Source organism: Coenobita brevimanus, chromosome 52, assembly GCF_032717465.1.
Source record: "Coenobita brevimanus isolate Jiangsu-jjx chromosome 52, ASM3271746v2, whole genome shotgun sequence".
Taxonomy (NCBI): domain Eukaryota; kingdom Metazoa; phylum Arthropoda; class Malacostraca; order Decapoda; family Coenobitidae; genus Coenobita; species Coenobita brevimanus.
The window spans coordinates 8944566-9016654 of NC_137005.1; the positions used below are offsets into that span (position 1 = coordinate 8944566).

A 72089-nucleotide genomic window follows, 5' to 3' on the forward strand; every position below is an offset into this window, starting at 1 on the left:
ACTGATACAGATGATGCATCGTAATACATTATTATATTAATCATATTCTGTTACAGTGCATTTCCTGAATCACTGGAAGTTTACCCCATAACTGATATACAGTACATGATGCATCATTTTACTGTATAGGTATATTATACTTATATACTCTTACAGGACATTTGCAGAATCACTTGAGGTCATACCAGGAATCCTAGCAGAAAATGCTGGCTTGAGTCCAATCTCTACAGTGACTGAACTTCGCAATAGACATGCCCGTGGAGAAACTCATGCTGGGATCAACGTCCGCAAGGTACTTCATCATCAGTAGTAGCTATCCATACTTAAATCAGTATTTTATAATGTAGAGAGCCTAGTCCATTTTTTGAGTATTTAGAGCTGACTGCTGTATATATAATAAAAACTCATTAGATTGATGTGCTGTTTGGAGTTGTCAGTTTACTATACTGAGTAATACGATACACATTAAAAGATACAGGTACATCGTTCTGAAATGTGCCTAACTTCTCCAGCAGCAATATTGGAGTAGAGGAGAGGGCGGCTTGCTTTTCCTGATCATGTTAGCATATTATATGGTAGTAAAAGTTTTGAAAGTACCTTATTAGGTGGTGTAGCTTGCATATTCTAATTTTGTTAGCATATCATCGTAAAAGTGCTTTTAATGAAATGTTTATCATAAGAGTTTTAATTTTTCAGTACTATAAGCAAGACGGCATCATCAGTACTTCATGTATCGTATCTAGTGGAATAATTTTGTATTTCTTTGCAGGGAAGCATCAGCAACATAATTGATGAGAATGTGCTGCAGCCTCTTTTGGTGTCCACCTCTGCCATCACACTTGCTGCTGAGTGTGTCCGCTCCATTTTAAAGATTGATGATATTGTAGGTATCCTTGTGCACTTTAGGATCAGGTTGCTTAGGTGAATAAATGGCTGTTGTAGCCAGAATAACATTCAAATGTCCCATTCATCTTTTAAGTTTTTTTTTTTTTCTTTTTTTCTTTTTTTTTAAGAATATAATACGTCTTAAAATTGAAGGGGTTGAGGGTGATTTGTCATTTTTAAGAGAACAATAGCTTATTCATTTTTTAGTTTCATGGGGATAAGATGACCCTCTTTATATTTATGCAGTGTCTGTGTGTGCGTAAGAGAGTGAGAGTGAGAGAGACTAATCTTATTTTTATGTACAGTACAAGTCCCATTATTCGGCATCTACGGGACCAGGATGATGCCGAGAGATTAGATTTGCCGAATAATCAAAAACCTACCCACTCAGTACCTTAAATATATTGGTGAACACTGTCATCACCACTTATGGTATGGTATGGTATTACAACTGTGTTTGGAGAGAGTACTTTATACTGTACAGTACTGCAATCAATACAGTACTATACCTGAATCTGAAATATATATATATATATATATATAAATTAGTGAACATATACAAGGGTAATGACACAGTAGGCCTACATGTCAGATTACACTTCCTGGATGGCCAAAATGATACGGAATATTACCTACCAGCTCAGTACATCACTTGTATTGGTGAACTCATCACTACTTATATTATTACAAATATGTTTGGAGTGAGTACTGTATACAGTACTTTTTCCAAACAAAATAAAATAGTCAGAAAATTGCATGAAATAAAGTAAAGGGATCTGAATTGGTAAGGTCTTTCTGATGAAAGTTATAATTTACATTTAGCACTCACTCTTTTGTTCGTTTTTAAGTTTACACGTGAAAGGAGAGTACTGATGGAAACAGTAATGTATTCCATGAACCCCTTAATAACCTCCGACATTGAACAACCCTTTACAGTACCGATGTCGAGTTAGTGAGCTATGGAAAAACTGTGAACAATTATGGGAATGGAACGAAGGTCACTGGTATGTTTACACAACTCTACGCTACGATTCCAAGCAGTCAGGGGGTCAGTTGATCTCAGATGTTTTCGCCCATTTGGTAAATGCACCGTAACTTTATCAATTCTCCAGTCAGTCATAGCGAATCATAGCATGGTTTAGGAAGCTAAATAACACATTTCTAGGTGCGCCAGACGATTATCTTCACATCTTATAAGAAAATGGAAGAAATTAAATCCCTCTCTGAGTACGTAAAGTTCTTCCATTCTGCTGAAATCAATTTATTTTTCTTAAAGATGTGAAGATAATCGTCTGGCTCACCTAGCAATGTGTTATTTAGCTTCCTAAACCCATGCTATGATTCGCTATGAGTCACGGAAAGATTGATAAAGTTACGGTGTATTTACCAAATGGGTGAAAACATCTGAGATTAACCGACCGCCTAACTGCTTGGAATCATAACGTAGTCACGTAAACATACCAGTGACCTTCATTCCCTCCCCATAATTGTTCAGTATTCTTTATAGCTCACACTAACTTAACATCACTGACATCGGTACTGTAAAAGGTTGTTCAGTGCCGGAGGTTATTAGCCCCTTAACCGCGGGGCGTCACTTTCGTGACGCTTGGGAGCAAGGGATCATACCGCGGGGCGTCGCTTTTGTGATTCTGTGTTATTTTGAATTCACCCGGGCTTCCAAGTGGGGGCTTGTATCATCTATCAGTACTGCCAATGTCCAACATTAGTCAGCACTCCTAATCTCATCTGTACTCCCATCCATTGTTGACAATTTAGCCATTTCTCCCTGTTCTTGACTCCCCTCCCTACCCCCCCTCCATTACCCTATCCACTCGCCTGCCCGGCCGTGCTACGCTAAGTAAATCTTCCCTGGAATTTTTCACTGATTTCATCCATTGAAATAAGCCCTATGTCCTATTCTTATACCAAATAATATATACAAGAAAGAAATAAGGTAAGTGAGAGTGCCATACACCTGGAGTTGGCTAATTATCACCTGACAACACCTCACATGCACTCGTTCGCTAATTTTCGCTGTTTTTTTCCCCTTGAAATATGCCATATAATCTATTTTCGTAATAAATATACATGTAAGGAGGGAAGGGAGAAGCCTAAGTGATATTTACATTCACCTGGAACTACCTAATTTATACTGTATTGTCTAGATTTCCTGCCAATCATTTCAGTGCTAGACATAGCTGTTTCAAGAGCTAACATTGGTAGCTCTGAATATTCCCTATGTAGGCCTCTACCCCGGCCCTCCGTTATCAGTTTACTCTCATCTTCCGAAGTGAGGGTACGTATGTTTCTTCTTGCTGACTTCAAGGACTTTTTCACCCCCATGCAAAGGGCCCTGTGACCTTTACCCCCTACTAAACCTCGTGTGGAAAGAGGTAAAGGGCTGACAATTGATAAAAGAGTGACTACGATCTTTCTATTGAGTAAAACAGTGCAAGTGGAATTGTAAATAATGTGTAAACAGCAAGTGAAAGTAATTAATGTAAATATATGTGAACAATGGAAAATAGTTTTATAAGTTACTTCAAGTGGCAGTGCATAACACAGTGTAAATAAAATAGAAATGTAAATAACGTAAATAGAAATGTAAATGAGTAGTATTATAAGAATACGAGTATATACCCTAGGAGTAATGAAAGTGAAAGTTTCACTCTAGCATGTCTGAATGCTATGAGTTATGAGAGTGAAGATGAAAGTGACATTCACTCTCAATGCTAGTATACAGGACGAGAAAGTGAATGCTACGTAATTTACTGAAAGAAATTGAATCCCTACAGTGACAGTAAACTAATACTACTGAAGGAAACTTATGGATAAAGACTGTAGATATATATGTGTTATATAGTAATAGAAATATAAAGTGTGAGGGGTTTTATGAATAATAAATGACAGAGTACCAAGAGCGAACTAGTGCCAGTGCGACGATCAGACGCGCTCGTAATTTCCATTGCTTTCACTGTTTTTTTTTTTTTTTTTTTTTTTTTTTTTAGTATGGATCCCAAACTACTTGAAAATTGTAGAATAGTGTTTATAGTGTTTGTATCTGGCTGTGGTAATCATATTACGGGTTGTCGGGAAGTGTAAAGTGGAGACTTCGTTACCCTACTTCAGAGGTCTCCACAAGTCCTACGGTAACCGACGAAGGCTCAACAATCATTCCAGGAGAAAGCTGAAGGTATGTGCCATAAGCATATTTAATTTTATTATTCTAAGACTAATAACTGATTTTTGGCAAATATTTTTTGAGAGTCTGTCGGAGCCCAAATAACCCCGTGGGACACGCAAGTCATTGGTAAACAAGCCCGCGGTGTAGGGGTTAAGGGGTTAATGAGATATATTACTGTTTGCATCAATGCTCTCTCTTTCACGTTAAGCACAAAAACAAACAAAAGAATGAGCACTAAATGTACATTTAACTTTCATCAGAGAGACCTTAGTAATTCATATTCCTCCAGTTTATTTTTAAGTATTTTTCTGACTTAAGGTTAGGTTAGGTTTGGTTAAATTATTAGGTACAGTTAAACTCAGTTAGGTTAGGTGCAGTTAAACAGGATAGTCCCTTCCACCATAATGCTGAGGAATAAAAATACTAGAGCTGTCACAGCCGTACAGCTAAAAACAACGGGGAAACTGATTTAACAAGCAACATTTATTTATGGGTAATGCATTACAGTGTCAGTGGTTCATGGGCTACTCAATTACCAGTGTCATTTTCAGGAAGGCATCAAGAATGAAAGAATTTCAAGAATTAGCGTAGGGGCTTGGAACGTAACCCTCGCTAATTTGGTGGGGGTGGTTACTGTAGTGTATGATACTGTGCAATATTGTAATCAGTACAGTACTATACCTGAATCTGAATAAAAATATAGAAATTAGTGAACGTACAGAAGTGTAATGAAACATTAGGCCTACAAGCCACAGATAACACTTCCTAGACTGCCGAGATGATTCCGGACATCTGCCGAACAGTCAGTGATTTTCGTAAATGGGACTATTTCTCAAAACTGCCGAAATGTCGGATCTACCGAACAATCAGCTGCCGAATAATAGGACTTTTACTGTATTAGGTAGATGGATACTGTTGACCCACGAAGGTAAAACCACAAGTATGGGTAAAAGTCTGGTGTCTGTGCAGCCATCACTCTTTGACAGGGAACACCACAAATACAGAGTCCAACCCAAAACTAGCATTGTCATTTTGCAGTAGATATCTGGGTCTCAGGTTTCCAGCATCTGTTGGGAGATAGCAAACTAGGTGATTTTGGTGTCTGGATAACATGCGCAGCATCAGCTGCATCATGCTTAACCACAATATGGGGGTTATGGTATTCAGTTTATATATATGATAAAGATGAATTCTCATTGTTTGGTAACATATTTGTTGAATTTTTCATTTCAGGTAAATGTGATCCGCTAGTGATGAGATTTGCACCAGGAAACATGGACCCACTTCTTTAATCAAACTGCATTGTGTATAATGTGCAGTGCTTAACTAGACTGAAGAATAACTCATCCAGTGTGCTTTACTTACACAATAAAATTATGAGCTTTATCTAGCGTTTATTTTCCTTGTGCCTGAACAGAAATTTATATAATCAATGGTGTCATTACATCAGTAACTGGAATTTGGCCAGTTTATCCATGGTTTATCCATCCATCATCCAATCCTCTGTTGCCCCATGAGGAGCGTGAGAGCCTGGGGCTAGGCAAGTTGGTCCCGTCATTTTAGATGAGAGTGGCCAGCTTCACTCATCCCCAGGTGGCATTACATGGGCAGTAAACCCCAACATCCCTTGGATATAAACCAACAGTACACAGGTTCAATCCGACTGGAGTGCCTTAATTACCCACTAAATCACCAGGTGCCATAATTTGGTTATATGGTTACCACCCAGCTTAGTGAATGGTTTCCTAGTGTACAGGAAACCCTTTGGCTAGTCACTCAGTGTAGAGTCACCTATAGGCAGAAGGAAGAGGAAAGAATGAAGGAAAGAAAGACAAGGAGTGTAACAGCCATAGGCAGAAGGAAGAGGAAAGAATGAAGAAAGAAATACAGAAGAGGAAGGAAGAGAGGAAAGAGCACACACCCAAAGCAGCACTACATCGAGTGAGTGGATGGTCAGTGCCCCCACTTACCACCATGCTTTAAACTCTTTTTTAATTTGCTGAACGTATGAACAGGGATGCATTAAAAGTGGAAAGTTTGATATACTATATGTACAGTATAGGGAAATTTGCTGAAGGTTGTAAAGCCAAAATAATTGTGGGATAAGTCTACTGAGTGTTGTGAGGACACATGAATAAATAATTATGGAGAAGACTTATGGGAATGTATGCCACAGTGAAGAGAGGGATTGTGAAAAATTCTACATATGCATGATGTAGAAGGCACGTGTGAATGGCTGTCAGGTGAGTTGAATTTCAATACGCAGATGCTTTCCCTACAAGCTTAATGGAACTAAGTGAGCTTATGATACTACATGCAAACAGTAGACTATCATCATCATCCGGACCTCCTTTCCCATCCTAGGGCAGGGTGAGGAGTAGCAACGTCCACACAGCCCAAATCTGCCCAATCCATTCACTCACCATTCAAGCCCCCGAAATCATGGCTCTATCTGATACGCCAAAAGCATTCATCACGTTCTGTAGCTAAAGCTCCAGCAGTGATGAACTTTATTGTGAAATTAAAAAACTTAACAAGAATTATCTTGTAGATCTACTGGTTAATGGCCAGTCTGATGGCAACCAGCTATTCCAGAATATTTAGCCCCCTTTAGATCAAAGATGTCTTTCATTTTTATCCAACATGGAAGCACTGATGAGTATTACCAAACTCCTCTGGATCAGAAAGGGTCAGTGTGAATAAAGTCATTTGGAAATGGTGAGAATTAAAAGACATCATTGCAACAGGAGTTAAGAGCATTAAACGAAAAAAAAAAAAAAAATGTTTAACAGGATTACTGAATGCTAACCTTTACTGTTCATAACTTTAATAATAAAATCTTCCCCACAGGCAACATAACGGTGCACAGTAGTCCATTCAAATGTTCTTTAACGTTTATAAATACATAAAACAGTAACATAAGTATGCTTATCATGGCATATAACAAATGGCTCATTATATAGAATTTGTTGCCTGTACCTATACAGCACGACTAGAGCAATAATTTCAACCCCTTCACCCCAAGGGGTTTCATTAAAGCTTAAGAAAATCATCTAGCATTAACTACCTTAAAATACAGATTATGTCCTTGGGCAGATGGTGTTGAACATAAAACCTAACATTCTATGAAAAAAAAAAAGGGGGGGGGTAGGGGGCTTCATTTTTTTTTCACAGACTTGGAATACAGAACAGTAACAAACAAACAAGGTCTAAACTATCTCCCAACAAAATACCGTATAAAATGCTTCAGTAACATCTCTCTTCCTCTACCCACCATTACACTTCACAAACCCGTACATAAATGTAAGCTACTGCAGCCATTTGGAACCACCACCTAAGCAGCATCTTCCATGAACTTCCACCAGACATCCACGCCTCAGAATGTACCCTAGAGATATGAGTGCTCTTGTCCAGATTATGAAGTAGGCTTCAACTTGTCCTATACCAACACAAAATACAACTTTAAAAATCCACTATAACCATATTGTAATGCTGCTGCCTAGACAAAATATGCCTACTCACATTATGAACTACACCATCAACACAAACCATCTTTCAACACAACTTGAACAAAAGGCCTCTGGGAACACCTGAATGAAGTGACTGGTTTCCTGCAGTCCATTACATTCATGTCCAACTGATCCTGGGTTTACAAAAATAAGAAGAGTTGGAAAGTATAGTATAAAAGATGGGTGGATTTTAAAACAGTTTCAAGAGACACTTTTAAGATGGTTAGCAAACGTGATAGCTATAATAGTTTAGTTGCAACATCACAAGTTAGCTGCCTAGCTTTGGCATATACGCTGGCACAATTTGAATTTTACTGTCAATTTGGTGACCACAAAGAGAACATGAGAATGTGGGATTTGCTGCATAGCTAGAGTGAACACAGTAATAGCATGCCACATGTTGGCAGCCAAAGGTGTGCGGGAGAACTGGCAACCGGTTGCATACCACACATGTTGTCTCCAGGTCAAACTTCATATCCAAATTATCACCAGAACTCTTCTTATCCTCACTGAAACTTGGCAAAAACTTCTTCATTGTGCTGTGAAAGTATTGCAAGTTTATTAATGGCAAAACAAATGCCAACAACTCAGCAAAACCATGCCACAGCAATTCTCGCGTGAAATAAGTATAAGATATTGCACGGGAACTGCTAGGATCAGCAGAAGCATGTCGAAGGCCAAAGATCCTTTCTAGAATGGTTGGATATGATCCTTTGTACAAAAACAGCAACAGATTGAAAGATTGGATAATTCTGAATCCTATCTCTAGTAAGTCCACACAACGACCAGTTACATTCTTCACACTGTCATTCTTCGTTACAGTTAATGCTATCAAACTATGTCTCTCTTTAAGCCATTTTCCAATCACTAGAACAAATATGTAGTACTTGAGCTTTCTGAATGACACTGAGTCTTTGTACTTAATTTGTAACAGCTGCTGTCCAATTGAACTTTTATGATGCCCCACAGTATAGTTCAAAAGTATATACTGAAGTGCAGCATCAATTTCTGGTTCCAATTTTGTGACAAAGGTCTGACCAGTGTATTTGACAGCTGTCAGTAACTGACTCTTTATTAGTGAGTAAGCCTCACTGTTGAGGAATACTGAATCAAGCTGTGTTATCCTGGGAACATATCCTTTACTGGTGTCAGTGGCTGGCATCGTGGTGGTGGTGCTGGTCAATTATGGTTACACCACTAGAAAGACTGCAATAAGGAATCATCAGTACTGTCAATATCTTCTTGCACACTGTGCTGAATGCTGGTATTTTCTGATGGTTGCCAGATTATCTGGAGGTACCGTACATATCTTAATTTCAGTGCTTGGATGTGTGCTGTAGTTGTACCAGTTGCTACAGGTCTGCTGGGCTCTTCAAAGACCTAAGCAAAGATAAAAGTTCATTAAATACAGTACTATTTTTACTGTCCTAAGAATAAAGTACAGTACTCTTTAATTTAATCTATACAGTCTGTGTTTCTGTTCATAAATTCTTAAACTTTCAACAACATGCACATCATCCTTGAAAGTAGTCAAGATCCAGTTTTTTTAATCTGTATCATTATCAGCTTTGATGCCTTGGTCCCTCCTGGAAAACCCCCATTGGGATGGCCATGCTTTCATGTTACATTATCCACAAATACCTTTTTCACTCTTCCAAATGCTCCTTACTCTTCCTTCAGTTTCTCATGCACAACTAATGTATAAAAGGTCTGCCTTTTCTAACAATACCCTCATTCTTACTTTCAAATACTTTACTTGCTTAACCCTTTCTGTGCCGTGTCTGTACAGTATATATACGGACAATCCAAAAGTGTCAAAGCTCCTGAGTCCATATTTATCCGGACTAACTCGTAGTACCCTATATTGCCGAGTCCACATATATATACAGTATATGGACATGGTTTTTCACACATGAGTGAAACTGTTTGAGTCTGCCTTTAGTGTGTGACAGAAAATGGGATGATGGACACCCCTCCTCCCCTCCCACGTCTTTTACCAATTTTATATATATATATATATATATATATATACAGTATTGTGGTAGGTAGGGGCACTCACCATCCACTCACTCAATGTAGTGCTGCTCTCAGGTGTCTGTCCTTTCTTCTCCTCCATCCTTCTTTCCTTTCATACTCCTCTGTCTTTCTTTCCCTCAGTCTTTCCTCGTCTTTCTGCCTACGGGTGACTTTACACTCCCTCTTCTGTCTTTCCTTCATTCTTTCCTTTTCCTTCTGCTTGTGGGTGACTCTACACTTACTGACATGCCAAATGGTTTCCTGTACACCAGGAGAGCATTTACTACGCTGGGTGGTAACCATATAACCAAATTTTGGCGCCTGGTGGTTTAGTGGGGAATTATTGCACTCCAATTGGACTGAGCCAGTGAAGGTTTCCATCCAAGGGGTGGCTGGGGCTTATTGCTCATATATATGGACATACATACATACCGGTACATATATATATATAAAGTGAATGTGAAAATACGTAGCATCAACCCACAACTTCGCATCATCATGGTTTCGACTATGGCCATATTACATACACCATGTTGTGTTTCCATACTACAAATAATCCATGCATCCACCTACTCTGCATCAAAACAGACTATCTATCCACATCAGCCACTGACAGTATGTGAAACTAGCCATCTGACACAAATATGGGTCATATCGCACTGCCAAAGATACTGTATAGTGCTTACTCCCAACATCCAGCTGAAAGACTTCCACATGATAAATTAATTGATAGTGATGTGTAAACAGTGTATATAATGAAAGTAATGTAAGTAAACAGAGGAAAATCATGAAATAATGTAAGGGAAATAACATAACTAATGTGCTTGGGTGGATAAGTAAGGATGAAAGTTTAGAGGGGGAAGTGCTTGAAAGAGTACAAGGAAGAAAGGTTGCTGGTTCCTTGAAAACAGTGATAAGAAACAGGGAAGCAAGCATGGAAGTGAAAAAGCTACTACATGACAGTACTGTGATGCCAACTCTAATGTATGGAAGTAAAGTTGGACCTTGTTGGAAGGTCAGAAGTCAAGAGTAAGAGCAGTGGAAATGAGTTATTTGAAAGGAGCATGTGTAGTCACATGGAGAGACAGACTGACAAATGAGGAAGTGAAGGAGCGTTATGGGTGGGTGTGGATGTGGATGTGATAGAAAGTTTTGGGAGAAACACACTGAGGTGGTTTGGCCATGTGGAGAGGATGGAAAGTGAGAGACTGATGAGAAGAGTGAGGTAGAGGAAGGGGGAGGCCAAAATTGAAATGGAGGGAGGGAGTGGAGAGGTATATAAGAGAAGGGATGTGTGAGCTGGGAGCAGGGCAATGAAATGGCAGGGGACAGGGCGACATGGAGGCGATTTGTTTGTGGCTGCTCCTTACGGGATTAAGGTGTCTGGCAATAGATAGATAGATTTTCAAAAATTAGCTCTTCTATATTATTTTCCATTTCCTGATTGGCTGCATCTTTTGTTTTACTTCCTTTTTTCACATCTTCCACTTCTTAATTTTTTTAATGTTATGTAATTTCTTGTTCCATATCTTTCTTGGTTCACTTTCTCCCATTCTCATCAGTTTTTTTGTTATATTATATTTACATTTGATTACTTGAATTTCTTTTACATATTCTTTTATTTTTCTCACAATCAACACTTCATTTTTGCCTCTACTGCCTCCTCTTCTCTGTTATTCAGGTCTATATAATATTCTAATTCCCTCTAATTTATCTTGTGCTCAATTTACATTCCTTTTGTTTCATGTAACAGTGCAAATATTGGTGGTGTTCTTGGCACCTTCAGCAACTTAGTTAGGCATTGTGGTTGTATGTTATTTAATTCCTTTTTCTCCTGCCCATTCAGTTTCTTCCACGCCTCTTGCTCCTGGCTGCGTTGTGGCTTGAGCTGAATGCGACTGTACGGTACTAGTCAAAATAAACGACAAGGAAATTAATATCTCTCACCTGATGCTACTGGGGACGACAAGACTTCTTCTCAATGTAGTCTGGATGATGTTGGTTTTGACTGTGCCTTAAACATTGAGGAAAATAACAAAACGTCCAAGTGTTAGTTCCTGCAGTCCCTCCAGTAGTACTATATACCACCCGGCCTTTCACATTCTCCTCGGTTTATAGTCAGCGCATTTGTAAATTCTTTTTGAAGAATGATATAGATATGTTATTTTTTAAAACAAAAGAAATTCAACCTTATCTATAAATATTTCAATTCAATTCAATTCAATTCAGAATGACAACAATATATTAAAATGGAAAAACTTTTACCAGATACTTCCTAGGTGTCAGTGTGGATAACAACATGGGTTCAGCCGGGATGGACCTCCAACGACAGATTCTCCAAGCCCTGGAGACACATGGCACAGTCACATCTCTCGAACTCGCAGGAAATACAAAACAAGAACACCAGAAAGTTGTGGGAGCGATAAAATCTCTGGAATCCCTCGGCAATGTTAGTACTGACTGTTTTAAAGGAGGGTGCAGTACTTACAGGCTGATGAAATACCATGTGTTGGTTATGTTTGTGCATGATAATGAGGGTTATTATAAAGTAATTAATGCTTTCATCAAGCATTATGAATCTCGATGACCCAGTTTTGTTTTTAATAAGTAAAGTTAGAGCTATCTTTAATCGGATAAGGCTACCCCTCGTCATTAACTTGGATATATATTAGAAGTTTTCCTGGTGTTCTTTTTTGTGCAGCCTTGCAATTATTGGATTTTGGGATATGCAGTTACTAGATTTATTTAGTTTAAAGCTTTCATGGTAGATTAATGTTTTATTTTAACCCGCGCCGTCCCGAGGACGTACTTCCACGTCCTCACGTTTTGTCACAGCTAATCCCGAGGACGTACTTCAACGTCCTGCAATTGCAAGGTTCATAATTTCCACAATTTTTAATTTTCGCGAGTCATTTTTGGTACGTATACACGGGACACCTTCCTCAACAAGATGCCAAGCAGAGACAATGCCTTACCCAGCATGACCTCTTCCCCCCCCCTGCAGGCCCTTTTCTCAGCAATTCACCTGTTATCAGTGACCTGGCCAGTATAGCCATGTCATGCCACGGTACGAAATTCAGGGCCAGAGTGATTCCCCAATCAATGACAATGTGGAGGACAAACTTTACATAGCATTAGAGGAAGAAACAGTTAGAAATGATGATCAGGTAATGTGGCAAAAAAAGGTCAGGTATTAGTGAGTGAAACAATGCTTATAATGCCTATATTACTGCTTGAAAACCAATATACTCTTGTACTACATATAAATTCGTAACAGTAAATAAATAAATACCGTTTATGAGTGGTGTGAAATAGTTATCCTCCCATAGAACTCGTTTTCTTTGGTGCCAGCCTGATAGAAAACCCAGTAAGGTAAGGAGGCTCTCCTACCTGTAATGAGTATTTTAAACCTCAGGTGAGCGATTTCTCTATGAATTTTCGATGTTTCTCACCAAAAGCGAAAGTTTAAGCAAAAAAAAAAAAGGTCGAAAAATGCCCGGGATTGGGGGGTACCAGTGGTCGAAAAGTGGCCGGGACGGGGCGGGTTAAGAAACAAAACAACCTTTCCAGTTCATTTATTCAAGTTTGTGTTACGGTACCAGTATACATTTATCTGATTATTTTGATGGTCGTAAATACCGTATTTGCGTTAGGATGTTTTTGTTTCGATGTTTTTGCCCATGATTTACCACCTGAAGCGTGTTTTTTTCTCTGGCATAGTGACAGACACTTGATCTAACCAAAACTATTTACTTTAGATAATATTTGGTTAGTTTGAGTTAGTCATTTAGGTTCAGTTAGGATAGTGTGTTAGGTATGGCCAGTGTTAGGTTGTAGGTTAATGTTGGGTTAGATGAGCCACATTATGTTAGTTTAGTTAAGGCTAGGTTGGTGTTGTTTAAAGTTAAGCTCACCTGGTTGGAAGATTTTCCAGCATTTAATGAGGTCAGCTCTGATCAGTCTCCCTTTTACAGAATACAGGCCCAGGTTTTTCAGACGGTCAGCATAGCTGAGTTCAGACAGGCCATTGATTTGCTTAGTCCATCTGCGCTGTACAGACTCCAGGAGCCTCTGATCTCCGTGGTAGCCTGTGTTCCATACAGTGGAGCCAAACTCCATGATGGGTCTGATGTGGGATTTGTATAAAGTCAACATAAAATCTCGGTCTCGACAGAGGGTGGACCTAAGTAAATTATTTGACAGGCCTGCTGCCTTTTTTACCGTATTTCTTATGTGCGAATGAAATTTTAGTGAACTGTCAACCAAGATACCTAGGTCTTTGTGTGTAGTTTCTACGGAGAGCCTGGTGTTGTTCATGTGATAGTACTGAAGTGCGCCAATAGAATTCCAGTCTACTGGACCTCTCTGACATCGCAGAACAGTACACTTGTCAAGATTAAAACGTAAACCCCAGGACTCAGCGACATTGTAGACCATATCAATGTCCTTCTGGCATGTACTTATGTCTGCAGCTAATGTGGAACAGGTGTTTTGGCGCAACTTAAGGTAAATCTTCATGTCATCAGCAAAGAATTTACATTTGGAGCGTATGTATGCGGGTAGAAAGTTTATATATACCAGAAATAGCAAGGGGCCTAGAACCGATCCCTGGGGAACTCCACTGAGAACATTCCTTGAGGAACTGGCGCAGCCAGACACAGACACTTGCATGGTGCGGCCGGACAGGAAGTCAGAGATCCAAGTTAGCAAGGAACCACTGACCCCAAGTAGCCTCAGCTTGTCAGTGAGTATCGAATGGTTGACGATGTCAAAGGCTTTGCTAAAGTCAAACAAGACAACATTCACAACGTATCCAGTATCCATCCACGACGTAACATCATTATACACGAGTAACAGTTGGTCATCTACCGTTCTACCCTGTCTGAATCCATACTGCTCATTTGACAGCACTCCATTAGTGTCAAGGTAGTTGTATAATGCCTCTGTAATGAATCTTTCCAGGGTTTTGCAGCAGACAGAGGTTAGGCTAATAGGCCTATAGTTAAGAGGTTTGTGTCGAGAGCCTTTCTTGAATATAGGAATGATAATGGATTTTTTCCAATCATGTGGCAATTTACCAATGGTGACAGACTTTTGAAATATCAAAAACAAGGGTAATGCTAAGGCTTGGCAATATTTCAGAAGACTGGGGTGGAGGCCATCAGGTCCCATACTGGTGTTCGGGTCCAGTGCTGCGAGCCTATTTCTCACTTCTTGCAAGGATAGGGTCACTGTGTCGAGGATACCCTCAAAAGTTTGGTGAGGGAAGGGAGCGTGAGGAGCATGAGTTGAGTAAACTGTACAAAAATGTGTAGCAAAAGTTTCTGCCATCTGAGTACAGTCTGATGTTAACACACCATTGTCCAATCTTATGGGGCCTACTGAGGGTACACCTACTTTCTTATTTCTGATGTACTGGTGAAAAGGTTTTGAGGAGACCTGTAGTTTTCTAATCAGTGACATTTCGTGATTGATTTGCATGTGTGTAAAGTGGTTACGAAAGGTGTCGTTGAGAGAGTCGTAGTGTGACAGAGCTCGGGAAGCCTCAGGAGATAGTCTTCCATAAACATTCCTGGAGTGTTTGTATGTTTCCCAGGCTTTCCTGCGATGGTTTTTTAAGGCCTTGGGTGGTGATCTGGGAGGTGAGGGAGGTGTGCTAGGCATATTTGGCACATACTGGTCAATTAGTGGGCTAAGGATGGACTGCAATCTGTCATACATGGCATCAATTGACAGGCTTTGGAATTCAAAATGCCAGTCTATTTCACGCAGATGATTATTTATTTTGTTGTATTTGGCTTTATGCCAGGAGCGCTTGGTGTGCAAATAGCTATCTGTCACCACAGCAGCCTGGAAATAATATTGTATTAGCACAGGGCAGTGTCCACAGCTGGGCAGGGGACTCGCTACCTCAATTTCTCCAACTCTATCATTCTCGGATGTGAAGACAAGATCTAGAGTGGTGCCTGAGCTTAGATATGTGGGCATAGTTACCCACTGGTGCAGACCCAGACATGCAAAACAGTCCAGGAATGACTGATGGAGAGGAGGATATTTCATAGCCAGTGCTGTGCTTGATTTCCAGTTGATAAGGGGTAAGTTAAAGTCCCCAACAATTAGAACCTCTTTGGATGGACAGAAGTCTAGTAAGAAATTTAGTAGTGCTTGGTTATCAGCATCACTGTTAGAAGGAGGGCGATATATTACTATTACGTACAGGTTAAATGTAATTAAGTGGATGGCACAGACATTATCACAGTTGGTGTTTATACCTACATAACTTATTCTACTCCTTATATATATACATACTCCATGCTTACGGGTATTACCTTTGGTGTCGGTACGTGAGAGGTTAAAGTTATTAATCTGAACAAATGAATCGGGAATTTCAGGCAGCAGCCAGGTTTCAGCGACTCCAAAAATATCTATACCATTGTCTAACAGAAAATCAGAGATGACATGTAATTTATTAATTATACTATTTACATTACAGAACCCTAATTTCAAATTGTGAAAACTCACTGTTGCCTGGGAGGACTGCGAGGTTAATGGTTTAAATTTCTCATGGGTGTATTGTCTTGTGCGTGGGTTGCAGCGGCCTGAGTGTCCAAAGGGGTGCGCTGGGTTCGGGAAGTCCTGGGTGTAACTGGGGCATCTCCAGCAGCATGGGGCTAGCTTGGCCGGTATCGGAGGGTCCCCTGGCCGCTCCTCCACTGGCAGTGTTACGCTGTGCACGCCTGGCACGCAGTTCTATTCTTTGGTTGTATGTCAGGTCTCTATTGATGTAGATATGGCTAAACTGGGTGTTATGTAATTTCCTCGCATTATCTAGCAGTTCTTTCCTCACGTCGTCATCCAGTATCTTAGCACGGTACAACTTTTTATCCCTGTTAATGCATGTTACGTCTGACAGCGTCACCTGGGATCCCAGAATGAGTCTGGTTATGGGATCAAAGGCAGTATTTACAGCGTCAGTAGACTGTACCTCGAGGCCTCTAATTATTATTGATGTCTTCCTTTTATTCCTCTCCTCCATTTCTTTAGCTTCCTCTCTGATAAGCTAGCCACAATTAATTTTGGTAGATACAAGTAGGTTTTAGTAAGTTGCTGCCATTATGCCAGAGAAACAAACATGGGTCAGGAAAACGAAACAGGGATACAATTAGCAGGAAAGGAATATCAACAGAAAACAATAATTTACCACCAAAAAAACAATTTTAAAAATATAGAAAGCACCCAGGAAGAAGAGGAAGTATACTGGTAAGGTGTAAGTTCTAGCTTGGGGTGGTTGTTTTAGTCCAGCTCACCTCAGCTAGCATTGTTGACCATAACTACAATTTGTCTGTTTATTTATTGCCAGATGCCTTAATCGCATATGGGGTGGCCATGAACAAATTGCCTCTGTGTTGCCCTGTACCCTGCCATTTCACTGCCCTTCCCCCAGATCACACCCCTCTTTCTCATATACTTCTCCACTCCATCCCTCCATCTCATCCCTGGCATCCTCCTCCTTCTCCCCCCTTCCACCTCACTCACATACACTCTTCTCATTAGTCTCCCACCGTCCATCCACTCCACATGTCCAAACCACTTCAGTGTATTTTTCCTAATGCTTTCCAGCACATCCACACCTCACTACTCCTTAACTTCCTCATCTGTGAGTCTGTCTCTCCATGTAACTCCACATGCTTCCCCCAGATAACTCATTTCCACTGTTCTCACTCTTGACTTGTGTCCTTCCAACAAGGTCCAAGCTTCACTTCCATATTTTTTTTTTTTTTTTTTTTTTTTTATGCGAGGAAGAAGGAACCAAAGGCCATGAGCCCGCAGTAACAGTTCCCTCCAAGAGAAAAACAAAATACAATAGAGAGCCAAATTCAGGTATTAGAGTTAGTATCACAGTACATCATGCAGCGACTTTTTTGCTTCCATGCTCACGTCCCTGTTTCTCATCACTTCTTTCAAAGAACCAGAAACCTTTCTCCCTTGTTGTACCTTTTCAAGCACTTCGTCTGCCAAACTTCCATCCTTACCCATCACACTACCCACGTACTGAAATGCATCATGATGCCAAGTATTAAAACAGGAAGTGTGGGCAGTGTTTACTTTGTTGGCTCCGCTTTTGGCAGTTTCATGTTTAACAGCATTTTTATATCCCATGCAGAATGATTCGATGTACGTTGTTGGAAGTTTGTACTGGTATACCATTTGTTTGTCAAACTAACCTCATCTAACCTAACCTATATTGTAACATATGTAGCTTACATTACTTTGCCATAACCTGCAAGTATGGATATATGTTGCATGGATAGATGGGGTTCATTTACTTTCTGGAAACACTTTTCAGACCACCCAGAAATAAAATCATTCCACACAGGTAAAGAATAGAAAAGTACTTCTGAAAAAGTAAATATTGTCTCGAAGTGTTCCAGTTGTGCGCCATCATATCATTTAAAGAATCGAATTCATTCCTCTTCATTCCTTTTGAGAGGGTATAGTATGCTGTCCTATTCTAGATTGTCAGTGTCAGTCAGTCTACGCTGAAGTCGTGGGAGTGTACCAATGAGGGGGCCAGTATTGCATCAGAAGGCTCTCATGAAGCACGACTATTCAAGTCCCTCCCGGCAGAGGGACGTTCGGTGGCTGATATTAAAGCAAATTTCCCCAACTCTAACTTTGCACTGGGAGCAGCTATGAAAAATAAGGTATGGGTAAGACATAAAAATTGATACTGGTGCCATAATGCCATTGTATAGTTCTAAATTTGCTTTCTGAAGTTATGCATATGATGAATGATAATGTTATTAATTTCAGTATAGTTTTCCATGCCCTTAGAAAATAGGATGTGAAGTTTGTGTGCACTGTACCACAGTACTGATTACTCTAAACACCACTCATCTCCAGCTGTGGCCTGTGTATTCCCAAAAGGATAAAAAGTTCCATTGGCTGTACCAGGGAGGTAAAGCGTTTTGAATCCATTATTCATAGCACATAGTTCAGGTTTTGAACTTGGTCAGCCAACACAGTGTTATTTTCACAGACAATTCCTTGAAATAGCTCACAGTTCAGAGTTGCTGCAGCACTGCAGATTTTTATCATATCATAGATGAAAAAATGTAGACACAGGTGTGTGTGTGGTGCTGAAAATGTGAAGTATGTTTTATAGTATGTTCAGAGCACTTGAAGAGATTAGCGATGGTTTTTAATAAATGTTTACTCTTTCAGTGGCTGAGGAAAGAAGGAGAAAAGGTTGTTCCTGCAGTAGCATCCATTGAAGATCAGGTCCAGATACATCTTCAGGCTGTGTCATCTGGTGCTGCAGATTCTGTTCCAGATAAATTAAAGGCTGAATATAAAAAGAGGAAATTAATCAAAGAAATGTGAGTGATTATATTGTGCTGTATAATGCAGGTTAATCTGTCCTAAAGCATACTTTACAGTGCTGACTTCTAACTGTTTTAGGGGTGGATGTCTCCCCTCTGTTGAAATAATATGGCAGGAGCCAGAATAACAACCTTTAAGTTTGACACTACTACTAAAAGGGTGTAAGATTAATATGTATAATACCACTGGTGTCATAAAGTGTTGTCCAGTGTTGCATTAATTTTTAATAGTAGTATATTGTGAAGATTAATGGTGAGAGTTATGTGTAGGTGTAGGTTTGCACCAGGACCATATGTACTGTAAATTGTTACACTAGCTGCTACAGTATATAAATGTATGTATTTTAGCCTGTAATATTTGTATACAGTACCTTGTAGTATGCATAGATAAAGAGATGGTAGTATTAATTATAATCTGGTGGTATATAATAATAATGCAGTGCTAGTGTATATGCTACACTGAAGTGGAATCCCATTAAATTGAGAAGTTCTGTATAGGGTAACACCCATTAACTTCGTTTTACAGAGAACTGAATATGTTTGAGGTCAGAAAAGGTGCTGAGTTTACCACTTCAATTACCAAACAAGAAGCAGAATTGACAAAAGAGATGATTGAAAGTGGCCAGTGGAAGAATAAGACCTTCAAACCTTTCAATTTCACTGCAAAGGTTGGTAAATGTCATGTACAAATACTTTTGTAGTGTGCACAGCTGATTAGTTGTTTGGTACAGTAATTTCCTTTAGCTTTAGATGCCTTGAGTGGTCATCAGGTAAACTTAGTACTGAACACTGCCTTTTGAAATGAAGTACTGTAGTAGTGATCATGATAGTGATCATCCTTTCTTTTGTTTTACAAAAGCACCAGTTTTTCCCAAGTACTGTGCTTCACAAGCACTTGGCATGTGTTTACACTTCTACAAAGGAAGTAAAGAATATGAGTTACATAGGAAAAATACTTTCTTTGTAGTTTGTACAATTGTGCTTGGTTGTTTCCATTTTTGGAAGTTTTTAGAGAGAGCAGAATGTATGAGATATGCTATTTGTGTAACCCATGACAGGATGTTTGTTCTAGCAGTTTTAAGTGTACTACTGTTAACTGTCCTTTGTGGGGATAAAAATGCAAGAGACTGCAGGGCCTGCATTCTTACTAGATCAGAGTGTATGGTAGTATATGTCTCTCACAAGTACTTTCAGATAGTTATTGTGGTGTATAATGCTGGACACCTTGGTACTGTATATTGAATTTTCTTTGGTGTTTATGCTGAGCCTTACCAGTTGTATGATATTTATTTAATGCAGAGCTAATATTTATGGTAGGTGGGGACACCAACCATCCACCTTCTTATTGTGCTACCATTGGGTGACTCTCCACTGAGTTGCAGGCTAAATGGTTTCTTTTTATCTAGAAGACACTTTAATATGTTTGATGTTAACCATATTGCCAGCAGATAGATGCCTGGTGGTCTAGTGAGTTAAGCCACTGTAACCGGGTGATGCTTGAGGGTCTAAATCTGAGAGATGGTGGGGGTTTGCTACTCATATAAGGCTGCTCAGTGCAACTGGTCACTCTTACCTTAACCAAATGCAGTGTGTAGCCTAACTCTGGCATTTTATGCTCCTGCTGGGGCAGTATAGGAATGGGTGATGGATGGATGCATGGTGGCTTTATTTTATGATAATGCCACTATTTTCAAATTGAGATGTTAATTTTAGTATTTTGATACATATAAAGCCTTTTTCTGGTACAGGTAGCATAATTTTAAGAATATTATACATCTTGTACAAAGTCTTGCAAACTTGGCTTTGTGATGTTGATAAAAATTGTAAGCTTATTTGATACATTGCTTTCCAGGGTCGAGTTGACCTTCGAGCAGGACACCTCCATCCCCTGATGCAGTTAAGGGCAGAGTTCCGTCAGATCTTCTTGGAAATGGGCTTCACAGAGATGCCCACCAATAACTTTGTTGAGAGTGCATTTTGGAACTTTGATGCTCTTTTCCAACCTCAGCAGCATCCAGCCCGTGATGCACAAGACACTTTCTATGTGGCACATCCAGCCACAACAATGGAGGTTCCAGAAGATTATCTTGAGAGGGTAAGATAGTAGCTTTTATAAGACAGCGATCATCTTATGGTAGGTACTGAAGCACTCTGCTGTATCTTGATGGATTTTGACTAGAATGTGTGTGCATACATACATGATTGTGTTTTACAGTACTTTACTTCTGAGAACTTAGTGTCACATTAACTTCTGTAGGTGAAGAAGACCCATACTGTTGGTGGGTATGGCTCCACAGGATACCAGTCTGATTGGAGTCGGGATGAAGCATACAAGAACCTCCTCCGCACCCACACTACTGCTGTTAGTGCTCGAATGCTGTACAAACTGGCCCAGGTATGCATATATGCAGTACTGTGATGTAGGAGCTTTAGTATTTTGTATCTTGATTGTCTCAGTTTCCAAGGCTTTTTCAAAATGTTCTTAATGTTTGTAAGCCATGTAAAATTTTTCTTGTGGGCATTAGTAACGAAACTGCCATTTAGTTAAAACCCCCAGGAATCATGTGGTATATAGTATTAAGGTTGTTAAGGCATGTAATGTGCATTTTATTAAGATGTTAATAGCACTGTTTGTGTTAAACTCCAAACAGAATAATTAGTTGTTAATAATGTGTTAACATTTCTTTTTTTTAGCTAACCATTTCCTGCATTTCTTACATCTTTTTACCAAACACAGAACATGGCTGGTGAAGGTTGGAATTCTCTTGGCTGGACAAATCATCTGTTCGTACCTTAAGTAGAATACTTGAGTGTGTGTGTAACTGTGAGAGTAATTTGGGATGCATGTAGATCATGCTGTTATGATTTTTTTCAGCTGAGCACCATTTATTAGTGGGACGTTAGGTTTGGACAGTGATGTATGAAAAATTCCTTGAGGTATTTGTGTACATTAGCTAATCTGTCCTTTTTCTGTCCAACTCTCTAATGCAAGAGTTAACCGTTACTCCCAGTCTTTCATTTATGCAACAGGTCGGCTCTGGAACTGTCTCCCTCTGTCTGTATTTCCTGCTGCCTATGATCTCCAGTCTTTCAAACGCAGTGTGTCCAGGCATCTCAAAATGATCGGATCTTGAATTTGGCTCTATATTGTATTTTGTTTTTCTCTTGGAGGGAACTGTTACTGCGGGCTCATGGCCTTTGGTTCCTTCTTCCTCGCATAAAAAAAAAAAAAAAAAATTACTTTGGGTGTGTGTGTACATTCTGATATTCTTCAAATTTTTGGTGTAGCGTATGTTTGAGATGTGAGGGGATAAGTCATCATCATCATCATCATCATTGTCATCACCAAATCCTGTGTTGCCTCATGAGGAGCATAGGAGTCAGGGGCTAAGCAAGTTGGTCCTGACATTTAAGATGAGAGTGACCAGCTTCGCTCATCCCTGAGTGGCATTACGTGAGCAGTAAACTCCAACCACTCCATGGATAGAAACCTGCACTGGGACAATACGATTAGAGTGCCTTAATTGCCCACTAAACCACCAGGTGCCACAATTTGGTTATGTGGTCACCACCCAGCATAGTACTGTAAATGGTTTCCTGGTGTACAGGAAACCATTTTGCCTGTCATTCGGTGTAGAGCCACCCATAGGCAGAGGAAGAGGCAAGAATGAAGGAAAGAAAGACAGAAGAGAGAGTGTAAAGTCACCCGTAGGCAGAAGGAAGAGGAAAAAATGAAGGAAGTAAAGACAGAAGAGGATGGAGGGAAGGAAGAGAGGAAAGGTCAGTCACCTGAGGGCAGCACTACATTGAGTGAGTGGATGGTGAGCACCCCCACTTACCACAGAGAGTACTGTATATAAATAAGGGTAATGTAAGATAGAGGGAGAGGATCCTGATGCCAGGGGACAGAGTGCTATCGATGCAACATCTTTATGGCCATCCCCTCCATGATTAAGACATCTAGCAATGGTTTTTGGCTACTAATGCATTGTTATGAGTACTGGGCAAAGTCATTTAAGTAATGCTTTCAATTTTTGCTGGATAGGAAGGATTCAAGCCAGTCAAGTATTTTTCCATCGACCGAGTGTACCGAAATGAGACCCTTGATGCCACACATCTGGCTGAGTTCCACCAAGTTGAGGGTGTGGTGGCTGATTATGACTTCAGCATCAAGAACCTCATGGGTGTTATCGGGGTGAGATTCTGCTTTGAAGTTCTTGTTTACTTTTCCCTTTGTTTATGTTATTTTTGTGGATGTCCTGTTCTTCTAAATTGGCTTCTTTTGAGTTAGTTAATTGTGTTTTAACATTTAGACCTGTTCTAAATCAGTGTTTTTTCCTATTAATTGATTATGTGTGTTACTCTTGTTGATTCTTTTGCTCATCTAAGATGTCATTTATCTAGCTAGTTGTTTATTTCTGTTATTCCTTATGGATTGTCTGCTCTTCTAAACTGTCTTCATTTCTAGCTAGTTAACCCCCTAAAACCAAGAATATCTCCCTTAAGATGAATATTAGTGAATGTTTTTTGCTAGATTACAATAGAAAGATCCTTGGGCTGAAGAGGTAATTGAGAATGATCCAAAGTTTTACATTATGGGAATGTCTTCACCTTTGCTGAATAACTTAAGAGTAGAGAAGATTTTTACCTGCAAATTTCGTATTCATGTTCATTTGTAAGTATGGACATTTATTTTATTCCTCACAGAGTTTCTTCAGAAAGATTGGCTTAACAAAACTACGCTTCAAACCGACATACAATCCTTACACAGAGCCATCGATGGAAATTTATAGGTAAGCTTTCACTTCGTTAATTTTACCAGTAAGTGTTGTGTGTTCAGTACTGTACTATTATTCACTTTGTTTTGTAGTAGTAGTAGTAATGAGATAGTGTTACTAGTTTTATGGTGTTTTCTCATAGTTAGCTCTGATATGAGATTTAACATAATTATGAAGAAGACTGACGAGGAGAGTGAGGTGGAGGGGGGGAGAGGGAGGGGAAGGCCAAGGATGAGGTGGAGGGAAGGGTGGAGAGGTATATGAGAGAAGGGGGGGTAAGTTGGGAGCAGGGCAGTGAAATGGCGGGGGGCAGGGCAACGTGGAGGCGATTTGTTTGTGGCCACCCCGAACGGGATTAAGGCGTCTGGCAATAGATAGATAGATAGATGAAGAAAACAGCAACCCTACCATGGCCAGCCTCAGTGTAGGAGTTCTCAGACTCATTCACCTACATAGGTGTCTTGTATTATATTCTAGTAACTGGAGACTTTTTTTTTTTTCTTTTTTTTCTTTTTAATAAACTTTAGAAAGGCCTTGTACTGAACAGGGTATTGAAAGTTGTAGCAAATCCCCCCAGCTAAAATGTGTTTGCCTGAGCTAAAAGACTCATCTGTAGGTAGCACAAAGCGGAAAAAAAAAAAATCATTGTGGTAATGGGGTTAAGAGGAAGCATGGTGTCATTTATTGGTTGGCTGATGGTTGAGGATGTTATGGTAATGATTTGGGTGTTTCCCCAGCTACCATGAGGGTTTAAAGAAGTGGGTTGAGATTGGTAACTCTGGGCTGTTCCGTCCTGAGATGCTGCGACCGATGGGGCTGCCAGAGAATGTGAAAGTCTGCGGATATGGTCTCTCTTTAGAACGGTATGGATAATAACCATTTGGAATTTTGTTTAGGGAATTGTAGTACAGTACAGTAATTCGTCATTGTCATTTGTCCTTTTGCACTGTATATTTGCTGCTAAGTTTACAGAAACATTGCAAGCCAATGATCCATTGCCACTATTACCAACCTATTTGCCAGTTTTCCCAAGTAAGCTAATATTTTGGAACTTTACATGACAATTTTTCTCAGTTGATGTGGACTTAGAGTAAAATGGAATGTCAGGAAAGGTGATGTACAACAAGGATAAAGTATATGTGAAAGTAATTCCACACAGATGACATCACAGTGTATGGACTGTGTTCTCTTTGACATGGGTGGCTTTACCACCATTATGCTGTATGAGTTTATTTCTGTATCTGGTATTTTAAAATATTCTTATGACTTTTTAGTGCTAAGACATTATGAAAACATATAGCTGATGTTAATAAAAAATAACAGTAAGCTCAAATATGCAAAGCAAATAATTAAGGAAAAAGTGCCTGATAGCTACCTTACGTGGCAAGAAATTGGACCTATATGGATACATGCCGTTTCAGTCATATACTGAGGTGTGGAATATGTGATATTTCAGGCCAGCAATGATCAAGTTTGGAATGAACAACATCCGCGAACTGGTTGGTCCACGTGTGAAGATGGAACTGATCCTTGATAATCCTGTCTGCACTATTGACAAGTAGGGCCCATCCTTCCTGTGGTTGTCACACTTACGGCCGTATGGCTCTTGCACTCCCATTAGTTGTAGTACAGTAGTTGCAGCCCAAGGCTCATCTGTATGTGTACCCAGTGGACTACAGGAAACTGACTACTTTCATTGGTTATTATTATTTAATTTTAAAAGTATCACATATTACATCTTGAAAAGCCCAGTCACTGATGTCCACATCTGATATAATTTCAGTTATTATCCATGGTTTCACTCACATTAATGTTTAACCCCATGAATTCAGGTTATGACTTTTTTTGTTTATTCTTACTGTATGGTTTAATTTAACATAGGAAGGGTCTCTTATACCAAAGGGAGTTTCTCAAGGCTGTTATCTGACTCCTTCAGTTAAGAACTCCCAACTTGAATGAAGTTGTAGGAGACAGAGAATAAAATGAAAAAGACATCCCTATGCTCAGTGGGTTAAAGTTTTGGTAGTATCATATGAATTTTCCCAAGAGAAACCCTTTAATGTCCTCACATGGTAAATTTGCACTTATTATCTCTATACTTAATATCCTTTTTATCTAGATGTGTTCCTATAAGAGTGTTTGCATTTTTTATTTCAAGTTGAGCTCCTTATACCAGGCAGCAAAGGACTCAGACTTTCAGTTGTTGCAATATAATTTTTAGCTGTTGAATGTCACAAACTTTAAGTATAGAAAAACCTCATTTATTAGGACTAATTTAGAGTCAGGACTGGTTGATGTACTGGAAGATGTGGAGCGTGTTGTTTTATTGAACATGTAATGAAAGTCTTTATTTATGGTACCAAGTTGGAGGTAAAAGTTCCCGTTGAAGAATTCATGCCCTGAATTACTGTTAGCCAAAGCAGTCCACAAGAGTACTTAGCAGGGATGAGGTTTTCTGCAGCACAGTACTTTATGTTATATATTGTTAATGTGTAAAAGGTAGGTTTTCAGATATTTGTCAGTCTTGTTCATTTCATATGCAACTGGTAGTACAGTAATGATTAATAGTGCTGTGGTAGCAGCCACATTGGGTAAAATCATGTGCCAACATGCCACAAATCAAATCCAGGAGTTGTCTGAAAATTTTTATAAGTATTGCTGTAGACATAAAGTTGTCTCATACAGCTATGATAATCAGTGCTGTGGTAGCCTAGCCTTGGATCCTCCTACACCCTAGCGAAAAGGATTTTCTGTTTTCTCAATAGTGTTTTATGCACTCAAGGTGATGAGCAGTTGGGATAATTGGACAGCTGTATGTATTTAGACCCCTTTACTTAATGCAGAAATAGTGGCCTGGAATTTAGACATATCCAGTAGTGTCTTGTAGGGAATAAGTTTGCTTGAAGGACTTGTTCCCACTTTATTAAAGTACAGTTGTTTAAAAAACAAAACAGTATATATTTTAGCATATGGTAGCATGTTTTATAAATAATATGTAGTGTACAGTTACAGTTGGGCTGTAGAACAGTAATAAGTGATCACAGTAGTATTGGGATGTAGTTATTGCTTAACCTTTTAATATCTGGCTCCAGGATTATTTCCCCTTCGTAACTTGAACACAGGGATATAATTCTCTTACCACTGCTTTTCTGTGTTTAACCTAGATTATGGCCAAAATGTGATTTTCCACCAAAAAGTCGCATTGGCTTTTCTAAACGATTTTTTTGTTCTAAGTCAATAATAACTGAATTAAATTGTAGAAAGTTTGATTTTGAGATAGGTACAGAACATTCGTGTTTCACTTGTGTTCACCTGGGGATTCACAATCTTGTGGTCCGGCAAGTTTTTTTTTTTTTTTTTTTTTTTTTTTTTTTTTTTTTAAATAAAGAATTTATTAGAGCAATAACTCAGTTAGTATGAGACTGAATTTGGTACACAGAAAAGTAGTATTTGATTCTTGGAAAATACATTAAATAATTGCATTCCTGTCATACCATGTGCCATTAGGACCATGGTATTATTTGGAAGGATCACTTTCAGTATTTTCCAGTGTCAGCTGATTAGGTGGAAATTGAGTGTGATATCACTGTTTGATTGTTATCTGAGGTCACTAAAGTACAGTATTATCAACTGTTACTTATTAGTAGTTGTATCAGTTATGTTCAGAAGTGATGCTGCAGGTGCCTTACAATAACTGTTTTGATACTGTATGTGCTTTATAAAAGAACGGTTATGTTTGATGTACATGTTTGTAGTGTTGTGGTTACATGGTTTTATAGTCGCATCTCGTGGAAGTATTTATTTTGTCATTTTATTGTAATATTTTAATTTATTTTCTAATTTTTTGGTGTAAATACTGTGCTTAATAACAGCAGCTTGCTAGTGTTTAACTGTAATTTTGATGGTAACTTTGATGCACTCACTGTATGCAGTACTGTATATTTGGCAGAGGGAGTTTTACTCAAAAAGTGAGCCACTCAGGCCATTGCATCTGACAGTGTTGTATGGTATTAAAGTATGCAGTTAATTGCGTATCAAAATAATCAGTGGAATGAAGACTTTGCTAATTTTCCAGTGTTAAAAGATATTATCATGGAGCACTTTCCTGCATTTCCAACTCACTGATTTTCAGATATCATAATGCATAGCAGTGTTTATGTTCTCTTGGTTATACTGTAATGTAGAGCATTTGGAGTATCCTGAGCATTTAGATATTTGCACCGTTTCATCTTCAGGTATTTAGTTCTGATATACTTGATACATATAGCTACAGTATCATAAGTTATTGCTGTGGCATAATGGCTAATATGAGAAGAGTTTATTCATATACTATAATATGACTGCTTCATAATTTTGGTTAAGTTGTCATGTTTTTTCCTGCACCTGTCTGCAGATGGTTTCACATCCTTTTTGTATGACAACTTTTTGATATTACTGGAACAGAATACTGATTATTGATAATGAGATACCTGTTTAAAAGAAGATATTCTGATGAAGAACAGTGGGATGTGATAGTTTTATTATGTGCAGGCCGGCTGTTGCTGTAAGATATGTTAGTTCAGCAATCACTACATATACAGTAATGATACCATGTACAGCTGGACAACAGGTATTAATGGTCTCATTTCTTAAGTGGGTTCTGTTTGGGTAACTTGCCACACCTCAACATTACTGCATTCAGTGATACCTCAGAGATTTTCAGAATGTAATTTTATGAAGTTCACTTTTTAAAGTTTTTGTATATCATTGAAAAAACATAATTGTTGGGTTTTGTAGCTCAAGTATTTTTGTTTAAATGGATGCAATAAAGATGTTTATTTTAAAGTTTTAAGTTTTATTTGTCCACTTTCTGTTACCCTCACTAGCAAGCTGCATCCACACAAATAACTTAAGTGCTGTTGGTGTTATTGTTGTGATCTCAGGTTCATTGGACGTAAGTTTGGTGGACTTTAGGCTGAAGTTGCCCCTTTCCTGCAGTCATCCATCTTCCATTGGAGGGTTAGAGAGTTGGGTGGCATTTGCATAAATAAACATCAGCATCACTTTGAAGGCACCCATTTCCTGCATCACATTTAAGTGTAAAAGTAGATTCCAGACCCCATTTATTAAGGACATGTTTTTAATATGAACGTCGTCGATATGTGTTGTTTTCGATAGGAAATGCATTTTACTCTGTATTTGTTGGAAGTATAATTGTGGTGTAGTTTTGACAGAATGCCATTTGATCACTTTTGTACCTCATTGCTTTCTCTTTCTGTTTGTGGATCCTACTTTGTCTCACCTCATTTAAGTGAGAATGGTAATAGTAAGTGAATGACCATCTGAAGGTGGCATAGGTTGTAGTATGGGGCATAGTATTTTTTAGGCTTGCGTAATGAGAGTACCAGGTAATTCTCCTTACTTTTGTGTATTCCTTGTCTTTCTCATGGATCTGCCATACCATTTAGTAAAACTGTCATGGGAAAAAAGTAAAGATAACTGATATATAGCCTCATCCCTGTAGCACAGTTTCCCACATTTACCTGCAGTATAGTGAGGTGATCTAAATCATGACTCCCTGATGTCTGTATCATTGGGGACAGGAGTCAGAAGAGAAGGTAGCCACAGTTACAGCATAGAGAGAGTATCCTCTCCTGTGCTCCATTAGGTACTATGCCTTTTACAACATGAAAGTAAAAGTTGCGAGGTAGAACACTTGCTACTTCCCAATGCCAGTGCAGAAAGTAGGGCTGTCCTGTCACTCCTAATTCACGTTGATAAGGCTGTTAATGGTCTTGTCACTAGTGTCCCAATCAGAGTGTTGACCATGACACAGGTTTGATACCCAAGAAGTGGCCGGAGGTTTTGCAGTCATATCATGCCATTAACAAATGGAAGTGAAAAATACATTACATGACAGTACTTTGATGCCAACTCTAATGTATGGAAGTGAAGCTTGGATGTTGTTGGAGGGACACAACTCAAGAGTGAGAGCAGTGGAAATGAGTTATTTGAGAGGAGCCTGTGGAGTCACATGGAGAGACAGACTGATAGATGGGGATGTGAAGGAGCATTGTGGTGTGGATGTGGATGTGATAGGAAGCGTCAGGAGAAACATATTGAGGTGGTTTGGCCATGTGGAGAGGATGGAGAGTGAGAGACTGATGAGGAGAGTGTATATGAGTGAGAGGGAGGGGGAGAGAGGGAGGGGAAGGCCAAGGATGAGATGGAGGGATGGAGTGGAGAGGTATATGAGAGAGGGGGGTGTGAATTGGGAGCAGGGCAGTGAAATGGCGGAGACAGGGTGACGTGGAGGCGATTTGTTTGTGGCCACCCCGTATAAGGGATTAGGGCATCTGGCAATAGATAGATAGATAGATAGAACAAATGTAGGTTGGTCATTTAACCTTAACCATCTGAATTCTAGTGATGTTTTAGTTCAACTTGGGAAGGACATCTTGCTCTGAAGGGGTATATTAAGCTTATTTCTAACCTGTCCAGTACAAAAAGTTTATCCTAAGGTGAACGAAATTGTCAGGCGAGCAAGAATAAAATGAAAAAGATGTCTCCAGGCTCAGAGGGTTAAATGCACTGGACTGTGGTAATCTACCCTTAGGTCTGTACATATTGACTGGGGTAATATGGGTTTGGCTGATACTGTTAACGTACATGGACTAGAAGGATGAGATTCTTTTTCTAGTGTACCCAGGGATAAAAAGAATTTGCTTAGTTGGGGATTGAGTTGGTATCATGATGCAGGTTGATGTGCACATGTTTAGGAAAGATTGTTTTCATATTGGAGAAGCAGATGTTTTCTCTCTGGTGCCATGCTTCATCTTAACCAGGATATTCAGTCAGAGTTATTGCTTTAGCTGATTTGTGCCTGTTTCCTGTGGCAGAGTCCAGGGTTTTGATACACTTTTTCTTATTCATCATTCATCATCCAATGCTGTGTTGTCCCATGAGGAGCATAGGAGCCTGGGGCAATAGGCAGGTTGATCATGGTATTTAAGATGAGAATGACCAGCCTCACTCATCCCTGAATGGCATAACATGAGCAGCAAACTCCAACCACCCCTTGGATATAAACCTGCACCAGCTGGAGTGCCTTAATTAAGCACTAAACCACCAGGCGCCATAATTTGGTTATATGATTACCTCCTAGTGTAGTAAATGGTTTCCTGGTTTGCAGGAAACCATTTGGCTTGTCACTCAATGTAGAGTCACCTGTAGACAGAAGGAAGAGAAAAGAATGAAAGAAAAAAAGACAAAGAGGAAGGAAAGAAAGAAAGAAGGAAGAGAGGAAAGGGGAGTCACCTGAGAGCAGTACCACATCGAGTGAGTTGATGGTGAGGCCCCCACCTACCATGATTTATATTTGTTGCATTGTTTTCACTTGTCTTTTTGGTTTCTTGTTAAATGTACTATATTCATATTAAAATTTTCATTGTTGGACAGATTCAGAGAAGAGCAGAAGCTGAGTGGGAGTGGGAGTCTGTCAGTGGAATCCCTGAGCAGGCGACAAGAGCTAATTATAGAGAAGCTGACAGCACTGCAGACCAAGGTTGCCAACATTGCCTCCAAGATGGGTGTCACGTTGGAAGGCTCCTTGTCAACTGCCACTACATGTCTCACTGGTAAGTAATGTGGGGCAATACTTCAGAATTTGTCAACCAGTGGTAGGTGGGGGCAGTCACCATCCACTCACTTGATATAGTGCTGCTCTTTGGCGACTGCCCTTTCCTTTCTTCCTTCCTTCTTTCCTTATGTCCTCTTCTGTCTTTCATTCCTTCATTCTTTCCTCTTCCATATGCCTACTTAATGTGTCAGTGGGTCTTGTGGAAGATCAGGTCCTGGTAACACTGTTTTTTTGACATTCAGATCCCAAACATTTCCCTGCCCCAGCCCCATAATCAAGCTCACATTCATTGAGTCAGCAACCCCATTTTTACCACTTTACCAGTCTCCCTTTAAACAGCTTATAACAAGCTGGTATTGGTCTGCAGGTGCACCAAAGTCAGGTGTGATTCATGATGTGGTTGTGTACGCTGATCCCCGCCGGCCACCATACAGTCTGCGTGCCCTGACTAATGCTCTGGCACGCACAACACCCGTATGCAGGAGGGTACACTGTCACTCTTCTGTCAAGGTATATACTGCTAATACAGTTGATTTTTTATGCTTATATGTTTAAGTTTTTATAGGATGCATTTGTAGTAATACAATGTGGCAACCACACAGCACAACACGTCGTGATGTAGGAGGACAGAACTGTGGTTTATTTTTCATTTGATTCATGTCCTGCAAGAAGTCAGCGTCTAGATCTTCCTGCTGTTGTGGGTTTATTTTGTAGTGTTTGCTGAACAGTTGGTACTGATATGCAGTCACAAAACATTAACACAATCCACATTACCTGCTCAGTGCAAGAAGATCTTAGGAAAGAGGAAACTTAGCATGATTTTGATTATGATAAAGGTCTGTGCCACCATGTTCTACAGAAGGAACATAATCATTCACATTGTTAATGTACTGCATTATTATTATTTTTATTGTTAGTTTTACTCTAATTGATATTACTTTTTATTGGCAGTTCAATACTCTGAAGTTCTGTATTCATTTGATATTATATTATTTTTTTATTTTTTGTGTTCCTAGATGTAATGAATTAGGAATTAAATAGGCACAGAATATCAAATATTCACCTACTGTACATGTAATTGGAGATATTTCTGAAGTAGGTTTCTAGGAATGCAGCTGACTGGCCTTAATCATGGTATATTTTCTTTGTGTAAACATGGAGAAAATTGATTTGAGTTAGGCTTTTTGATGTAACTTTTCCAAGTGACACATTCTGTGTGAAATTCTTCCAACTTTACTTAAATTTGTAGTAAGTAAGGTTATCTTTTATGTAGTAATTTGTGCAATGTGTAACAAAAAAGATTTACTATATATCAGAGTAGGTACTGTTGTTTGTTCAGAAGATACAGTAGTTTTGGCCCACCATGGATTGGCACGCAGATGAACAAATATTGGCCAGAACTGTTGTTGCTAATCAATGAGCAGCACTTCCATACTTGAGTGTAATTATTCCTTTTGAATAAATCAAGGCATTATAAAATAAATACACTTGTTGCAAGATTATCATGAATACCCTTTGCATTGGTTTGATCCTGAATAGATGCTTGGAGGTTTTTTGAACATGTAAGAGTCAAATGGCCACCCCTTACGGGATTATGGCGTCTGACAATAGATAGGTAGATAGAATACCACCAAGGGAAATTGTCTGGTCATCTGCCCTTAACTGCACTGAACCTAGCCATGAACCTCCACACTTCGAACAGGGTGAGTTGGGATTGTCTATTATTGTTGCCTTTTCAGGAGATATCTGAGAAACTGCAGCAGTTCTGGGGCAGTGGTGTGAATGAGGAGCGTCGTGGGTGTGTGGTGTGTGTGACGCTGGTGTGGCGGCAGGCAGGAGACTCGCCTTTGGCCCTCCTACCAACCCTCTCAGTATCACCTGTCTCTGCGTTACAGGTCAGCCTTCTGTCTGTCAATCAGTACTGTACCCATCTTTAGCCAGACCCCTTAATCATGGAGAGATAGCCATAACCAAATTGCCTCCTTTTCACTTTGTCCTCACCATCAGAGTGCTTATTCTTCAGCTGACATCACCTTCGTGCACATACAGTACCTCTCGACTGCATCCCTCCAAAATTTTCAGTTTTCATCTTCCGCTATCCACTTCCACCTCACATATGCTCTCCTAGTCAGTCTCTCATTCTCTATACAGTATTTATAGTTTGTCCATTTTAATGTGAGGAAGATTTTTTTTTTCTTTTGCAGCTTACATCCTATATCGTCTCATTTTCTAGTGTTAATTTCTTGTTACAGCTCAGCTGCAGAATAAGACTGTTCTGCACTGTGGCTCATCATCCATTCCATAGAACTTTGCAACTGACACCATATTCTGTTGCTTATATTTTGTTATACTTCAGTAGTCAAATAGGAGAGATGATAATTTTGAGCAGGGTTGACATGGAAAATATGGTACAGTTAGTTCTCTCACTTGAAACTGAGAGAGATTTCTATTTATAACCCTCTCTGTTCGTCCTCTCTTTAACGCTTTTGACTTTGATAATTTATTGATATGGTAGTTTATGTTGCTGTGAATAGTTGTGTGTAGTCATTTTGATTTTCATTTTAGGTCATTGGTGAACACAATATTGGCCGCTTCTTGGTGCGACTGTGTGATGTTGTAAGTGAACCCAGCAGCTTGTATGAGTGTCCCACCAACCCAGTGTTTACAGCGCGAGTTGATGAACTACTGGATCATTCTCATGCAAAGTTTATGCTTGGCAGTAACAAGTGAGTGTGGTGTCTTTTCGTACACTGGATACTCTACAGATATAAGTGAGGTAAGATGCATACCATATGTAGGTAGGGTGGTATGGTGTAGGTGGGATGGAAATACAGTATTATTACATATTTTGTATTAGATCAAGTGAAACAATTAATAGGCTATGAAAAACATGCTTGTGGAGTGGAGCTGACAATTCTGTGGCAGTACTGATGTTTATTCACTTAGCGTACATAATTTTGGTACATTGAGATTGTATTGCATATCAGGTATGTAATGAGATGTTTTATGAGAATGAGTACAGTAGTGGTGCAGAGATTATATATATTCTCAACCCTCGTGTATGGGATTCAGCTGGTACAGTAAAACTCTTTCTTCAGAAAATCCACTTTCCACAAACCACCACTCTCCAAAATTATTTTTCATGCAATAGGTAGGCACTGTATTGATACTACTATCCCCCACTCAGTCATAGCATTTTTTGTTTTACTACATTAGAACAGATATATTGATTACTAAGCACTTCTTTGTATATGATATTATTGGTACTGTAGCTAGGCTGTATATTACATGATGTCCTCTTAATTATCATCATGAGTCTACTTCCAAAATTTTCTGTTTTCTGTAGTCTTTTTAACCAAGCATTTCTGATTTGGCAATTTGTACTGTTAATTGGTATATCTACTGTGAATAGAGGAGAGGATGAAAACACTGCATATGCAGACTTTTGTATATTAGTAATATTTATTCTAACCTCCCTTTGCAGAGAACGAGCAGGCTTCCTTAGAGGGGTAAATGCAAGGCTGGGTTCTGAGGAATTTCTAGCTGGACCGAATCTTTCTCTGGCTGATATCATTCTGCTGTCCGGCCTTATTCAGCTTCGTATGCTGGAGTCATCACCACCCAATGTGCAATTATGGAGTAAACGTTGCCTCTCTCACCAGCTTTGTAAGAACTTCCTTTAACATCAGAGGTAATAGAACATGTTTATTATTGATTCACATTTAAAGCTAGTTTATCATAGTGCACCGTATCTGTATTCGGTAGAAATATGAAATGAAAAATAAATGATATGGTCATTCATTGTGAAGATGTGGAATGTATGTGACTAAACTATCAGCAGCAGTAATATTCATAAAATTAAAGATGTTAATAGCAGATTATACAGAAACTAATTAAGTCTTGCTTGTTTCAATATCTCAAAAACTGAGGTAGATATGAGTATAATAATTGATTACCAGTACATGCACTGGTAAAGAATATGCCATACAGTACCATAAAAATCTCTTGTTGGCTCCTGACAGAGATAAACCATGACAACCATGGCTGCATTGTTCTTACATGCTTATCTGACTTTCACTGTTACTGCCCCTCTCCTTCTGTCTCTGTTTATCAGTGACTGTATCACTTTAACCTCTTCACTGCAGCAGTGTCCTATTTATTCAATTTTTGCAATCCAGAAAATTTAACTCATCTTAAGGGAGACCTAAACTAAAGGGTTTGAAACAGCCTTAGGTAAATCCTTCACCACAAAAATTGATAAGAATTGTGTCTGGTGATAACTTCCTTATAATAAAAAACACTATAATTTTGAAGGAGTTAACACTGAAGCATATGCTTCAGATTTCATGTCAGAGAATGAGTCTGACAGCCTAAGCAGATCAGCTATACATGTATAGCTGCATTTACATATACCGGTAAGCTAGAGTGTGATATGTAGCTTAGTCTTTTTAATTTATATAAATTACTGTATGGTTATTGTATGTTGTCTGTGATTGTCACAAATATTGGAAGGGTAAGGTCTTGTAGTTGAATATCACATGAATACACTCTTAATGTGTCGTCAATTTTGGGACCAGGTACTGGTGTATTTTGTCTTTTGGATTCTTGCAAGTGAACATTGCTTACACACTGCCCAGCCATCTTTAAATCTAACAGTTGCAGACCAATGATGCCTCATGTTATATATATTGAAAACAATGTTGAACCTTTACTGTATTATTTGTGTAAACATAGTTGGTAAATGACACAAAATTTCCATCAGTTTTTTTTAATAGTAGTTAACATTATGCTACACTGTGAGGTCCAAGATGTTGAGTCATGGTAGTTTTCAGGCTCTACTCGCTTTCTTATTGAAGCAGCCCATTGTTGCCGAAATTTGATGATAGAGGGTTGTGCAAGGTGTAAGTGCATCATGATTTTATTGAGGCTGCCTCATATGATTGGCTTTTGTATTTAACTTTTTGACTGCAGTTGATTCTCATCAGTTGAATAACATTGCTTGGCCTAAAGTGGGGTGAATACAGTATATGGTTCTTAATTCTTGACCTGAATTTTAATATAGATAGAATTTTAGACTGTAGCTGTGGGGGGTATGTACAAACTGGATAAAATAGTCTTATGTTTGTTGGAATAAAATACTCCATTTGTAGTCTGCAGCCAGAGGGTTAAACACTGATCAAGGTTCTGACATTTTCCTTAGTAAGTAAAGTAGTTATGTATACTGTAGATGAAATGAATGAATGGTATGCCACACAATTGACTGTATTAATGCAGGACTTGCCATCTCTATTGTTGAAAGAATTGTCTTACAGTTTTGGGTTATCAGTTGATTTGAGAGTAGAAAAGTGTAGCATCACCTAGAATCACAGTTCATTTCATTTAACACTTTATTTTGTTGTGATTAACTTCTTTTCGTAACTTTTTGGTACGTCAGGTATCTGTTTACTGATGAATGTGCTATGTACATGGTCATTTTAGCTCTAAAAGACTATACCAGTAATGGTCATCTCAGCAGACATTGTATTAATTGAAGATACTCTGGGTATTGGAAAAGAATGGATCATCAATTCATCAGTGCTTTTTATTTCCATATAAAAGACAGTTGTGCATTTTTTACCCTTTGCGGTGCCAGAATATTCTTTCTAATCATTGTGCTGTCCTCATACATGGAGAATGTTTTTGCATCACAGAATGTTTGCTTATTCAGTCTAAGCTGAACTTGAGAAAATATAATAGTTGTGTATGGTTGACTCTAAATCAGCTTCTTGGAGGTTAAGAGTATTGACCCGACTTTTTCCTTTAACACTACTCACTTTCTGTTGCTTGACTGCTGTTTGTGTGTGTGGGTGTTGGGATGGGTTTGGGGTGGGTGCATGGGTTGGTGATTACATTTAGCATCTCAACAGCTCCTCACCTCTTTCTGATCCCCTTCAGCCTTAGTTTTCACTGTAGTGTTGCATCATTTTTCTTTTGAGAATTGCTGTTACACAGAGCATGTATTCTTACACAGAACACTTATTCTGAACCCACAGCCTGTTAGCCCCTCCATTATGGCAGACACAGCACCAGTCTATCCCCATGCACTCCCGCCTTTTCTTTCCAGCTTTCGAGTGCAAGAGGTAAGTGGTACTCTCACTGCTTCATGTACACAACTAGTGTAGTTTGAGAATGGTCTTCTTCATTCTGTCTTTTCCTCTGCCTACAATTTTCAGTCTTTCTGATGTATTGTGTCCAGGCATTCTTACGATGAAATGATCTTATGTTTGGCTTTCTTTTGTTCAGCTTTCTTTGATGGGGATAAATTTAGCTAGGTTTCACTAAAAATGAAACTGAAAATGTATGTGAATATCATATTACAGACAAATTTAGGGTGATATGGTAAATTGGGATTGCAGAAAAGAGAAAATCAAAGCTGGAGGAACTGGAATATGTTATCAAGGGAGTGTTCTGGTCGTTGAAAGGGAAAGTTCATCATCATCACTGTTGGCATTGCCATTACCATTATCATTGTCTTTGTCATCGGTATTGTTGGTGTCACCATTATTTTCATCATCGTTGTTGTTGCTGCTGTTGTCTGTCATCATTGTCGTCGTCATTATCGTCGTCGTGACATCATTGTTATGATCGTAGTGGTGTTTTCATCATTATCGTTGCCGTCGTGTCATCGTTGTCATCCTCTTCGTCATCATCTTCATTATTGTTAATAGTGTACATTGGATTAAATTATGGTGGATAATAATAGAAAAAACTCAGTATTTACATTTATTCTAACTTAAAATGATAGCATATCCTGATGAAAGTTAATAAAACTTACAACTATAAACAGGTTAGAAATTGCAGAACATACATACATACAGACTTTAAGAGTAATACTGTTTTCACATACAAAATGCAATAATAGATTTGTACATTATGCAGCACATGATGGGAGGTAGGATGCTAGGCTACTTTCCGAGTGCAGGGAGGCGAGGCGGCCATTTTAACCCACTGAATCCAGGTGATGTGGTGTACTGATTTATTCTTGCTGCCTCTAGGTGACTTTATTCAGTTTGGGGGACTTGCTGAGAAGGGATTAATCATCATCATCATCATCAGTCCCATTTTATCCCAAATAAACTGGAGGGGGACAGGGCAACATGGAGGCCGTTTGTTTATGACCACCCCTTATGGGATTAAGGCATTTGGCAATGGATAGAGATAGATAGATAGATAAACTGGAACATAGTGGCATTTGAGGCAACAGCGACCAGCCTCACTTTTCCCTGAGTGACACGCAAACAATAAATCTCAAACACCCCGTCTGATGAAACCCATGCTGACTACATCTGGCTGGAGTGCCTTAACCCACTAGACCACTAGGTGTCATATTGTTATATGGTTACCCTCCAGGTAATGAAGTCTGTAGCTAAACCCCCAGTTCAAAAAGTTTCTCCTAAACTAGATAAAACTGGTAATGGTAGGAAGAATAAGCTGAAAAGAGACATTACAACAGTAGAGGATCTGCATTTGAATCCATGTCCTGTTTGAATTAATTCTTGGTCAAACCAAGTTATTATTCAGATTAGGAAAGGTCTCTTGGATTCGAGTTCTAAGTAACTCCTCTTGTATTCAACTTTGAAGAGACTTTTTTTTTTTTTTTATTCCCCTGGATGTACACCCTATAAAAAAGAATCGGGACCCCATGAGCTGATGCGTCTTGCAGTGACCACTGATATGCACCAAAACTCAGTTGGGGCTTCAAATTCCTTCGTGCGGTGTGGCATATTGTATCGTGCAGTAAGGGTTCCGATTCTTTTTTAATAGGGTGTACACAAAATAGGTCTCCCTCAGTTTACAAGTGACTGCTGTACAATTGTTCGCTTATACGATCTCAACATTTTAGTGCCTTTTTTTTCCATATGTGATCACCAATTTCATTAATATGATTTCTGCAAACCTTTATAAAGCACTTTTTTTTTTTTTTTTTTTTTTTTTTTTCTTTTTTTTTTTGTGCAGTCACTTATTTTGCTTACAGAGTTGCTATGATCCCTGCGTTCAATGTACAAACAATGATTATCCGAGCTGGTTTCTAGAAATGTAACCTGATCATTTAAGAAACGAGACTGTAAATACCCCCTTCTAGTTTGGGCAGGATATCCTAAGCTGAATAATACTGTCAGGAGATTGCAAGAATAAAATGAAAAACACATCCCTGGGCTGAATGGGTTGACAGGGATGCTTGGGTATTGCAATGTCTTTGGCAGTTTGGGGGAATTGCTGGAAGAGAAGTAAGGTGTGGTGTATTGTGGGTGGGTGAGAATTACAGGCAGCCCTTGGTTATGCCAAGAATGGATACCAGAATATCACTTCTTCCATATAATTGGTACTGTAAATCAGGAAAAATTGGCAAATCAGCTTTATAAGTAACCATGGAAGTTTAATAGCCCATCCATCCATCCATCCATCATTCAATCCTGTGTTGCCCCATGAGGAGTGTAGGAGCCCAGGGCTAGGTGAGTTGGTCCTGACATTTAAGATGAGAGTGACCAGCCTCACTCATCCCTGAATGGCATTGCATGAGCAATAAACCCCAACCACCCCTATATATACTGTATATACAGTATACAGTGGAGTGTAATGCTGTATGGCAGTGAGACCTGGGCAGTGAAGGAGGAAGATATTCGCCGGCTTAGACGTACAGAAATGACAATGATTAGGTGCATGTGCAGTGCGTCCCTGCGTCCAAGGCCTGGAGGGGCTGAATTTACAATGGAAGAGTTGAGAGGTAGGATGGGACTGGAGTGTATTGGTGTTGTGATGAGGAGAGGTAGATTGAGGTGGTTTGGACATGTGGAGAGGATGGGGGATGATAATTGGGTGAGGAAGGTGAGAAGTGTTAATATTGGGGGTGGGGTTATGAGGGGTAGACTGAGAAAGACATGGGACGAGGTCATTAAGTGTGACCTTAGGGTTAAGGGACTGAACAGGGAGGCTGCAATGGATCGTGCAGCGTGGAGAGCCGCCATTAGGTGACCAAGGCCGACACATGCAAGCATGTTGGAGCCTTTTAAAACGAAACGATATATATATATATATTTGTACAGTTATACTGCAGTGGAAAAGTACTGTATATATATTTTTTAAAAAGTCAACATAATGAGACCCTCTTGTACTGTATGTGTGTGTGTATGTATTTATATTTGTATATATGTATGTATTGTAGCATCGAACAGACAACTTTCTGAGGAGCACCACCTTATGCCACAGGCAACAGGCAGTTATTGTGATGTACAAATGATAGGTAGAATAACTGAACTATAAAACAACAACAGCAACAACAACAGTAACAAAAGCTCTTAGGATATATGGTTAGTAGAAGAGAGGACAGGCTAACATTGTGCACGATGCAATCAGGGATGAAAAGTTTGCCTTCTATTCCACAGTTTTTTCACAATTAGGGCAAGTCCATCGCTTTCCTCCCAGATGCATTATATCAAAGAAAATCATCTATCGGAAGAGAAATATGAAGCATCTCTAAGCATAGGAATATCAGCTGTCAGAAGAGAGTGAGGCATGGGAGAGGTGAAATGTTGATTTAAATTTTGTTCCCAAGTGCATCTTCTTCAAAATCTGAGAAGAGGGGTGAGGTATTTCTAGTAAAGGAGCTGTACTGATATTTTTTATTTATTTCTGTAAATTGTGAGTGTCACTTTTTTGTTTTTACATTCCTTTTGTGATACTTGTGCATTATACAGATACTGTATGAATGAAACTTTGTTTTAAAGTTCCATTGATACCTATAAAGCTGATTTGCCAGTTTCCATTAAATTTACAGCACAATTATGTGGAAGAAGTTGTGAATTTTCGGAGCACACATCTGATCTGTAATGACTGTCGGTAGGTGTGGAAGGAAATGATGACAATACTGTTCCTGCTTGCTGGAGATACATGGTCTTTTACAGTAAAGTGAGATTTGCACTAGGTAAAGTTGTGTTGAATAGCCTGTTTTGAGGATATGAACTGAGCCGTGGGTTGAAGCAAGAACAATGTGTTGCAGTAAGATAAAGGTTTTGCACACAGGATAAAGTTTAGGTGGATGTCCTGTTTTGAGGGTAAGAATGGAGTAGTGAGTTGAGGCGAGAATAAAGTTTTACAGTAGGATGAAAGTTGCAGTAAATAAAGTTTAGATGGATGGTCTGATTGAGGTTATGAACTGAGCCATGTGTTGAGGTGAGAATGTGTATCACCCAGCTACTAACCAAATCCTAGGATGTGTGACTTGTGAGAAATGATGAGGTCAAGAACACAGTCAGTCTGGTGATATATACCTGTATATTATTCCTATTCTTGCTACCATCATGCGATTTGATTCAGCTTAGGAGAGATGTTTCACACAGAAGGGATTACACATAGCCTTGGAGAGGGACGCTTTCATGTGGTGGGACTGATAAAACTGGGTGTCCTACCTGTCTGAGTATACAAACATCCCTCGAGTACTTCACTATCCCCTAAAAGAGGGTGATGTATTGTAGAAGGGAAACTTCAGCCTGCAGTCCACTGGTTTACATTTCACATGAACCTGGGGCTACAGTTATTGTTACTACTATTAGCACATTTACTAATAGAGATTCTTTGGAAGTTGAATAATATCTGGTACTGTATCAACAAGAATAAAATACAAAATACTGTACAACATTGGATTGAAGAGTTAATAATACAATTATATTTGTTCTTTTTTTGCTGTCTGGAGTTAATTTTGTTCTGCTCAAGTGAGAATTTTCAAACTGTAGGGGATAGACATAGGCTTCAGTTCAGTATTCATTTGCTTCTAAATTGTTTTCCAAATCTGAGTGAAATGATCTGGTAGCAGGAAGATTAAATAAAAGTGATGTCTGGATGTAGGGATTAAAAAGGGAAGATGATGAGGGGGGAAAATCTGTTAAGGAATTGGATTTTGTTGGATGCTGGTATGATTTATTTTGTTTTTAATTCCTTCATTACAGTGACACCTTTTATATTTTATTCTTGACAGTGCCAAACAATGTTATTCATCAAAGGAGAGATGTGTGATAGTGCAAGGGGCTAAGGAAGACCATTTTTATCACCTTCAAAGTGAGAGGAAGTATAACCATCTTCACTTATAAGTAGTACAGGGGGTGATGTGTTGGAGATGCTTTATGTCACAAATAAATTGTTTAGTGTAACTTTACTATGTTGGAACAAGCCCATTATGGTAGTCAGACCACTGTAGATGTGAGACATAAGCAAGTACATTAGTGCCTCACAAGACCCTCAGCGCACCATTCTTTGTAGTACCTGTAAGTGGAGGCAGTCATACCTACCTTAATCTGTCTGATGACATAATTTTTTATTTTGTTGCACCATGAGATGATTTTATTCAATTTAGAAAGAGGCATCAGGTTGTGAAAGGGTTAATGGAAACCATGTCCAGCTACAAAAGTTCTCTCTTAACAGAATCGTCTGGAGATAATATGAATAAAATAAAGAGTACAACATTGGAGGGAAGAGGTTAAAAAATAGCATTAGCCAGGGAAAATTGAATACTGTATAAGGAAGGAATTAGGGTGCTTGTGCTGTTTACCCACTTAGGCTATGTATAGTAGTATATATGCTTGTGGTTGTCTTCATTATGTAATTAACCAAGGGATTAGCTAAATCAATGAACAGAGTTGTTGGTGCACTCCTGAGTATGCACTTTGAATAATCTGTGTACACAAGGGAATGAGAGATAATTCAGATAGTTTTATTATTTCTTGTTTTTTTACTTATAGCAAGTGTTCACAAATTATCGTTGAAAAAAAAAAAAAATCCTCAGTTGCAAATGTACAGTACATGAAATTTATGGCACATGACAGTAAAAGTTTTGATTTGTGTTTATATTCATGAGGAATCTCATGTGGTCAGATATTGCATATTCAGAGTACGCTGTAATTTACGTAAGTTTTTATGCAATTTACGGAGTGTGATGAAACATCTCTTCATTAAGAGTGCTGTTTGTAACTTTCTGAATAAGCTTAGAATACTTTTTGTTCTTTGTGTCAGAGATGAGAATACTGTTTGAGACAGAAATAATACCTGAGTTGGTAGAAGCAAATGCAAAATAGACATTAACTCCTTTAATCCAGTTATGTAAACTTTATTTTATTTTTGTCATCTTCAGACTCCCGTATCTAATTCTGAAGAAACTGATTGAACTGGAGAGATTAGATATAAAATTCATTTTCCCTGTCACTGCAAGAGCTTTCCAACAGCTGAATAAGATCATTGGAGGTAGCAAGAGTAAACCAGCCAAACACATTACAAGATTGAAGGGGTCAAAGGAAGTAGACATTAGTCTGTTTGGTCATATCATTCATGAAAAATTGGATGACTGGATACAGTAGTGTGACTGTCAGTAGAGTAGGTATATTATGAAAGGTGTGAAAGTATCAGGGGATGGATTGAAGGCTGTTGGCATACTGTGAATGGTGCAAGGGCATTAAGAATATGAAAGGGCCGAGTGTTAGTTTGGCTTGTGTATGGAGGAAGTTAGTATATTCAGTATAGTGAGGGCATACTCAGAAGCTGTTTCTCTTGTCAGCTTTTGTGTGTAGAAGTCAAGGGAATACGAGAGGCGTCCACGGAATGTTTGAAGTGTGTGCTGGCAGAGAGTGGGCATGAAGTGACAGGATACTGTGCGTAGTACCCGTGACACTTCCACCTCAGGGCCGGTGCCAGGGAAGGTAGTGCTCAGGTTGCCCATGTTTGTGACTGTGTAGTGGTTATCATTGCCTGAGGGAAGGCCCAGTTTAGCTAGGATGGCGTTGTGACGGATTAGGATACCCAAACGCACACTCATGGGCTGCAGCTTGAGTGCCATCTTGGTTTGTGTCAAGTGGTAGTTGAGGAGACTGTGCACTAGCCTTGTGTATTCCCAGAAGGCATCTAAGTCCTCTTCTTCAGTAGGGAAACTCAAGTCCAATAGAGAAATGTGACAGCCAAAAGCATTATTACGTTGTTCCTTTGGCCAGTATCTACGCATGTTGATGGCCTGCTGTGAGCAAAGGTATGTTAGTCCCACATTTTTATTCTTTTCCAGCATCATAGTGTATAGGGCAAGGTTGGCAGCTGCTGTGAATGCAGAGTTTAGTGTGACACCTTCCATTTTGCAACGTTTTAGGAGGTTGCTGGTAGTGATTTCATTCAGTTCATGCTGCAGCAAGTGTGTACCTGCATGTCTCTCTCTTGGCATACGGTAATAGCTGGTGAAATTCCACACTGGATAACTGAATGTCAGAAGAATGGTGTAAGCACGTCTCAGGAACACACCCATATAAAACCATATTGATGCTGCTTGCTCACCAAGACGATCCTGTAGAGGCATAGCAAAGGTTCCTTCCTGACAAAGGTCAACAGTATTACCTTGACACAGGTCATTTAGAACTTTCAAAAACACTTGACAGAATTTCATGTTTGTGCTTCCATCACTTACATTGTGGTGAAAACCAAAAATACAGACATATTTGTACTTCACATTATGATTGGTGTCTGTCACATACTGGTCATGTTCACCAAGCGTTACAAAGCGTGCAAACCAAAGAGGTCCCTCTAGCATATTGTAGCGGCACTGCAACAACTCCTGTACTGTTTCTTCTACATTGTCAGAGGTCATCTCCTCGACATCCACCACCTCCCGTGTCATCTCTCGCCACCAGACATCACCTCGATGGTACCCGAGATGCATTCGTAGGTTCGGCATTTTTCTGTAAAGAAACAGTACGGGAAGATATGATTCTTCTTTAAAAGTCTTGTTTTTGTTAGTCACATTTAGGAGAATTTGAAGCAATAAATATACATACACACATCTAAGACTAGGGAGTGCAGTATATCCATTGAATGGCCGCCATATCCCTAATCCTGTTATAAAGTTAATTCACATTTGCACTCAAACTTGGGAAGGGGCAAGAGAATACTGTATTACAATACAGTCTTGGCTAATTTTTGAACTGTGGAGGTTTTAACATTTGTACTGTGCTTTCCACACACTGCAACTACACCAGTATTGAGCACAGTGGTAAAGGAATGTGTGGTGTTCCTGTTATCAGAACTATAAGTAAGAGTACAGCATCAGATATATATAATGAACAGTAGACAGTTGTCATGGCTGGAAGTGACATTACACTGATTCATTGGCATGGAAAGGGGGAGTCCCAAATGTTACGCTTCTTAAAAATTTAATCAAATATCCAATCGAGTTATGTTTCAGTAGACAAAGCATACCATTTAAAAGTACCTGTAGAGTACTTTAAATGATTTTCTTACTGTAATGTACTGAATGTAGGCTTCATATGTATGGTACTGTCATGTGGGAGTGAACGTTCTCAGAATAGTTTGTGGGCATGAAAGTACAGTAAGTGAGCATTTCCTTCATAGTACAGTAGTAACATTGGAATATATGATCTTTTGAAAAGGCATGGATATAAAATGTCTGAAGCAAGTTTAGATGCTCTTTGGTGGCTTGTTTTTAATCAGCATGACAACATCATTGATGATCCCTGTATTGGTCACCCCACAATTTCAGTAACTGATTTAATTATTGTGCATGTGGGATGTACTCTTCTTTGAGAAGTGGTATGTTGTGAAGTTTGGAAGTAATAGTTAAAAAGAAAAGAAATTACACTGAGATGCCAGCATAACACAAGTGCTATACTGTTTTTAGTTAATTTGGCCTAACATTGCCATCTCACCATCATGCATACTGGACTGTAACAATGGATTACTGCTAGAATATTGTGGTAGTCATTATTATTATTATTTATTTTTTTTTTACTGTAGAAAAGGCCAAGATTCTTTTATTTTTTATTATTAATATTAATATTATTATTATTATTATTATTTATTTTTATTTTTTGATAGGTAGCAGGTACCAAAGGTTGGAAACCTGTAAGTGTTCCCAGAACAACAGTGTTAAAGAAAATGGCACAATATGGCTTCCAGGATAGCATCAAGCTACTTTATAAATGCTGGCAAAAGTGCATTATAGCCTTAGGTCCTTTTGTTCTTTAAAGAAATATTTGCATAAGCATAAACAGATAGACAAAAGAGTAAGTAAAGGAGCATTGAGGTATTGATGTGGATATGACTAAAAGTGTTAAGAGAAATGTTCAGATGGTCTGGCCACATTAAGAGGCTAGAGAATGAGAGATTGACTAGGAGGGTGTATGTGAGTGAGATGGAGGGGAAGAGGGGGTGACATAAACCAAGAATGAGGTGGTGGGATGGAGTAGAGAGTTTAAAGTGTGAGGCTATAGGTAGATGAGCATTACAAACAGTAGGCTACTGTACTTTATATACTTGACCATACTTTATTATTCATGTGAGTTTGAAGTGATACCTGGCAGAGCAGTAGTTATACTGGCTAACCCAGTGGCATGGTGCCCTTACCAGGAGGTAGCTTGCCTTGAGAAAGTTGGTCCCCAGGTTAAAGTCCTACCTAGGTCATGATGAGGCAGTGCCTGGACTTGTACAAGGTCTCTCACCAGCCCTCATTGACCCATTGGGGTAGGCTGGATCAACATTTGAAGACACCAACTAGTTAGTGGTCTGGATGTGTTTCACAGAATTCCCTCTCACCCCTTCCCCCCCTCCCCCCCTCAAATAAAGAAGACTCTTAATGTCTTTGGGAATGTGTGGGAATTGTCACTTGTTACTTACCAGAAGCAAGGTGACACCTGCATCATGGTGTTGTGTTTCCCATGCATGGATATATGATATTTGTAGGAGCTTAACATTGTGCCTCCAGGGTATGAGTTTTGATGGTAAGAGGGTTTATAATCCACTGACACAGTATCAGTAATGTATGTCAGTGTTGGTGCTGGAAGGGGATGCTTTCATTTAGTGGCACCATTATGACCTGTCAGTGTAGTCGTCAGGTAATACAAATGCCCTTCAATCCCTTCCCTGTCCCATCAAAGAAGGTGGATGGACTGCAGAAGAAGAGTATCTTTGGCCTGCAGTCCACTGGTTAATGTTCAGTTGAGTTTAGAGTTGCAGCTACAACTACTACTTATATAAGTGTCAAACCTCTTTAGAGTTGCCTTTTTGCTTCTGTGTGTGTGTGTGTGTGTGTGTGTGTGTGTGTGTGTGTGTGTGTGTGTGTGTGTGTGTGTGTGTGTGTGTGTGTGTGTGTGTGTGTGTGTTGTACACACATGTGCATGTTTTTACAGTGCTGAGTGTCTCCAGTTCCTGTCTGTTTCTAGCTTGACCATAAGAGTGCAGTGCACTTGTTTTTATTCCTTGTAATCTTCACCCATGCCATTTTTTTTTTATTTGAGCTGACATGGAGGGGTCCTTGGGGGTTAAAGCAAGAATAGCACATTTATAATATTCATTTTCCCGTATTCTTCATATTTGTTCAGTTCTTTTGGTGTTCTTGTATCTCATTTTCTTTCTGTATAATCTTAAGATAGTCTGTCGATACTTGTTGGATATAACAAATTTGGAGTGGTACATGGGTCGTTTTTCCACAGTGCTCTTTTCTTCCTTTTTACCATTATTTTGCAGATGTCATTAGATTCCATGGGGCTCAATAGTGTGTGTTTATGCCGTGTGGTCCCTGCTGCTGATGTGTTTTTCTGGTGCATTATCTTCATCACCTCACATGTATCCACTCATCTTTAGTACTGTGGTAAAGCTCAGAGAGTCAGTTAGAGCAACACAGTGTGTAGGACAGTCAGCATTACACTTGTTGGTATATGTCTTTCCTGGCATGATCCTCCTCCCCTCCCCCTGTTTTTGTTTTTGTTTTTTTTTATTGCCTGAATATGATGTCTTCCCCTTGCCAACATACTGTAGCAGCTGTTTGGGACACTGTTTTCCCTAGTTTACACTATCAGTGTGATGGGGCTTAAAAGTCCCATTTCCTTCCTTACCATGCTATTACATACAGGTACACTCTTTATGGTAGCTTAAATGGCCAACCTGCGCTTGCCCAGCTGGTGGAGTGTTGTGCCTGCTTTCCCCTCACTCTGCTCAGAGAAACATGACTCCTTCCCATAAACTATTGCTGGCATAGCATTGCAGTTTTTGTTCCACTCACTGTCAAACACTCAACTGACCAAGTTTGGACTAACGTGGACATGGTCACTCTTCACCACCACAGTTGCTTGCTAACCTAGTCTAGCGCCAGTATGTAACAGCTTGATTCCAGCCTTTTTGTCCTGGGATGCCATCTCAGTGTGTAAATGATTAAATCTTGGGCTGAGATCACCACTGTGGTGGTTCTAAGCATTTTTCGTACTGGTTTGACTCCTACTATTTTAATACTTTTGATCAGGTACATGCTGTACTATAATCAAATGTTCCCCTCTCTTCCCAGCAAGATAGAGGGAGTAAAAACAGTCCAGGGAAAAATTGTCTTAATACTGAGATAGAACTGGCTATATTTATAACCTCCGAGTACCAGAAGTTTTATCGGAGATTAGTAAATTCACCTAGAGATACTGTATCAGCAAATAATATAGTCTTTGGTTGAAAGGGTTTAGTACCTGTAGATATTACCTGAACATGAGAACAGTTGCCTGTTTTATGAGGCTGAACTGGATTGGTGAGCGTGACTCCAGCCAAAGGGCGTACACAGTGGTCATGCAGCCGTAGTCATGCGAGAGTGTCATGAATCTCTCAGCATACCCCAGTGGCCTTACCCACTGCCCCGCATGCTTACTGTTGTTGAGTTCGGGGTTGATGGGGCTAAAAATTGGGGGCTTTGTGGATGTGGTAGGGATTGGAGTTGGGGTCTTTGTGGTGGGGCTCAAAGTTAGGGGTTTTGTTGTAGGTGTGATAGGGCATGGTATTGGGGTCTTTGAGAATGTGATGGAGTTCGAATTTAGGGTGTTTGTGGGTGTGGAGGGGCTTGAATTTTGAGCCTTTGTGGTGGGGCTTGAACTAAGCGTCTTAGCAGTGGGTGCACTGGAGCACGAGCATGAGGTCTTTGTGATGTGTGTAGTGGGGCTGGAACTAGAGGTCTTTGTGGTGGGTGGAACAGGGGTGTCATCAAAGATCAGCCCAGTCGAGTTGGTGTAGGCATGGATTTTGTGCTTAGCGGTGGAGATGTAGGCAAGGGGCGAGGTGATGGTGGGTGCTCCTGTGGTCTTGCCTGAACCCGTACGCAGCTGCCCTCCTGCGTCCACCACCACACCTGCAACGCAACACATGTCTTAGTTGTCTTGGATGATGTATTTCCTCTGCCTGTGCCTGTTGTTTACGTTAAAGCTGAGAGAGAGGGGGGGGGGATGCTGTATTTTCCGGCATACTTGTACTTCTAAAACACTTCTTAATCATCTTTGCTTAAACATTTCCTCAGCCTGTGCTTGTCATTTACTTTATGTTATACCTGTGTGTGTGTGTGTGTGTGTGTGTGTGTGTGTGTGTGTGTGTGTGTGTGTTGCGTGTGTGTGTGTATTTAGGCTCAACTGTTTTTTTTTTTTTTTTTGGGGGGGGAGAGGGGTAGCAAGACGATTTTATTCAGTTGGGAGTGAGTCATAGGAGCTTAAGAGTGTTAATCTAGTCCGGCATGACCTTCTCAGATAGGGGCCATTCGCTTTTAACACAACACCAGCACAGTGATTCAGCTACTTTCGTGGTTGTTAATCCACCGTGATATTTCAGGTCAGGGCTTGACATTTGTGACCAATAAGTAAGTGATTTTCCTTCGCCCTGACATCAAAAAGGTTCACTGCGAGATTACAAAGCTGGATAGATTGAGTATTCATTTTCATATTCGTCTGGTTAATATTAAACGTTTATTTTAAAAAGGTTCACTTCGAAACCACAGCATGTGTCTTGGCCGAATGTATTGGTTATACATTTTTACAGTTGTCTGGTTAATGTCAGACGTTTATATTCGTCCTTAGAAGTCAGAGTATGATTGTGTATTGAGTCAGGCAGTAATTTCCCGCAATAAAAACGATTTATCTCTTACCAGTTTTCCGTCCGTGCATTTTGTGGTATTTTAAAAAGTGCACTCACTTCGTCCAAGTCAAAAGTGAGCAGGTTGTAATTAGCCAGCTGAGTGACATGAAGGTGAGAGGGGAGAGGAGGGAAGTGGCCTCTCTTTTTCTCGCTCTTCTGTATCTTTCTCCATGCTATTGCTTGGAGAGAGAGAGAGAGAGAGAGAGTCCTTTTGTTTAGGCCACCTCTAACAAGATGTGGTGTCAAGCAGTAGACAGACAGACAGACAAATTGACAGAAAGAACACATCCCGTATAAATTTCACAACAACCAAATGCAGTCCCACAGTAAATCAAGGTAGCAAAGACTGAGAGAGTAAAGTACAGATGCAAAGTAGAGTCAATGCAAAGCGAAGTGAAATCCGGTACGGCGATTATAAACCACAACGTCCCTCATAATAGAAACCCCCCCTTTTTTTTTTTCTATAACGTATTGGCCTTTTACACTACATTTAATCATTCCCTACTTTTATTTATTTTTTCACTGCTATATCTCAGCCTGTCTGTGGTGTCTTATCCTTGTTTTATTTGTGTTTTTCCCTTTTCTTGTCATAGTCTTTTCCTCCTCTCCCGTTTCTGTGCCGTTGCATGTCTTGTATATTTGCTTTAAATTAGTGCCGTAAGGTTTTTGTTACCTGGTGCTTGGATTTCGTTATTCATTTCAATTCCTTCATAAAAGTTGCATGATTAAAACAATACGAAACGACTCAGCATATCCAGATTGCAGACCGAGGGCGGTATTCCCTGGCAGTTAGGAAGCTTACTGATTTTGCTCCTTTACTGTATTCTTGTGGGTTATTCATGCAATTTGTGTCGACATTAAAAAGATATGATAAACAAAAAAAGAAGAAGAAAATCTTATGGGTAGGATGGAAAATAAATGGTTAAGTAAGAGGTGCTAGGGAACTTCCTAACCCGAGGAGATAAGGGTTTGAGAGAGTAAAACTTTGATGCCAGGTGGAGTGAACCGTGTAATTCCAAACCAGTAATTTTAAACCACAGTCACAATTTTCCTTTGATAACTTACAGGATAATATTTACATGATAATACAGTACCGCAACGCAAAGCAAAAAGCCATTCAAATAAAGTCTAGATGGAAAATGTCGTGAATTGCAATATTATAATGCCAAACCATGATCATTGCACCTCCTACAAATTGCATGATAACCAAATGCAGTCCCGCACGACCAAGGGATTGATTGCACCTCAGGGTTGCAGAGATTGAAGTAGTAATAATGTAGGTCTTAAGTAAGGTCGTAGCGGCAGAGGCCATGTTCGTCTTCATATCCAGTTTGGAGGAATGTGAGAGGGGTGCAAAAACTATCTATCTGTCTATTGCCAAACGCCATAATCCCGTAAGGGGTGGCCATTTGACTTTGAGTTATTTGTTTTACGGGGAGGGGCACTAACCCTCCACCAACCCACTTGTTGACACGTAGGGAGCACGTATAGTTTGGTTATATGGTTACCACCCTGCGGTGCAAAAACGAGGGAAAAAAAAAAAGGAAAAAGGAACAGTCTTTGGTAACACGAAGTAAAAAAAAAAAAAAAAAGCAAAAAGTAGGCCGTCTGTTCGTTGGCATAATTACCAGAGTCCTCAGCACCTGTTTCTTACCGATTTATTTTTATCACACCTTAATATTTTCATGTACGTTGTTTCTGTGTTTGTATCCCTTCCCAGTGGCTTGTAAAATCGTCTGGCTTATAGATGGAGCGAAATAGGCAAATCTTCAGCGTGGTAATGTTAAAAGGTCATGGAGGTACTGCCTTAACCCCAACACAGTACAAGGTTGCCAGTGGAGAGCACATTTGTCTGGCGGTCGCTGCTGGGGTGGCTGTGATTGAAAGTGTGCTGAGAATTACTTTGAAATACTTTTGAAATACTTTTTGTAATTGAAAATGTTAAGAGAAATGCTTTGAAATGTTTGGGTCTTGTAGGGAGGATGGAGAATGAGAAACTGACTAGAAGAGGATGAGAGACTGACTAGAAGAGGATGGAGAGTGAGACTGACTAGAAGTGGATGGAGAATGAGAAAATGACTGGAAGAGGATGGTGAATGAGAAACTGACTAGAAGAGGATGGAGAATGAGAGACTGACAAGAAGAGGATGGAGAATGAGACTGACTAGATATGGATTGAGAATGAGAGACTGACCAGAAGAGGATGGGGAATGAGAGACTGACTAGAAGAGGATAGAGAATGAGAGACTGACTAGAAGTGGATTGAGAATGAGAGCCTGACTAGAAGAGAAAGGAGAAAGAGCATATGTGAGTGAGGTTGAAGAGGAGAGCAAGAGAGGGAGACCAAGGATGAGATGGAGGGATGGAGTGCAGATATACGAACGAGAGAGGAGGGTGTGAACTGGAGAGAATGAGAGACTGACTAGAAGAGTGTATGTGAGTGAGGTGGAGGGGGAGACCAAGAGAGAGGGTGTGTCTGTAAGTTGGAGGAAGGGCAGTCAAATGGCAGAGGACGGCGACATGGAGGCGATTTGTCTGTGGCCACCTCTGATGGGAATAAGACGTCTGACAAAGATAGATAGATAGCTGAAGTAAAAGCTAGTCCATTCACCGTAACTTGCCCCAGATTTTCGTCCCTTTCCAACCTATTTCCTTTAGCTCAGTGGCATAATAAGACAATACTATCGCTCTGCATCCTTTCCATAGCACTTCATCGTGATTAGCGTCATATTGTAGTGCCAGTCTTATATTATAGCCCAGCCCTTAAGATAGAGGTGTTAGCTTTACGTCTAGTTGAAGTGAATGGACTATAGATATGTAGACAGCCTGACTTTAAGACCTAATATCTACCTACTCTTTCTTACTGACGACAGGAGAGTGCTAAGGTGTTAGTGAACGGAATAATTCGGTGAAGGAAAGACGTTAAGAACTGAAGTGAACGATAGGGAGAGGCAGGAGGTGTCTGGGGCCCGTATTCTGGTAGAGGTAGGAGGATCCCTAGCACCTCTTCCTTAGCGATTTATTTTCCAGACTGCCCATCAACATCCTCAGTTTTCTTTCTTATATCTTTTTAATATCAACGTAGATTGCATAAATGACACACGAGAATATATTAACGAAGCAGAATCAGAAATAAATCGGTGAGGAAGAGGTGTTAGTTGAATGATACAGTATAATGACGGAGCAGAATCAGAAATAAATTGGTAAGGAAGAGGTGTTCAGTAAGCTTTCTGGCAGCACTTTCATTTGTGTATGCATTAGTGGGCTGATCTCACCCTCACCCCCTTTTACCCCTCCCTCACCACACCACAACATCCCCCTCTCACACCACCCATCACGGCCACACCACATTACTTCACTCACACCACACCATCTCTCTCTCTCTCTCTCTCTCTCTCTCTCTCTCTCTCTTTCCATTTATAACCGAAGACTTGACCATTTTAGATTACCATTACCCATTCAGTACGAGGACGTTTTATCAGTTGTTAAGGCAAACCGTAATGATTGAGTTTTTCAGTAGTACGAACATAACCTGTGGCAGAACAGAGGAGACGTTAGCCGAGGAAGAGATGACGGGAAGTATCCCGTGTTAATGAAAGTATTGGTGAAGGGAAAAGTCGCAGGGAGATTAGAGGATAGGACAGGTGTATGGAGGTGAAAGAGAGGTTAGTAGTAGTAGTAAATGGTGGTATGTGTTGCTTTGGAGGGTGGGAAGAGATACAAGACACAGACAGTGAAAGGGAAAATGGTGGTAGTAGGCAGTGGTATGATGTAGGTTAGGAGGGTAGGAGAGAGGCAAGGCACAGACGATGGAGAGAAGATGGTGGCAGCAGACAGTGGATTGGTGTAGGTTAGGAGGGTAGGACAGAAGCGAGGCACACAGTGAAACAGATGATAGGGGTAGCAGACTGTGGCATGGTGTTGGTTAGGGGGGTAGGACGGATGGTGGAGACAGATGGTGAAAGAGAAGGTGGTAGTAGACAGTAGTATTGTGTAGGGTGGGTTATTTGACTTGCAAACGGGCGTTACTTTTTGAGGGTTCGCTTCACAAACTCAGTGGCAGTTGGGGGATTCAGACTCACGACAGTGCATCCTCCGAGCTGAGGCCAGTACCATGCCGACCAAGCCACTGCGCAGCCTAAAATTCAAGACTTTCAGCACAGCACAGCGCCCTCTGACCCTCGGCTATTTTGGCAGGAAACCTGCGTCTCAACATTTCTCGTGAAAGTATTGGCGTAGCTGCGGCCTGAAGGGCGTTGCTGTTCTTGGTTATGCTCACCTACTGGCCTTATGATCCTCACTATCACGACATAGACATTCCTTCAGCATAACCCTACCACAAGGGCTCTGGGAGCGTTCGGTTGAAGTGGCAGGTTTCAGGCAGTCCACTGAGAACATGTAGATGACGCTGGGATACCAAGAAAAAGAAGAGAATTAAGAAGAAAAAAGAAGAAGACGATGATGATTTTACACAACGAACATTATTGCCACCTTCCTAAATGAAATCGCTTGGAGACAGGAAATTTATTTTAAAAAGATTTTCCATGAAAGTGAAGGCCATTGCTGCTTTTGCCTCATCTCACCCACCTGCTATACAATTTATCCCTTGCGGTCAAAATAACATTGCTTGGAAATAGCAAGATTGTGATAGAAAAACTTGACGAGTGTAACCTTCGTGCTGTGAGAATGAAGGTTGTTGTTCTCACCCAGTGTTGTCCGAGATTAATGTCTTGCTGACTTCCGAGCACACGGAGGTCATGGACGTCATTTTTCTCGATGCGTCATTATCAAAGAATTTCACGTATGACAAATGACAAATCTCTCTCAGCTTAGGAACAATATCATTTACGGACAGAAAAACATAAAGCTTTCTCTTCTGAGGTATATTACCAAAGGACCTCGTCTAGGGGCAGACAGACATTATAAGACTTTCTCAGCCTAGGAATATTAGCCGAGAGAGGAAAGGGATAAGTAAAGACGTAAAATATTAGGCGAATGTTTGTATTTATGGGTAGGGAAATATACCAGGCTTCTCCCGGCTAAGGAATATTAACAAACCGAGGAAAGAGACAAGTAGGTGAGGTGAAATATCAAGCGAACTTTCGTATCTGTGGGCAGAGGAACTTACCAGACCTCTCTCAGTTTTGGAATATTACCCAGTAGAGGAGGGTGAGAAAATGAGGTGAAAAATTGATCGTACTTTTGTGTCCTGCTGTAAATGAGACGTAGCCACAAATTCGCCGTCATTACCGAGTTTCTGTGGCTTAACTGAGCACCACAGACCTTCCTTCTGTTTTTAATTCTCTCTCTCTCTCTCTCTCTCTCTCTCTCTCTCTCTCTCTCTCTCTCTCTCTCTCTCTCTCTCTCTCTCTCTCTCTCTCTCTCTCTCTCTCTCTCTCTCTCTCTCTCTCTCAAAAATTACTTCTTGGAGCTCAAAAGACCGAAGGTAGAATGCATGACGGTGACGCACATAAAACAGGAACGTAATTATACCTAGTTTTGCTCTCAGTAAGGGAAGTCTGTCATGTATACACCTTTTTGTTTCTTTAACTATACTCATTTTACTTTAACTTGGCCCAGATTTTCGTCCTTTTTCGGCTTATTTCACGTGAGACAGCAGTAGAAGAAGACATTGCCACGTCTCTCAACATCCTTTCCATAGCGCTTCTTCGTGACTAGCAGCATATTTTAGTGTTAATCTATTGTTTCAACTCAGCATTCAAGATGGGTAGAGGGCGATTTTAGGCCAAGTTAAAGTAAAAAAAGTATAATCAAATCAGTCCTCCAATCTGACTACACCTGTGAATGGAATGAGCTAAAAGGGTTAGGGATATTTGTCAGGTTAGAGCAAACGCACCGTAGATATCTTTTGGCAATATTATGGAGTTTTTAGATGACTGGAGTGGTATGTTTGAGAGAAGTGGTGTGGTTGGTAAGTGTTATGGTTCGCTAGGCCTCTGCCTGTGTAATTATTTTTTATTTCTCAAGTGGCGTGGATGAGAGGAGTGATAAGGTAGGATAAGTGTTGTGCTTGACTAGATCTCTGCATGTATAATTGTGTGTGTGTGTGTGTGTGTGTGTGTGTGTGTGTGTGTGTGTGTGTGTGTGTGTGTGTGTTTATTTCCCAAGTGGCATGGATGAGAGGAATGATGAGCTTGGCGAGTTTCGTGCCTACATCAGATCTCACGTCAGCACTCCTGTTTGCCGCCCAGTGGAAAGTCCAAACACGATTATGGACTTTGAGATCACCCCATCCATTCAAGCGCGCCTTCACCCCATTTACGTAATAGGTGGCCGATTTTGAGATCCACCAACACAAACATCAACACTCCCACGCAATTCAGACTTTCTTTTCTCTTTTCTTTCTTTCTTCTGAGGCAGAAATGAGAAGGAGAGTTACGAGAGAATGTATTATGGTCTTTTTTTGTGTGTGTTTTTTTTTTTCGACCATGTCTCCTATCCTCAACACAATAGTCTCGTGGAGGACGGAAACATCGCAATAGGGAAGTTGTCCAAAAGGTGTGTTATGTGGTGTAAGGATGTGTGTGGCGATTTCCAGGTGTATTAGCAAGAACAGTGTCAGGGTTGTAATGAATCTCTCTCTCTCTCTCTCTCTCTCTCTCTCTCTCTCTCTCCTTTTTCTAATCGTTTCTGCATACTTCTGGGTTACCGTCTGTGAACCTAAGTTTGTTAGAACAGTAAAGGATGACTCATATATAACGCTGTGACAGATGACCCCTTGGTGTGTTTGAAAGAGGGTTCAGTCAGCGTAACTAGTGTCTATCTTGCGCCATTTATTCAGTTTCTACATCCCACAAGCATTATCACGAGAGGGCTCAGCATTATCAGTGTCTATCTTGCGTCATTATTCACTTTCTACATCCCACAACCCTTATCACGAGAGAGTTCAGTCAGCGTTATCAGTGTCTACCCCACGTCATTTATTCAGTTTCTGCTTCTCACAACCCCTTTTCATGCTGTGTAGTGTTTGCTTCCATAACCCACTCCTACAGCCAGCCCTGTGAGCCGTCCCCACAACTCAAAAGATACCCGGAACCCTATTTACTGACCACCTCATATTTTTGGTCAACATTTAACCCTTTAGAGATCAGACCATCTTGACACTGTTTTATTCAGACGATTTTACTGGTCTGAAGAAAACCCCCTTAAGGTCAGGGCTTTTCTTGCGTAAATAAAGTAATATATTGAAAGGAAACAGCACAAGGTGGAGTGTTAGGGAGGAGGGTTGGGAGCTACGGAAATAATGAAACTATAATGACTATGTATATGACTAGGAAAGGATTATATGTATGGCTCTGTAATTCTTCGAAGTTATAATATCTATCAGTAAGTTTAAAATGCTGGGATTATTTCTTGTCTTCAGTGTGTGTGTGTGTGTGTGTGTGTGTGTGTGTGTGTGTGTGTGTGTGTGTGTGTGTGATATTTAAGTAAAGTTAAAAGACTCTGATATTGACTCTTACGTTGTCAAAATCATACCTTTGTGAAGTGTAATGTATGACTCAGATTTTATAACCACTAGTGATGTAACAGTCTGCGCGTGTTGAATTACCACCACTATTTCCTGGGAGGTAGGTAGATAGATAGATAGATAAATAGGTAGAGAAATAGACAGACAGTTAGGTAGTTAGATAGATAGGTAGGTGGGTAAGTAGGTAGACAGATAGATAAGTAGGTAGGTAGGCAGGTAGAGAGAGAGAGTGACAGACAGAGACAGACGTAACGATGACGCAAACCGGATTTAACTTTACAATCCTGCCGTAAAAAAAGACTTATAATTGAGTGTAATTTTCACAAGAGTAATTTATTTTCCCATTAGTTATTTTAGCCAGGCCGTTCTATCGTTAAAAATAATGCATATGATTTAATATAATTTTTTATAATGTAACTATACCCCTTGTGACTCTAACTTGTCCTAAAATTGCCATCTCTCCATCTTGAATTCTGAACTTTAGCAAGAGAGTAGCGCTAGAGAAGGATGCTAGTCAAGAGGAAGTGCTATGGAAAAGATGTAGATAGATAGATGGATAGGATGATAGATAGATATATAGATTAATAGATAAAGAAAGGAAGTAAAGCCATAGAATTGTCTTTTTCTGGCACAGTGCTTCAAAAGGAAAAAAATCTGGGCAAAGTTAAGGTGACAGGAGTATTATTCAAATATTTAGTTATCCTTCTATATTACTAAAGCCCGTATGCCCGTCGGTTGAGGAAGCTCCCTAACACCTCTGTTTTGGTTTATTTTGTTCATTACACCTTACTATCCTCTTCTGTGTTAGGGAAGGGGATGGAGAATAAGTATAAGTAGAGAAGAAGGAAGTGAGAGGCTGGAGGAGGAAGTGAAGGGGAGAGATGCAAGTAGAGGACAGGGAAGAGTGGTTGGGAGGAAGATAAAAGGAAGAGCGGGGAGAGCTGAAGCTGAGAATGGGGAAGAAGGAAGAGAGGAGAGGAAGTTTGAAAGAATGAGGGGAGAGGAAGTGAGGGGAGGGTCAAATGCAAACAGGATGGGAAGGGTTGATGGAAGGGAAGTGTACAGAGAGGGAGAGAGAGAGAGAGAGAGAGAGAGAGAGAGAGAGAGTATACAGTTGTTTTTGGTTTTGCGATTCCACATTGAACTTGAAAAATAAAAAAATAAAAAGAAGAAACCTTGACTAAAATGCTATTGGATAAAACTTGGGAAAAAGACTCAAATATACATGAAAAATCCCTACACACACACACACACACACACACACACACACACACACACACACACACACACACACACACACAGTCACAAAAATACTAACAAATCCTTTAGTAAAAATAATCGATAAGAAAACTTACGTTTCGTCCCACATTTTTTTTTCTTTCTTTTCTTTGGAGACTGACGAGATGAAGTGTAATGGATATTTTCTTTATTCTTTAGTGATTTTTTGTTTTTTTTAATTTTAGTCCTGCTGAAGCCACATTATTGTCTTATTAATCTCTCGAGGTATGTAAAATAAACTGCAAATGGACGCAAATTTGGGCCAAGTTCGTGTAAAAATGGTATATCATCGAGAGTTTTGAAAGTAGTCGCCTGTCGTTTCAAATTTTCCCACGCGATTCATGCCCAGACACTTCTTGGAGCAAGTGTTCAGTCAGAGAAATAATTGTCTTCCCAGTTTCGTCTGATGATATTTTTTTACAGGTGGCCAGACACAGTGAAAATCCCATGTCTTTGCTAACGGGTGTCTCAGAGCGTTCGAGTTTTCTGTTTTATATTCGTTCAGCCTCGGGAATATGCTTGACTCTCTGGCTGCACTTTGGAAGAACCAAGAAGATCGGCTTTAGGCAAGAATGGAACTCCAGTAGACAATTTTTCTTTGACTTACCGCGAGATTAATAGCAAAAAATATCGTCTGGAAAGGTAGCATAAACGAGGATTATTATTATTATTATTTGTTTATCCAGTATTTTAGTTCTGGTGAAGAAGTGGTTATGGTCAGGCTTGGGTTTCAGTCTCCTGCTGAAAGAGATGGCCTTCCTTTCTTCATCTCCGTCTTCTTTGTCGTCCTGTTTTTGCTTCATCTCCTCCTCCTCCTCCTCCTCCTCTTCCTCTTCCTCCTATTTTTTTGCTCTCGGAACGCTCGCCACCAGAAATCCTGACCAAACACAAGCCTCTTTGTATGTGACTAGAGGCGTGACGCAACAAGGACAATGGCGACGGGGTGAAGAGAGTCAGCAGGATGATCATAATTAAACCCTTCACTACTATGAGAGCCAATTCTCAACCCTCTCTGCCTCTGTCTCTGTCTCTCTGTGTCTCCATGTCTGTCTCTGTCTCTGTCTCTCTCTCTTTCTCGTGGTCTTTGGATACACCGCGTTGGTATTCTGAGGCTAAGGCGTTTTTATGTCCATGCTCTCTTTCTGTCTCTCTGTTCCTCTGTGTCTCTGTCTCTTTCTCTCTCGTGGTCTTTGGATGCTTTTGCGTTATTGTGATTGGTGGTGATGGTGATGGCGTCAGTAGTGGTGGCAGTGATGGTGATGGTGGTAGTAGTGGTTGGCGTGGTGGCAGTGATGATGGTGGTGGTAGTGGTTGTGGTGGTGGTAGTAGTGGTTGGAGTGGTGGTAGTGATAATGATGGTGGTGGTAGCAGTGGTTGTGGTGATGGTAGTGATGATGATGGTGGTGGCTGTGGTTGTGGTGGTGGTAATGATGATGATGGTGGTGGCTGTGGTTGTGGTGATGGTAGTGATGATAATGGTGGTGGCAGTGGTTGTAGTTGTGGTAGGGAAGGGTAGGCAATATACTATAATTACTTCCTGGTTACATAAAGGGTTGATTAAAGGCATGAAGGTAGGGAAGAGACGACCTTGTAACATAGGGAAGCACAGTACAACCATACACGCCATACCCTGCACACACACACACACACACACACACACACACACACACACACACACACACACACACACACACACACATACTATCTGGACGATTTTTCTCTGACAAGGATAGCTTTTTCGGACTGGCTAGGGTAGATACAGCCATCTATCCTATCCTTCATTAACAGGGACGCTCTCCTTGGCTGAATAAAAGCGTCTGGAGATAACTAGAGCCAACCATAGGAGGACGTCATTGTTCTGTAAGGCTTTTATTATTATTATTATTATTGGTGGTGGTGGTTGTGGTGGTGGTGGTGGTGGTTGTGGTGGTGGTGGTGGTTTTGGTGGTGGTGGTCTCAGTAATAACAGTAGTAATAGGAGGTGAAGGAGGAGGAGAAGAAAAAAGAAAGAAGAAAAAAAAAGAAGAGAAAGGAGAAGGAGGAAGTGAAGGAAGAGGAAGAGGAGAAGGAAGAGAAGAAAGAGGAGGACTGATAGAAGCTGCAGTCCTAGGTTCATCTGAATGCAGGCTGAACTTGTCCCTGTCCTGAAACCCACCATCCTCTTTTGGAGAATAGGGAAGGAGCTGAGGGACGTTTGTATAACTGGGCAGCTGCACTACTCAATTTTTTCGGTGGCACCACGTGAAGGCGTCTCTCCAGCACCAATGTAGGGGGAAATGTGTTTAGCCTTGAGCTTGTACTTACATCTACAGTCAGGTACAAAAGTTGGTCTGTTATTCCACTGCGTCTACATATTTACAAAATGTCTTTCACTTCCTTTCTGACGCATCGTACAAAACAGAAACATAAGTAGGTAGATAAATATTCCAAGCCTCTCACAGCTTGGGAATATTAGAACGGAGAGGGAGGTGAGAAGCTTAGGATGAAATACTATGTAAACTCTTGTGCCCAACTGTACACCTGGCTGAGAGTCAATACAATCTCACTCTCCTCAGACATCACATACACCTTTTGATCAGTCGTCCATTAAACAAAAGTTTTCTGAGAAGTATCGCGTCACAGAGAATGATAATATTTCTCGGATTCTTATTTTGTGATGTCTATTCTGTTTGTTCCTCATTCCTGGGAAGTGAGATCTTGGTTTCAACAGAAAATTGATCGAAATTTTGTTTGTGAAGTCGGGCCCAGAGGAACAAGATGCAATGAGGGGGAAGGTCAGGGAGACCTTTGCTGTTTGCACTGTTGTGGTTAGAGAGTTAGACAGCTGGCCTTGTTGATTGATGTTGTTGCTGTTCTCAGACTCGTATGACTCACTCTCAGCTGAATAAAATCGTCTGGTATGAGCTGGGATAGAGTACTAGAGTTGTGCCGACCATGAAGGAGTCAACGAGCCATATTGAGTGTACAGTAAGTGGATGAGGTTGTAGAGAGAGGGGTGAGGATGGTAGTGAATGGTGAAAGGTGGCGTGTCTTATCTGATGTATGCTGGATGCTGCTGCACTGCTTACTAATAGTGAATAAGGGCATGGCAGACTTGTTCAGAGTTTTGTTGATGTCCGTATGTATCGAGTTTGAAAATAAATATAGTAAAAAATAATGGTTTTTGTGAAAAAAGGGTGAATTTCAGTATGATGTGGTACCTGCGTGCACTGATAGAGAACAGAGGTAAGTTTGCAAAAGAAGTGGAAAAGGAAGTTGCAAAGGGAAGCAAAATCGTTGGTGTTATGAAAGCCTTGATAGAGGGCCGATTGTGGAGACTTCAAGAGGATTGCATGAAGGGATCACATTAACGTACAGCTGCGAGACGTGTGGCAAGAGAATAAGTCAAGAGTTATAGCAGTGGAAATGATATTACCGAGGAATATATGTGGAGTGCGTATAGAGGATAGAATAAGAAATAATGTAATGGAGTGCGTATAGAGGATAGAATAAGAAATAATGTAATTCATGAAAAATGTGGAAAAGGAAACCTATTAATAACAGGATAGAAGACAGTGTACTTAGATGCAGTGGTCGTAGGAAGAGAATGGATGTAGATAGGAACTGTTGTCGTTGTTGTTGTTTTTGCTGCCTACCCCTGGTCTGTCTGGCACAGCAGACCCTCCTACCGCAGGGTAGCAACTGCCCCGGTGTTGTCTCATAGGCTTCCTACTCCGCTGATGTGTCTGCGTCTTAGTATGGCATATGCATTGCTCCATTATGTGTGTAATGATTTGTGGGCCTATTATGCAAGGCGGTCATGTGTAGCCTGTGATTCCATCCAACCCGAATACAAGATAGTGTGGTGAAAAGGGTATTATATGAGTGGGTTTGAGGGTGGGAGGAGGCGTAGTAGGCCAAGAAGAAGGCAGACGGTATGGGAAATGAGGAGTTGGAAACCGCTGAGGCTAGAGAACTGACAGGAGATCGAGATGGGTGTATGTAGGAGAACTGGACAGGAGTTGGTTATCATCATCATCATTATCATCATTACCATTATCATTATTATTATCTCTGTCAGACACTGCTCTCTTGTAAATGTGTGTGTGTGTGTGTGTGTGTGTGTGTGTGTGTGTGTGTGTGTGTGTGTGTGTGTGTGTGTGTGTGTGTGTGAAAGTGTGCACCACCTAACGTCCTCAGGGCAAAAACTGGTCCCCGCGGTTCGGCTTCCAATCACTTTTACTCCGACGCTCCCTCTCACTCTCACTCTCTTATTCACACTCATTTCACTCTTACCTGCTCGCTCACTCACTCTTATTACACCTTACTTGCTTACCCACTCACACACTCACTCACTTACTCACTCACTCACACATTCACTCACTTACTCACTCCAATTCCTTACTGATTCACTCTTACACACAACACACCTCTTTCCGATGCTGCCAGTTCCCATCACTCTCATTCACTCTTATTCACTCTTTCTTATAATTATCTTCGCTGTCTTTAACTCCTGCTTGCCCTCACTCACATTCCTCGCTTTTTCATTCTTAAAGCAAGCACATAATTCTTTCACATGCTTCCTCTCTCTCTCTCTCTCTCTCTCTCTCTCTCTCTCTCATTTACACTTATTCACGGATATATTTTACTTTCACTCCTTCCTTCATTCATTCATTTTTGCTTAGTGACTCACTCTTCCTCCTTGATTCTCAGCCACCCAAAACTCTCTCTCTCTCTCTCTCTCTCTCTCTCTCTCGCTCTCGCTCTCTCTCTCTCTTTCTCTCTCTCAGTGCATATTTTGTCTCAGTGTTATTGTTTATCGGTATCTGTCCATCTGTCTGTCTGTCTGTCTCTGTCTATCTATCTATCTATCTATCTATCTATATCTCAATCTCTATATCAATATGCTCGTAAAAAGTAACGAAGAGGAAATTTTGAAAGCAGAACAGGATGACATGTAAAGTGCTGATTGGATGAAAACAAACTCGGAATGACGTGTTTGTCTCTGGTCGAAAATAAAGCATGATGACCTGTGAAGTGATGATTGGCTGAAAATGTATACACCTGATGACATGTAAGATGCTGATTGGCTGGGAATTTAAATCTGATGATGTGTAAGGCTCTGATTGGCTGAAAGTACAAAGTTATGAAATTAGTCTGATTGGACGAAAATTTAAAGTTGATAACGTGAAGGAATTGCAAGAAATTTAAGCTAGATGATGTGCAAGGTTTTAATTGACTGCAAGTTAAAGATTACGGTATATAAGACGCTGATTGGGTGACATTTCAAACATTCGCCGTGTAAGACGCGGATTCGATGACACTAGAAATAATGTCATGCGGTTGGCTTCTCCTCTTGGCTTGTGTGTGTGTGTGTGTGTGTGTGTGTGTGTGTGTGTGTGTGTGTGTGTGTGTGTGTGTATTTTCCCACGGATCTCAGAGAAAATGGGAGAATGGTTGATGGTGGTAATAGTAGTGGAGGTAGTGGATATGGTGTGGATGGTGGTGGATACGGTGGTAATTGGTGATGCTAGTGGAGGTGTAAATGATTAGAGAGAGAGAGAGAGAGAGAGAAACACATCCCTAATTATCCTCCATGCAACCCTGAATTAAAACGATCGCGCAATGACACTGACACACATATCACACATAACCACACCCTGGCAATCACAACGCTGCACAGGCTAGCGAGAATGAATGATGGTTTGTAGCAGTAGTGGTAGTAGTAGAAGTAATAATAGTAGTAGTAGTAGTGGAAGGAATAGTAATAGTAGTTGTAGCAGTAGTGGTATTGCTGTTGATGTTGTTGTGGACCCAGGCTCATCTGAACGTAAACCCAGTGGACTGAAGGCTTAAGTTCCCCTCCTCCTGCAGTCCACCATCCTTCTTTTGGGGGGATCGGGAAGTAACTGAGGGACTTTAGTATAAGCAGGCAGTAGACCCACCCAGTTATATCAGTGCCACCACGTGAAGGCGTCCAGCACCTTTGGAAATTGTGAGAATACTATACATGAATGCGTCTCGAAACTAAAGGAGGTCATTAAATAATATATATGATTTTGCAAAACAGATTAAATAAATGTGTACTCGAAATTTCAAAACACAGGGGATGTAATGAGCACTAAAATCTTGCAAAACAGTGAGTTGAATATGGCTTGCAAATTTGGTGGAAAAAATCGCTGTTAAAATTTGCCAAGTATGTTGCACTTGATGGTTGACGTAAGGGTTGCAGACACTGTGGAAAAAATGAGTTTAATATTGACTGCAAGAATAGTGGAAATAATAACGCTTGCATAGGTGGCGGAATTGATGACTTATTGGGTTATTAAGTTATTCAGAAATTTGTTATGAGGTCAGGTGTGTGGTAAGCTGTCTCGAATATCTCTAATTCTCTCTCTCTCTCTCTCTCTCTCTCTCTCTCTCTCTCTCTCTCTCTCTCTGTCAGAAATAGCAGTCAGATAGAGATTGCACGCGCCAGAGCATCATCGCGTGAGTGTTGAGTGTGTGGCGTGAGGGAGGTCGTGAGAAGAGTGAAGGGGGGAGAGAATGGAGGAAACACCAGCATAGGAGTGGAGAGAAAATGGAGAGAAAACGGTTGTCATTATGCCTACGTGTCAGAAATACTGGGGAAGAGGATTATGTGTATTTTTATGATCGGAGAGAGAGAGAGAGAGAGAGAGAAAGTGAATCTTCTTTGAACAATACCGTTTCCCCAAACCGGTACCAACCAACGTCTCTCATTTTGCTTTCTTGGCTCGTGTGTGTTTGTGTGTGTGTGTGTGTGTGTGTGTGTGTGTGTGTGTGTGTGTGTGTGTATTCCTTATGTTGAAGTTTTTTTGCGTCTATTTTTGGAGCGCTACCATGTTTAGCAAGTGCGTTCTCTCTCTCTCTCTCTCTCTCTCTCTCTCTCTCTCTCTCTCTCTCTCTCTCTCTCTCTCTCTCCCCATCCATCCAAGTACGTATTCATCCATGCATTTATCTGTCTGCCTACCTATCTGTCTGTCTGTCTATCTGTCTATCTATCTGTCTATCTATCTATCCATCTAGCTGTCTATCTACTTTTATCGATGTATGGAGAACTTGAGTGACATGAGACTGTAAAAAAAAAAAACTCAAATATACTCCACTGTCGCCTGAACGAAAACCAAAATAAATTCATGTTATTTTTTTTTAATATATTATAGTTAGTTTTTTTTTTGCACCTGAAGGAACTGGCCCACTCATAGTCTTAAAAGTGTTGTGGCTGAGTGTCTTTGGGTGAGGCTTGGTTATAAGGTGGGAATGAGACTCCTTGGTTACTAGTCAAATCATCCCTCCAATCTGACTTCACTTGGTCATCATCTGAGTTGTTAGAGTGAGGAATCTGTGTCTTGGTTTATAATATGTACTATGGGAATTGTTATTATTATTATTATTATCATTATTATTATTATACGAACCAGAGGAGGAGGAGGAGGAGAAGGAGGAGGATATAGAGAACGAAAAAGAAGAAGCAGAGGAAGACGAAGAGGAAGAAGAAAATGAGGAACAAGCAGAAAACCATGGCATTGATCAGCAGCAGCAGAACACCTTGGCAGTGTGAAGGCGTGGGTGTTGTTGCATTAGCTAGTAAAGGACACGGTACTGGGAGTCGAGATGCGTAAAGTAATAAAGGAACACTCTCATGGTCGGGGGTAGTCTGGTGTTCCGTTCTTCCTATTTTCAGACTGTTTTATTGAGGTTAGGAGTGTTCTGTGTTCTGTCACCACTTCAGGACTAACACCCACCGTCCATATTGAGTACATGCTAGGGCTGTCTCATACCGGACTGGTGTATTGGTATTAGCGGGGGTATTTTTATGACATGGTGGGTCTTCTCGTCGATCAGTATGGTCTGCTTATAGTGAAATTCAAATCCATAAACTGTTCCTTGCCCCAGCCGGGATTCAAACCTGGGCCCATTTAAGATGCAGGACACCTCTCTACCGTGTGTGTGTGTGTGTGTGTGTGTGTGTGTGTGTGTGTGTGTGAAGCAGGGTAATGTCTGGAAGTGATGAATTGCTTGCATGTTGTGTGCGTAATGTATTAGTGCTAAAGGTTGTTTAACTGCGTGTGATGAATTGCTTGCATGTTGTGTGCATAAAGTATTAAAGGTTGTTGAACTGCGTGTGCGTTTGCGTGTGTACGTGTGTGTGCGTCCCTGGGTAAGGTCGCAGCAAGCATGGTCGTGACTATTCCTTCGCAGTGTCCCCTCTTACCTCACACCCACTACGGTAAAGACAGAAAAACTTGCAGGGTGAACGAACGTCTGTGTTTACCCTTGCCCTTCCTCACCCTATCCCGTCTCTCCTCCTACCCCTCTCCCCCTCCCTCTCTCCTCCTTACCCTGTCCCCCTCCCTCTCTTGTCCTACTCTTTTCCCTTCCCTTCTTCTTCCATGATAATTTTTATTTATTTTACTGTCTCCCATCTACTGTCTTCCATTCTTTCATCTCCTCTCTCTTTGCCTTATTCTTTCTCCCCTCTGCTTCTGTCTCTCTCTCACTTCCCTCATCCTTTCTCTTTCTTTTAGTCTCTCTCATGAACTGTCCACCTTTTTTCCTTCTCTTTTCTCATTTTCTTTTTCTTTCTCCATTGTACTTCCGTCTTCTCCTCCCTCATCCCTCATCCTTCCCTTTCCCTTATTCTCTTCCTTGTTTACCATCTTTCAGTCCATTGGCATTTATCCTGAGCCTTCACCTTCCTCCCCTCCTTCCCTTTTCTTTACCTTCTTCTCCCCCCCCTCCCCCTCCCCCTCCCTCTCTCCTTCTCCCCCCCTCCCCCTCCCTCTCTTCTTCTCCGTCCCTCCCCCTCCCTCTCTCCCCCTTTCATCTCCTCCCCTCCCCTCCCCGACCCCTCTGCCTTCTTCCCGGGTGGTGAGGTAACACAAGAATTTATCCTTGTGCCTTACTGAATTCGTATTTATTTTTATTATTATTATTATTATTATTATTATTATTTTACTACTACTATTACTACTACTACTACTGAGTTCTAGCTACCTTGAGACGATTTTATGAAGAGTGGGACACACACACACACACACACACACACACACACACACACACACACACACACACACACACACACACACACACACACACACACACACACACACACACACACACACACACACACACACACGAGATAATTTCAGCGTGAGTAGGTCAAGAATGTAAACTGCAGGTGAAGGTGATTATTGTGACATAAGAAAGGCATGATGATGATGATGATGATGATGATGATAATGATGGTAGTGGTGATGATGATGATGATGGTAGTGGTGATGATAATGATGATGATGATGGTGGTGGTGGTGGTGATGATGATGATGATGATGATGATGATGATGGTAGTGGTAGTGGTGATGATGATGGTGGTGATGATGATGATGATGATGATGATGATGATGGTGGTGATGATGATGATGATGATGATGATGATGGTGGTGATGATGATGATGATGATGATGATGATGATGGTGGTAGTGGTGGTGGTGGTGATGATGGTGGTGGTGATGATGGTAGTGGTGGTGATGGTGGTGGTGGTTCCTCACAAAATACAAAATTCCCCTTAAATAGTCGTGGCTGCGTAAGTGAAAGTGCTTAAGTGCCTTCTTGATGTGGGGTGACGGAGGTCGGAGTGAGAGGGAGACGGGAAGTGGCGGGAGCTATTTTCAGGACAAGAGAGAGAGAGAGAGAGAGAGAGAGAGAGAGAGAGAGAGAGAGAGAGGGAGGGAGAGAGAGAGAGAGAGAGATTGAGAGATCCCAGGTGGTTTATTGCTACCGTCAGACAAGCTGCCTCTCTTCGTTAAAGGGTTGTTGTTGTTGTTGTTGCTCTGGGTTCATCTGGACGTGAACCCATTGGACTGCAGGCTGAAATTGTCCTTTTGCAGCCCATCCTCCTCCTACAAAGATAGTATGTCAGTGCTTTCCCCCACCCTCCAGACCCACCGAATAGACTATATATAAACGGTAACAGCCCTGTCCCTTCGTAGTGTAGGGTCCTGAGGCTAGGCTAGGGCAGTTTTTCACACACACACACACACACACACACACACACACACACACACACACACACACACACACAGAAACAGTGGCAGTCAGCTCCATGGGTGGCTGGAGAAGCAGAGGAAAATTTCGTGGGAATGGCAGAAAGTGGCACAAGGAAAAAAACTGGTCATGCAGTCTGTGGATAATGCTGACGGTGTTTTTCAAGGCATGCATTCTCTGGCCTCTTTATTTTTTATTTCTTTTGATTATTTTTTTTATTTTGGAAGTTCATTTTATAGAGGGAATTTTTATTGTTGTTATTATTATTATTATTATTATTATTATTATTATTATTATTCCTCCTCCTCCTCCTCCTCCTCCTATGATGATTATTGATGATGATGATGATTTAAAACTCTCATCCATACATATAGTACATAATAATACACAGTGGTGGTAGTGACGATGATGGTAGTGGTGATAGTGGTGGTGATTGTGGTGAGGGTGGTAGTGGTGATAGTATGGTGTTGTGTATGCTTGTGATGGTGGCAGTGCTGATTGTTGTGGTGTTGGTGATGACTGGGTGTGGTTGTGGTGATGGTAGTGGTGATAGTCTGATGGTGGTGATGGTAAATTGATGATAATAGACTGTGATAGTGATGTTGATGGTGGTGGTAATGGAGTATTGATGGTAATGGTAGTGATGATGGTGGTAGTGGTGATGGTGGTGGAGGTAAGGAGAGAAATAGGGGGTACTTAAGTAATTTGTGGTTTCTCAAGTTTTTTACCTCGACACAACCCCCCCCTCTCTCTCTCTCTCTCTCTCTCTCTCTCTCTCTCTCTCTCTCTCTCTCTTCCTATTATTGCATTGAAATCACCTACACTTCGGGATACCTTTATATGGTTGCATTGAAAGTCCCTCTCTGTCTGTCTGTCTGTCTGTCTCTCTCTCTCTCTCTCTCTCTCTCTCTCTCTCTCTCTCTCTCTCTCTCTCTCTCTCTCTCTCTCTCTCTCTCTCTCTCTCCTTGCATTCTCTTCCCTTCTGTTTAGATCTACAGTGAACTGACCTACATATTTCCCTTTCACTCTCTGGATTACGGTATCTGTTCTCTCTCTCTCTCTCTCTCTCTCTCTCTCTCTCTCTCTCTCTCTCCAAATTTATTTTCTTTGGCAACTCATTAGTCGTTTAATTTTCACCTTTCCATTAATTCCATCTTTGGCGAGTGAGCGACAGACAGATAGACAGATAGATAAATTATTAGCTTGAAAGATAGATAGATAGATAGATAGATAGAGAGAGAGAGAGAGAGAGAGAGAGAGAGAGAGAGAGTACCAGGAGGAAGTCGTTGAACATGCTAGCCGTAAGACTGATACGACCATGACCGACACTACAATGGAGGAAGGACGGGGAGAGAGAGAGAGAGAGAGACAAGGAAAAAACAAGGAGATGGAGGGGTAGCTAAGAGAGAATCCATCAGTGTTTCGAGGGTTGGCAATTTGTTCCCCTCTTCTCTCTCTCTCTCTCTCTCTTTTCTTCGCCTTTGGTCCTTTCTTCCTTCCCTCCTTCCTTCTTGCCTTCCTTCCTTCCTTATGTGAAAAGAATGAGAGGAATGTAGCATCTCTCTCAGTATATGGAAGGATATGAAGAAAGTAGTCCTGCTGAACCTCTACTACTCTACACCTTTCACCTCAACATGGCCTAGAATTTCCCCTCTTCTAGTTCAGTGGCAGAAGGAGACAGTAGGACAGCTCTGCATCATTTCCAAGGCACCTATTCGTGACTAGCATCTTATTCTAACTTTAATTTCTGGTAACAGCTCAGGAATCAAGGTGGACTGATTCCAGTTTTAAATCAAGTTAATGTATATATATAAAACCCTTCCACTGTGAAATCCTCTCCACATCGTTTCCCTTGTACTTCTTCGTGACTAGCCTCATATTCTAGCGTTAATCTTAGGCCAAGTTAGAGTGAAAAATGTATGACCCTTCTACAGAAATTCTCTCATGTTTTTAGGGTGGTCCAAATATAGCGCTTCTTATTTATTTTCAAACCTTGTATGGTATATTTGCGTATTAAGTAGGAATGACACTATTGATGCTGAAAGAGGTGTGGGCTGGGGAGTGCAGCCTGCAAGGAGAGGACTAGATGACAAAAAGGGATATCATTCATGGTCAACCCTCTCTGGGAATAAGGCCTCTGGCTAAAGATAGATAGATAGATAAATAGATAGGTAGGTAGGTAGGTAGGTGGATAGGTAGATGGGTAGATAGATAATTAGCTAGATAGATAGGTAGGTAGGTGGGTAGATAGATGGATGGATAGATAGGTATGCAGGTAGGCAGATAGGTAGGTAGGTAGAAGAATAGAAAGAAGGATATATAGATAGATAGACAGACAGACAAATAGTTAGGCAGATAGACAGATACGTTTACGATTATGAGGCCTACAGCTGGTTTTGGTATCATCAGTAAATCCACCACCAAGTCAGGTCATATGCACGTTAATCCCGCCTCTTCGTGTTGCGTGATCCCAAAGCTGATTAAACCTTGCCAGTCGCGCGCGTTCAATTGGCAGACATGGCAATACGTAGCGATTATGAAACTCGCTGGGTAGGTGGAAAGTCTTGGAAATATACTGATCTTAAAAACGTGGATTTGTGATATTGTGTCATGAGAAGTTACTAGATCTTGTTAAGCCAGTATTTTCCTTTTTCTTTTCTCTTTTTTTCTTTAATTGGAAGCTGGTGGAGTCGGTTTATCTGGGAGGAATGTGTAAAAAAGTCAACAATGAATATTAAGCATCAAAATATTTGCAGATAATAATAATAATAATAATAATAATGGTAATGATGATGATAATAATAATAATAATAACAATAAAAATAGTAATAGTAGTAGTAGTAGTAGTAATGATAATAATAATAATAATAATAATCATAATCATAACAATAAAGAGAGGGAAAGTGAAGTTGGGAGTGAAAGGATGGGATGGGCAGGGAGGAGAAAGGGAGAAA

General features: G+C 40.4%; 4 protein-coding genes across 4 annotated transcripts in view; 2 read left to right on the forward strand and 2 right to left on the reverse strand.

Moving 5' to 3' along the window:
• CCT4 (chaperonin containing TCP1 subunit 4) overlaps positions 1 to 5455 on the forward strand; it is a 12554-nt gene extending 7099 nt beyond the window's left edge. The window contains exons 8-10 of the mRNA XM_080272914.1: positions 157 to 292; positions 770 to 883; positions 5303 to 5455. Coding sequence (XP_080129040.1) covers positions 157 to 292; positions 770 to 883; positions 5303 to 5320 — 268 coding nt within the window. The 3' untranslated portion in view covers positions 5321 to 5455. The remainder of the gene's footprint in view (positions 1 to 156; positions 293 to 769; positions 884 to 5302) is intronic.
• A 2391-nt stretch (positions 5456 to 7846) lies between these two features.
• Positions 7847 to 11603, reverse strand: Pex2 (peroxisomal biogenesis factor 2). Its single transcript, XM_080272963.1, has 2 exons — positions 11542 to 11603; positions 7847 to 8958 (listed from the first exon to the last, which is right to left on the reverse strand). The coding sequence occupies exon 2, from the start codon at positions 8738 to 8740 to the stop codon at positions 7847 to 7849; it is 894 nt and encodes a 297-aa protein (XP_080129089.1). The 5' UTR covers positions 8741 to 8958; positions 11542 to 11603.
• A 290-nt stretch (positions 11604 to 11893) lies between these two features.
• Positions 11894 to 36924, forward strand: alpha-PheRS (phenylalanine--tRNA ligase alpha subunit). Its single transcript, XM_080272984.1, has 15 exons — positions 11894 to 12043; positions 18111 to 18299; positions 18820 to 18974; positions 19504 to 19645; positions 20830 to 21072; positions 21235 to 21372; positions 23023 to 23172; positions 23685 to 23770; positions 24493 to 24618; positions 25212 to 25313; positions 31193 to 31371; positions 31741 to 31883; positions 33113 to 33268; positions 33939 to 34099; positions 34858 to 36924. The coding sequence occupies exons 1-15, from the start codon at positions 11894 to 11896 to the stop codon at positions 35054 to 35056; spliced, it is 2319 nt and encodes a 772-aa protein (XP_080129110.1). The 3' UTR covers positions 35057 to 36924.
• Positions 36925 to 43875: 6951 nt separating this feature from the next.
• Positions 43876 to 55089, reverse strand: LOC145400450 (uncharacterized). The gene is made up of 4 exons (XM_080272964.1): positions 55028 to 55089; positions 54605 to 54729; positions 48912 to 49548; positions 43876 to 45115 (listed from the first exon to the last, which is right to left on the reverse strand). Exons 1-4 carry the CDS (start codon positions 55087 to 55089, stop codon positions 43876 to 43878), a joined length of 2064 nt encoding a protein of 687 aa, XP_080129090.1.
• Positions 55090 to 72089: the final 17000 nt, after the last annotated feature.

What these genes read in the sequence shown, in the direction of transcription:
- alpha-PheRS (XM_080272984.1), top strand. Translation starts at nt 11,894, where the DNA reads ATGGGTTCAGCCGGGATGGACCTCCAACGACAGATTCTCCAAGCCCTG. An exon ending in GAGCAGCTATGAAAAATAAG is followed by an intron (nt 18,300 to 18,819) that starts GTATGGGTAAGA and finishes TTACTCTTTCAG; the next exon opens with TGGCTGAGGAAAGAAGGAGA. An exon ending in CCATCGATGGAAATTTATAG is followed by an intron (nt 23,771 to 24,492) that starts GTAAGCTTTCAC and finishes GTGTTTCCCCAG; the next exon opens with CTACCATGAGGGTTTAAAGA.
- Pex2 (XM_080272963.1), bottom strand. Translation starts at nt 8,740, where the DNA reads ATGCCAGCCACTGACACCAGTAAAGGATATGTTCCCAGGATAACACAG.
- LOC145400450 (XM_080272964.1), bottom strand. Translation starts at nt 55,089, where the DNA reads ATGACGTCCATGACCTCCGTGTGCTCGGAAGTCAGCAAGACATTAATC. An exon ending in TTAATCTCGGACAACACTGG is followed by an intron (nt 54,730 to 55,027) that starts GTGAGAACAACA and finishes TTGGTATCCCAG; the next exon opens with CGTCATCTACATGTTCTCAG. An exon ending in GCAACTGTTCTCATGTTCAG is followed by an intron (nt 45,116 to 48,911) that starts GTAATATCTACA and finishes GTTTCTTTACAG; the next exon opens with AAAAATGCCGAACCTACGAA.